The sequence below is a fragment of the Teleopsis dalmanni genome, chromosome 1 (assembly GCF_002237135.1).
Source record: "Teleopsis dalmanni isolate 2A chromosome 1, ASM223713v2, whole genome shotgun sequence".
NCBI lineage: Eukaryota > Metazoa > Arthropoda > Insecta > Diptera > Diopsidae > Teleopsis > Teleopsis dalmanni.
In genome coordinates, this window is record NC_051846.1 from 49,503,702 (window position 1) to 49,575,790 (window position 72,089).

Sequence of the window (72,089 nt, forward strand, 5' to 3'; positions counted from 1 at the left end):
TTTTTTAAAAGATTCTCTTAATTAAAAAGTCATTGTGTCTAACGTCTAAAATTTAAAGCTTTAAAAAAAATTTTGTTAATTTATTTATTTTAACACTGAAAAACCAGATAGTGGAACTTGCTTAAGTTTCCTTCCAAAAAAAGGCAATAGATTCAATTTTCGAATTAGCTTTATTCTAACTTTTAAAATTATATAAATACTTATAAAATAAATATATACATATATAAACATATAATAGTAAATTTATATGTAATTTAAAACTCATAACTAAATAAGTTATATTTTTGTGATATTAAAGAAAATTTTTCTGAATGTCACATTTTCGCACACGAAGTTATTCGCACACAGAAAAAGAAACTCTTATAATCAATTAAAGGTATTAACCCTGTTTTTATGCTGTCAAGACTTTTGCATACGTTCTATCTTTTTCACTTACTCCTCCTCCTCCATACGCTGTCGCTTTTAAAAATAAAAATCTTGACAAATTCTAGCAAGTGTGTAATTTAGAATAACGTTGCTTAAAAATTGACTAACTTACATATATATATTTTTGATTCAATGGAATATAATTTACAACAAAAATCTCAGTCAGTAAAAAAAGCAATTGATCTACAAACATGGATAACTAGTTTTACAGAAAAAAAGTTTCCCTGAAGATGACTATCGAAGATAGTCGAAATATCGGAAAAATATTTTAATAAAATATAAATTGTTTTTAAATATAAATAATACATTATAGTTTTTTTTATTTCTATTTAAATGACCAAATAGCCCGCTAATAAATTATTATGAAATAATTTAAATAAATATTCTGTGTTTAAAAATTATTATTAAAATTAAAATCATTTGCTGGACTATTGTATAGTCTTAAAAGGAAAAATCCTTAATAAATAGGTTAAATATAGATATTGCTTTTTGGATAGATTGTTTTAGAATATTTTATGACTATAGTCTTTTTTCGAATGAAGTTTTTCTTAAAATCAGTTTCTTATAATTGATCCATTTTCTTTTTTTTTTTAACAGTTTTCTTGAACATGCAGTATCTTAATTTCATTTTACTCAGTTATAGAGCTAAAGAAATAATTTCCAGAAAAAGCTATTTATAGATATATTAAATATTTCCTTAGAAGCACACTGGTATAAAGCTATTTATTATTTGAATTCAATATCGAAATCCGGATACACTATAGTGATTTATGATGTCTGATGAAATATATTACTTAACAATTAAGTAATGTTGAATAAGAATTCTAATCTTAAAACTTAAATTAAGCAATTATGTCAAGTTGAATGTTATGCGAAGGTTTTCGATAAGAAATGTTTTTTTAATTATTTCAGACCATAATTTTAGAAAATTAAATATTTACAATTTTTTATTTGAGTCATATTTGTAATTTTAAACATTTTAAAGTCTTCTTTGGATTGTAAAATATTTTAAAAAATATACCACTTTTTAGTCATACCTAAATGACTAATCACAGGGACTCATTTCACATCCTTCGTATATTTGTAAAAGAGTTTAATTTCGGCAAAATAAAATTATTGACATAATAAACAAAAATAATAATTTAGATAATGATTGATTGATTGATTGAAGGTCATAAATTGTTAGAATTAAAATATAAAATATGTATAAAATAAAATATGTTAAAGTTATTTTTTAACATTCATGTGTGAGAATTATTTGTTGTATTAATGGACAACTGGCAACAGAAATTGTTTCAAAATAAATGAAATTGATATTGAAATATGAAAAATAAAATATTTAAAAAAAAATGCAGCAGAAAAGGTGAAAAATACTGATGAATGCTTACGCAAAGCACAGTGGTCAAAATAAAATTAATTTTCCTCAGAAAAGTGTTTGTAATATTTTTAGAAGTTCATTTCTTGAATATTTATTTAGTAAAAAAAGACATCGAAAATTTTAATTAAGTAATGAATAATTATGGTATATAAAATATATGTCATGTTAAGAAATTCTTAATTTTGTTTTGACTGTTGTGTTTTGCTATAATATGGTAAATAAATAAGAATGTTGCTCGTATTAGTCATTCTGTCTAAACAATTCTGAACTGAGATTAATCACTGATTTCTGACTTGGAACATTTTCTAATGATAAGCATGTATGAAAAATTAGAAAACGCTGGCATCTGCAGATTTTGTAAAAGATCATCTTCATTGTTCCCCTTTTGTGATAGTCACAATATGGATTAAGTGTCTTTATTTAGCTTTCATTGAAAGGATTACTATCTGGGGCTCTGAACTGAAAGATATTATTTTATATATCATAAGTTTTAGTTTGCTTAGGTTAATTTAGAAGGCTTTATCTAAAGACAGCTAATACATTTAAAATATTATTGTCTCTTTTAATTAAGCAAGTGGTACGATTAAATTTTTATTGTGTGTACTACTAAATCAGTTAATTAAAAAAAAAATGAAATAGAATGAATGAAATAGAGAAGAAAGATGTACAGTTATATCACAACAACGCAAGCCGATAAATATCTTTCATGACCCATCAAAAATTAAGAGTCCTTAGCTGTGAAGCCACCATATAATCTAGATATTTCATCGTCAGATTTTTATTTATTCCCAACTTTGCAACACTCTCTTGCTGACATAAAACAAATTTTAAAAGAAGACTGAAACAGGTTTTTAAAAACAACGCTCCTGACTCATACCATGTAGTTATAATGGTATTCACTAAAAAATGGTCAATAAAAAATTGATGATGTTTATATTTATAAAATTGTTTTTTAAATTAAAAAAAAAAACTTTTATTTTGACTACAAATTCATCTTTGAACTCATCTCCATGTAAACTTATAAATTATTTCCTTAATAGTTACATAATAAACATACATACACATACATATTTAGTTTTTATATGTTTATAGAAAATATTTGTATGTGCACCTTCTCTACTGTATATTAATAATATATTGAGTTTTTATGATTCATGGCAAAAAAAATTTAGTATCATTGTTAATAAATTTGTTTAAATATTATTTTTATTACTTTTAAGTTATGATTTAAATAATAATAAAATAATAATAATAAAAAAGTATTAAATACAATTATGGTAACAATTTTTTTTTTTAGTTAGTTCAATTATTTCCAAATATTTTTGATCTTATTTGCATTATTGGTAAATATTCTTTTTAGTAAAAAGACGAGCTGTAAGCGCTAGATAAGTATTAACATAGTTAAGTAAAAAAAGATATAGCAGCTAAAAATATATAGAAAATACCGTGAGAATGAAGAACATTCGAAGTAATACATACTTAAGTTTACTTAAGTAGATTTTCACTCGGTTATCGAACTCGTTACTCAAACTCGTGAATACCCCTACTAGTTTACGGTTATAGTTATTAAACTTAATTAGTACAAATGTGTATGGATAATTGCCAAGATAAATGTCCAGATAATTGTGATATTGTATGCTTTAAGTATATATACAAAATGCTGCAGTAAAAATTTGGAAATCTTCTTAATACTCATTAGACCCCTCTAGTGGCCCCTTAAATGTTGGTTCATGCAAAGACTTAACTAACGTATTAACCTTACAACGCATTATTCGACATGTATTTTGTTGTTGCTGCTTTGCAGTTTTAATATGTTACTCGGTTACCGAGCGCATTATTCGAACTCGTGAATAATCTCAGTATTTATAATATTTAAGAGCAAACTTTAATGTGAATTCATAATTATTAAGGAATTATTTTCATATGTTATCATATATTTTTCACTTTTATCTTATCAATCAATTTAGTATTAAAAGTTTGTTAACACTTGTTGCCAATCAATGAAAGTAACACTTTATCGACACTTTATCTTGCGATTTATCCCACTGTGCATCGTGTGCGTCAAAATGGGTGAAATATTTCCATATAAGCACACATAATAGCATTTTCGTCTAAGCAGCAACGTGTTGCTAATGTTTTTAAATTTATAAATTCATATACAATATTATACATATGTATATAAAAATATTTATCTGAATAAGAAATGTTAGTATGTCAGTGAAGTGTAAATGTGACTTGCTTAAATCGTTTGCCTGATTTGCTCGCTGTGTGCCTGTGTGCTTTGGAGAGCTTCAATTAAATGTGCATATACTCGCGTATACGCAACTAAATTCACATACAATCGCCTCGACGATAACAATTTTCGTATCTGCTTAGAATTCTAAACAAAAAAAATGTTTTGAGTTAGGTAAGACGAAACTAAGGCAAGGGCAACACACAAATGTATCTAATGTTGTTTTTAGCTTATTAACAGCAACAACAACAACAACAACCGCAGCAATCGCAACTGAAGCAATAAGTATAAAAACTCAATTCAACGAAAGTTAATATAAACCAAAGCAAACAAAGATACTTTGTAAGGATGACATCATAGCTGAGCATATGCAGCTTTATAATTCATTCATTCAATTTATCAGCGTTCCTGTTCGCGCCATTGTTTGCGTATGTTTTAGCTTTAAGATATCATTTTTCAAATATGCTCTTTTACGTTATGTTTAAATTGAAATTTAAACTTTACTAATTTTAGGAAAAAGAAATAGCTTTGTTATTTGTTGTTGCTTTTTTTGTAAATGATTCATTTGAGCATTCACAACCGAATTTAAACGAACCCTTTAGTTTCCTCCTTAGAACACATCATATGCACTCCTTAAGGAGTATCTTTCTTATATTTCATATATTGTTTATGTGTTTTTGTGCTTTCAATTTGTTGCAGTATAAGTATAAATTTACACATTGTATAATTTACATAAATAAATTAATGTAAAAATTCTACAATTTGTATATAGGCATATGTTTATATATTTAGTTACATAGATACATACGCATATGCTCGTCTTTATTGTAATTGTCAACTTATTTATGGCAATTGTTGTGCTTTCCTACATTTTAATTTCGTAAACAGTGTGAATGCAACATTTTACGTTAATCCGTTAATATTCAATTACAAACTGGTGCTTCCTTCTCAATTGAAGCCTCTTGTGCAACACCAAATCTACATGAAACGCGGGAAGCGTCGAGTGGTCAAGACAAAGCGAGACATTGGTCAACTTTGCATTGCTTGACGTGGTGGTTTTGGCTTTCAACATGTTTGACTGGGTATTCCGGGTTTGTCAGGCTTAATATTTGCCTGCATAGCCCCTATTACACATTTTGTAATTTAACCGATTAAATGAACTATGCAACAACAACAAATTATATTTCGGATAATCTACTTTTATATATACGAGTATATAATACTTTTTTTTTGTAGATTTTTTTTTTACATTAGTTACTTTTTCCACTTATTGAAGAGGGCATTTGTCGACTGCATTTAAAGTGAAATAAGTAAATTTGTAACTGACGATGGAATTTCACTCCACGAAAATGAAAAAATAAAAAAAAAAAACCATTTGTTTACGCAGTTGTTCATTTAAAATACCGGGACTGGTTTTGTAAACATAACATACTTCTTCCAACAGATACGTATGTACTTGTTTGGTTATATGTATCTGTTCCCATACTTTTGTTTAAAATATTACGAAAATTTTCAGACTTGTCAATCAATAAGATTTTGAAATTTTTAAGTAAGCGAAAAAAATATTCCATGCCATAAATAAAAAAAAATCTTAAATAAGTAAAAACGTAAATATTTAGTAAAGATAATCAATCGTTAAGAGTTGCTTCATATTCAATTTATTATATTTTATTTACTCTTTGAATATTATTTAAAGCTATTTGTTTATATTTCATGCAGCGAAAAATACTTCAAATTAATTAATATTCATAAATTCATGAGCGCAATGTACTTTCAGTATTTACGATACTACGAGATGTTGACCGATTTTGTATTGGGCATACATGTTCAAAATTTCGAAGTGGTTACGTGTTGTAAGATATGTATATAAAAACATTTGAACGGGTTTATTGCCAGAAAGGTACGCTGTACGTTGGTTACAGTGCCAAGCAATCGAATTACTTTCCATGTACATTATTTAACGATTTTTCGCCGAACCCCTAAGATGAAAGAATACAGATTAAATGCATCCCGTCGAATTTAGATAATTTAATAGATTCTTCGTCTTTACCGATGAATAGTCGTCTGATAAGCTGCCAAAGAAATACCCTCCCAAAAACCTATTTCTTCTGGACGCTAAAGCCGGACATTCACAAAGAAAATATTTAATGGTTTCTTTTTCCTGCAGGTTTCAACAACTTCTGCAGTGAGGATTATGAGGAAGGTATCTAAGACACAATTTTTAAGAAATTTAAAAGTCATTTTTGAATATAGAATATTAAAAGTAAAAGCCCTTGAAATTTGTATAGTGCTGTAGAAATTAATATAAAACTCCTTACAAAACCTCATTTTATGTATTTTATGTACTTGAGTCTACATGTTTTACTCAAGTTACTTTTCTTTTTATAATGAGCCGTTCATATTATATATATATGTTTATGATATATATTCATACTCAATAAAAAAATATTTGTAATTTTGAAAAATATATGTTTTGTATCATGAGAAAAAAGTCTTAAAAAAGGTTTTGATAAATATCATTATAAATTGAACATTAATAAAAAAACACTATACCCAGTTTTAAAAATAGTTTGACAATTCACCCAAAAAGATATATAATTAACTTATTTAAATACAATTTGCAATCCTCAGCTATAAATTTGTTAAAGAAGAAACAATTATTGTATTGAACAAGTTAATCATTTTTTATATAGTGTGTTCTCTCTATACCTCTCGTAAAGTTCTGAGTCAATTCTTAGCTTTAAGAACGAAAATAATTGTATCTCTCCTATGCAATTAGGTATAGGATTATGTACGGAAATATGTTCCATATATTAATATTTTCTGGATTATTTTGTATAAAGTTAAAATTTATTCTTTCTGATCTTTCTTTCAGTTATTAATTATTTTATTAAAAATAATATATGAGAGAGCGGAGTGTCTCAGATATTTATTTTTTTCAAATTATTTTAGACTGTTAGAATTTTTTTATTGGACTTTCTCTCAATTATTAATTCATTTATTAAGTATATGTTAAAAAATTAAAAGACAAACAAGATATTAAAAAATAAATATAAATTGTGTAGATTACGGATGAAGTAGTAGTGACTTCAATATCTAAGGGATTGTTTCTTCACAGTTACTTCTGGCAGAAGTAACGAAAATAGATTTATTGGATCTATTTAATACTTAACTTTAGCTGAGAGACGAAAGGGCCTTACAAGAACAACACATAAATCTATTTTGATAATAAAGGTTAGTGAAACTTGCTTCTTCCAAGAACTTAAAGGGGATAAAAAGAATAACACAAGGGTTTAATAAGATTAATAAAAAGAGCTACACTAGAAGTAATAATTGTTTTTACTCGTAACGTCCTACAAACTTGAGAAAAAGTTGTCTTCGAATTATCTTTTTAATCGAATCTAACTTAACCAGAGACATCTTCATTTGAGTATAATGAATATAATGAAAATTTATTCATATAAATCAATATTTAAATAAAATGCTATTAAAAAGACTTTCAATAAATTCAAACAGATATCATTGATATTTGAAACATACATTAAATATATTTAAATTTAAAATATATATTATTGAGTTCATATATACATATACATAGTAAATATAAAAGTTTCAATTTTACTTTTTGTCCGATTAAATCTGAGTTCACAAAAACTGTAAATTTTATCAATTCAGTTTAATATTCTGTCAGTCTTTAATTCCCGATAGAATGATAATTATATTAATAAAATTTTAATTATAATAAATAATTGAAATTTCATTTTATTATCTTTATGTTTTTTCGAAACTGCATACAAGAATATTGAAATAAAATTTAATAACCGACAAGAAAAATTAAGTACACAATTGTAATAAAATTGAAATAAAAGTAATAAATTGAATTCAATTGAAATTATTTTTATGCGGTTGATTTAAAGATGATTGAAATCAGTATTGATGTACAACTAATTAAATTATACATACATAAAAAAAAATAATATTACATATTGAAAAACAAGAAATAATATTTATAAGTCATAGAATATAAACAGTTAGGATCAAATATAACTTCGTAATTTAAACACACGATTAATTACTACTCACAACCCCCTTGAAGAACTCAGCAGCGTCTGAAGAGTGTTATAATAAGAATGTTATGTCACAAAGGTCTATTTGTTTACACTAAACTAATATTTCACAACCCAAAACGTATTGCAAACCGAAAAAATATTTACTATATTTTACAAACACCGATAAAGAATTCATTGTGTTTTGCAAGGACCGATAAAAATATCTTTCCAAAATAATAATAATTATAGAAACTCTGCACTAGACATTATAAAATGAAATTCTATTATTTCCAAAAATTTTTAATTTTTAAATTATTATAATATATACTTTAATGAAGAAATAATGCAATGTAAGCGATCTCTCTCTTTCTCTACGTCCTTCGCTTTGTTCTTTTTTGTGTCATACTATCTTAATATGCTATAACTATTGTTAAGAGCGAATATATACATTAAATTTATTTTGAGTGCAAAAATGTATTTTTATATCTCGTTAATCTAATGTGAAAAAAAGTTTACCCACTTGACCTAATGACTTTCAAATCCTATTTTTGACACCTACTAATTAATTGAACAACCACCAATAACGTTCATACAATCGGTAATTTTACAAATCCCTTCTCAAATCCCATGTATTTGAAATTTATTTTTACTATCTTTAATATCTTTTAAATATATATATATAATTCTATCAAGTTTATAATATACAATAATTGTGGACTATGAATATTATATTTAAGTATATTTCGCTGTGATAATCTTAAAATTAAATGCATATAAATATAATAAATAAATAAATAATATAAATGCCTTACAAAAAAATGCCAATATAAGCAACTGTATCGTTCTCTTTCTTATTCCTTCCCTAAAAGAAAATTTAGTATAAATAGCAAGTTCTGACTCTTTAAAAAAAGACTAAAATTTTCTTGATTCATTCAATTATAATATATATTTCTTACTGAGCTAATACGACAATATGAGCAAAAGCAATTTTCTTTCTTCTTCCTTCTTTAAAAATAGGTATCGTATGAAGCAAAAGCATTTCTCTCTCCTCTATTGCTTCGTTAAACAGAAGAATCGAATAGATTACAAGTTCTCACTTTAAAAAAAAATGACTGAAATTGTCTGGATTCATTGTATAGTATTATATTTAATAGTTGGACTATAATCACATTCGCACAATAGATCTTTTAGGTCGGGGTGCATTAATAGCCTATTATTTAATTTAATAATCACATTTCGTTCTATTTAAAACTATTACAGAGAACAGTTAACTCGTAGATTAAACCTAGTAATTTTGATCGATTTTAAATTATATATTTGTGCTGAATTTTAAGCTCTCTTCTATACCAGATTTTTCTTATATTTTTACCTAAACTCTTATTATTTTCATCTCATTTCTTTTAGCTTACATACATATATACTTTGTTTTCAGTTTTGTAGTCTGCAACAACAAAATATATAACTTTAGTGCATAGGTAATTTTTTTATAATATATAAGGAATTTTAAATCAAATTTGTTCGAATTATTGCAAATCCTTCAAAATTTTATTAAAAAATATATATAATTTCATTAGAAAGAAATAAAACTTCCATTAGGTTCCATATATCACAAACCAAATACAAATCAAATGATGAAATAAAGTCAGGTATAGTGAGTTAGTTAATTGATGCATCTTGATCCACATAAATATTAGTGCTATATATAAATTTCTTTAGGAGGCTCTAGGAGTAGCATAGGGGCGCATAATATGCCATAATATAGTTTAAATTATTTTAAATTCGAATATTAATAAAAACTGCAAAAATTCCATTATATTTATAAAAAATTAATGACTTTCTTTATTAAAGAATAAAAAGTTTAAAAGAAGTATCGGGTCTTTTAAAAATATTGGATACATATTAATCAAATATTAATTGGATATGGATATTAGCGGATATAGACAGAATACAAAACTCTTTTGCTTAATTGTATTAAATTAAATTTATCTGTTAATTAGAATATCTCAATAAAGAAATGTTATATGAAACCGTGACAATGAAAGATACCAGTTCTAACAATCACCAGAATCTATCTTTATTATTTTCTATACACTTATATATTTTAAAATAAAATCTCATTAATCTCTTCTTTATCATATGTATTTTGGATTTAATTAAATTTAGAAAGTTCTTCGAAAATTCTTGTGGATTTTATGTTAGTTGTTGAATTCATATTTCACTGCACTTCTATTAAAAATTACACCGGCAGAAAAAATTAATATTTGTTTAACTTAATAATGTATTTAAATTAAATTTAAATTAATCATTTACTTCATACATATTCTCCTTTGCGTCTCTATACACTGTCGTTTGCAGTTAATATTTATTATTTGTTAAACTATACACATTTTTAAATATTTAATAATATTTTAATTGGTTCACAACAATATTTTATATGCACGAATGTTTATTATAGTGCATGTAACTATATAATTAATTAAAATGTGATATATGTATTTAAACCAATATGTTTATTCATTAATAATTAAATATATTCATTATTTAACCACAAATGCGGTAAAATATAAAAACAGTGCAAAACCACAAGTTTTTCTAATATTTAAATATGTATTTTTATTTATTAATTGTTATTGTCAAACATTCTGCAATTTTTCTATTTCGCATTTACATAAACCCAGTAATTCAAGAAATAATACAAAAACTGTTATATTTGTCGCGGTTGACGTTCATTCTAATTAGAAACTAATGCACCCCTAGTGTAAACAATTGCACACCTTAAAAATATTCCAATATCCTTCAAAAAGTTTGTTTACGCATTAAAACCAAAAAAATGAAACTTCAATACACACATTATCAAGGTCAATTTCAGTTAAGCATTGCGTACCAATCCACAAAATGAGGTCAGCAAAAAGTAAATTTCCTACTGGGCAAGGATACAACATCAATTACGTAGTTTATTTTTAAAATGCACATTTTAAGCCGCCAAATGTTAGTAAATTTCTTATTTCACATTTTTTTCATTAATTATACATTTTGTTTTATTATTTTTTGTGTGTACTTACTTTGCGTTGAGCTTCTGCAGCAAAACCGGACTTGGGTGCACGATTGGATGACATTTTTTATATATTTTGGGTATAAACGAGTTTTACTTTTGGTTATTTAAAATATTCAAAAATTTTTTATATGTATGTGCAGTTAGCTTAAGTAGGTGGAATTAATTCGGGTTGTTTGGCCACAAAGAAAATATTTGTATCACAGCGCTAAACAAAACACATCCGAAGACAACAAGTATTTCAAACAAACTGAGCATGAAATTGTTGATTATGCCACTTTTAATTTCAACCAGGGCTTCTGCAAATGATTCAAGAGTTGCCATAAACTGTTATACTGTGTATTGCACAAAGTGGTAAACAGTTACACAAAATGAAAACAATTGTGCAATGAATTTGTGTTTTCGTTGAACGGCAGTTATTTTTCGTTACGTTATTTCAAATGTAAATTAAATTTTAAATAAAATACGTTTTATATAGATAATATTAAATCATAATAACACTTTAAATATTATAGAAGTGAAAACGCAGTAGAAATAGTAGTAATAATCAATATTGATATAAAACTGATAATGCAATACATTAATAATATTGCCATAATACTGAATTTATTTTAATAAATTAGATGTAGGCGAGTTCGAGTAAATTGAAATTTTCTAGAGATTTTTTGCACTGCATTTATGTAAATTTTTATTTATTTATTACACTTATGTATTATGTTGGTTAAAAGTTATCAATTTATTTATTTATTTATTAAACATCTTATAAAATTTTCACAATGGTAACACCTAATTTACTTTAATTTTATTTTACTCAAAGTTCTGGTAAATACCAACATTCGCTGCAATACCGACATAATTCACTATTTCCCTTAATTTACTTGAACTCGCAGACGGCCTTAGGAGTTAAATTGAATTGTTAAAAATATATAAAAGAATATATATGTATATAAGAATAAATTATATATATATATAAGTAAATAAATATTTATAAGAATAAAAAGGAATATATAATATAATAAATATTATATAATAATAAAATAATATATTATTAAATAATATATTATAATAATATAATATTTTATTTTATTATTATTGACATGTTCTAGCATTACATCAATTAGCGGTAAATTAAGAACTTACCCTATTTACATAGGACTTGCACAAATCCTGGCTTCCAGCTTTGTGTCTTAATTCATTAAATGTTTCATTCGTTTTCTTATTAACGCTTTCACGACATGTCATCTTGTGGCGTCCTCTCTTTCTCGCACCTTGGAGGTTTCAGTGTACGGCTATATGTACTATTTCGTTTACATCCGTCCGAAGGGTATGTCCAATCCTCTTGTTATTTCTTACGCACTATTTCTTCTCAATACGGATTTGTTTAGATTATTTGTCACGAACAAGCAAAATATATTATAATAATAAATAATATATAATAATAAAATAATATAATAATAAGTTAATACATATAATAATAAAATAATATATAATAATAAAATAACACATAATAATAATAAAATAATATATAATAATAAAATAATATATAATAATAAAAAAATACATAATAATAATAAAATAATATATATTAATAAAATAATATATAATTATAAACTAATATATAATAATATATATTAATAAAATAATATATAATAATAAACTAATACATAATATAATAATATATAATAATAAAAATAACATATATATTTTTCTATTCAAAACGCAATTTAAGCTACTACTGTTTTTAATTTATTCATAATAAATATATATGTAAAATTGACTTCTGTGGTATACACAATTTTAATTTTACTCTTTTCTTTAGTTCTTGATGGTAAAAAAAAAACAATCAGTGTGAAGATAAATGGGTCAGAACTTCATTGTGATTTTATCGCACAAGTTAATAGGAGCGTTATACTGGATTCACACGAGAGTTTTATAATTTGTTTATAATTTAAGCTTACAATTGTTGTCGCTTTTCATGCAAAATGAAAATTTTTGACAGCTAAAATTACAAAAAAAATTCTCGTGTAAATTCACTATTAGGCTTGTCAATGTTCAACTCATATAAGTCCACATACACATTTCAAAATAGGTGAACTTACGAAAACTGACACGCAACTCTCCGATATTCATTTTTCGGATATTAGTTTCAGTTTTGCAACGGCTAAACTGATAATTAAATGTAAATACCCGATGTTTGACCTGTTGAAAATCTGAATAGACAAAGGCCTACCTGGTCCAAACAGTACATAATCCACACTAGTCACCTATTTTAACTTAAATGTAACCAACAGGTCATATTAGGAAGTATTGCAGTATCACTTAGACTACTCTGTAATCACATTTGTGGGAGTTGTGGGTCTGTAAATGAGAAAAATACTGTACTGCACTTTAAATATCAGTGCTCATCATTGGCTAGAAGGAGATCAAAATTCTTTGGGGTGTCTCTTCTATCTGTCCTGATAAGCCGTCATCTTTTGAAATCAGGCACGTAACCAAGTTTATAGGCTTGTCAGCTTTATTCTTTTGTACATGAATGCGGATGTTGCCCCTTTTCAAAGGACCCTGCTCCAACTCAAAATAATGTAGTCCAGATCTAATCTTGGAAAAAAATGTCTAGTTATGGATATAAGCACAAAACCACAAATATATGATTGCGAGTATTCGTCTGGCTAGACCTTTCATAACCATTAAGTTCCTGTTAAAAAGAAGCAATAAATAAGGAAAAAAATGGTTGAGAAGAAAAGATAAAAGGAGAGAGAGGGATTAGAGTTCAGTTAAAACTGTATTTCCAAGTTACATATGTTAGTAAAAATTATTATTGAATTCGAATGATAAGAATTTTTCTTTTTTGTTTGGACAATAGCCGGTTTTGCACAGGGTGATAATCGGTATAGTTATTTGATTATCTAAGTAATAACATATGTAGTAATAGGCAGATTGCTGCATTTAAGAGGTTTATAAACGCACAGGCGTACATCCATAAATGCTACTCAAAAAAAGTTGCTTATTTTTGTCACACGTAGGAGACTGCAGCATGCAAAAAGCACATTTATTTTAAAATGTTGTAAGCATTTTATAAAAACTAGGATATAAGATTGAAAAAAAATATAATAAATAGATGAGATTACGGAGTTTAAGTCAAACCTGTACCAAAGTTGGGAAGCTTTTGTTTTAAATAAATATAAAATTATTTTACTATAATTAAAAAAAAATTAAACACGACGTTTAGTAAATATTTAAAACTGGTAAGGCAGGCAAGGCTTGTGTCACAAAAAAGATTCATAACTGTCTAACTGTCTAATAAAACCAAAAATAAATAGTAGAATTTTTAACGAGGTTAATAACCCAGGAATAGCACAAAGAGGCTTTACGTTTCGAGTAAATGTATTTTGTGGTAAGTACTATGTTACTCGATTACAAAGCGCGTTGATCGAGATCGTTAAAACTTCTATTGAATTACTTCGAAATTGTTTTATCATCTAAATTTGCTCAATTTATTATAAAATAATTTGCTTCTGCACATCACGATGTACTGGTGTTTCATTTGAACTTTTTGTTGCTAGCTTAACTTTCTCGATTATTATTAACGTTGTTCATCAGTATCATTTAGTTTATATCCCATCATTGCAATGTTTTGGTGGTATTAAAAAATTTTTTATTTTTATATCTGTCAAAAAGAACTTGGAAATTTAAAATAAAACACAAAATATTCAATTATTTATAAACATATTCAAAGTAGACCCCATGTGATACAGCACACATGTGAAATAAATTCTTATAAGCGCTATCCACGATGACCTTAAGTACCACTTATGCATCTTGCTTTATGCGTTCTTTCGATTTAAAACGTTTTCCTTTCATTTATATACGGATATAGATGGATAACTTCTATATTTTAATTTTAATTGTATTATATAATATATATAAATGTTTGGTGGAGAGCTAATCATATATCTAATCTTAATCTATCCAATATACTTTACCCAAAAGTATTCAGACTTCACTACCAGGTAAATCCTTAAGGCGCTTTCAAGAATTTACACAATTTGATGCTTTCACAAAAAGGTTGACCCACCTGGCAGCTGCCATTAATTTTTTCTCAAAACTTCAACGCCATGTTTCGACATTCGTAAAAGCTACGTTGTCTATTCCGTAGAAAATAGAGAATGCGTTTTTTATTTTCCATTATTTTAAAAACGGATTCGATTTTGCAACAACGAGTTTGCATAAAATATTGTGTAAATAATGAGACGAAGGCATTAAAAATATTGCCTAAGTGTTTTAGCAAAATCAAACGTTTATTTATGGCACGTTATGTATGTTATTTGAATAAAAATTATTACTGACATTTTTAGTCTATTTTTCTTATTATTATTTTCGAATTTTGCCTGTGAACAAAAATCTGTTCACCTGTGAACCTGTGAGTTTATACAAAAATCCTTTCAAAACCTAACCGGTGAAAACCATGATTAAATTCTCTTCACAAATATATAAACATATTTCTAATTCTTTATATGCCAAAAATTGCAAAAGTATTTCATAAATTAAATTTTAAAATTAATTATCCCTAATCTTTTTAAATTATTGTGAATTCATATTTTTAAATTTAAAAACTATTTATTTTCTTTTAGTTTTTAATTTATTGTTGCCTTTTGTATTTTGCTTGTTTTTTTATTATTTTTTTTATTGTTACAGAATAATGAAATAATTATAATTATTTTTAAGGAGTAGAGGAAAGGCAAAGTATATCATATTTTTTTAATTTCAATTCATAACGATTAGTAGATTAGTTTTACAATAAGTTTTGAACTTATACGAATTAAACATGTTTTGATTATATGTGCTTTTTAACATATAATATAAGCAATCTTTTTTACTAAATTTTCATATATAAATTGCATAAAAAAAATAGGCGGAAACATTACATATTAAATTATACAATTATTATTTTTTTTAATACAATTACATGCAGAGAACTTTACAATAAATAGATATTAGTCAAATTTTAAATAATTTAAATTAGTCCATATATGATAAAAAAAAATGCATTATTTAATTTTTCTAAACACAAAATTGTAAATTAAACATATTAGTTATACTATAAATTGTTGTTTTACGAAAACCACAATACAGTGTAACGACAACGAACTATAGCAATTTTTGATATAGTTGAGCCCTCTATGCACATAATATAGAATTTTATATATAATTTTTAATTGCAAGAAAGCATTTGTTTTAAGTGATTTTATTTAAAATTTGCACTATTAAAAGGCATTTGTGGATTATACTATTAAATTTGTTTATTGTTCAAATAAAAAGGATCTGCTTAAATTTGCTTTTAAATTTTGAAGCGGTTTTGAAGTAGCGTCAAAATATACAAATATTGTTTTGTGTATATAAAAACCCAATTAAGAAAAAAAATTTATTAAAAAATCTATTAAAATAAAATGTTCGTGTATATCATTTATTTAACAAATAAAAAAATATTATTCTTTGTACGTGTAACATATACAAATACTCGTACAAATGTTTAATTTAATTAAATTATGAAAAATACAACTAACTACAAATATATTTATCAACCATAGTCGGCTTTCTTTCTTGTTTCTATTTAAAAGTTTTCACTTTACATTCAGACCACTCTTTTTTTAAAATTACAATTACTTTATATTTACTTTTTTTTTAATTGTAATAAAATAATGATTATAATTTTAATTATAAAAAACTAATACCATAACATGCCAAGTTTTTTAAAAAAATAAAATTTTAATTATTAAAAAATTTGTTAAAAAATAAATTAGTTAAACACTAGTAAACACTTTTTTATAGAAGTATTTGATTAAGAAAAAAAACTGGCATAAAACTGATTTTTTAAGACATAATTCATAAATATATATATAAATACAAAGCTAAGAACATAATCTACATAAAACAAATATACATACAAGAAAATATATTTCAAAGAAAACGTTATATCAATACATCTTTTATTTTTATTGAAAAATTTTTAGATTGTAGATATCATCTTCTGTGTTAGGAATCTTATATAGCACTATTGCCAACCAGGTATATTCTTTATTTGTTTTCATATGAGAAATAGAATTGAACTGTTAGAAATTTTTTAACAGTTTGGACTCAAACTCATAAAATTAATAAATTTTATTTAATTCATTCTGAATATAAACTGAATAAATATATTCTATTTGTGAATATTTTTTTTAATGTTTGCTGCTTAAGCCGTAAATAAATGTTTATCTAAAATTATTGTATTATACTTTATAATATCATATTACGTATAACCACCATGTCAATATATATTATTTTATATAGAAAGCAATTTAATTTTATAAAATTAAAGCAAAATTTTTAAATTTTTTACGTGTGTTCATAAATTTAAAGTTTTCTAACTTATTTATTTTTACTTTAATATTATTTTCCTTCAGTTCAAAAACAATCTCAAATATTAATAATATTGCATAATATATTAACTATTATTATTAGAATTAATAGTTATTGTGGCGCTGTTGCTTTTACATATAAGTTTACCAAATACACAGAAGCTAGGCATAAAATATTTTTGCATAGATGCTCTTATTTGTGCATTTTAAATCGTTTAAATATTTTTAAAAATTCTAAAATATATACTTGCAAAAGCTTATTATCTTTTTTAGCTTTACTGTATTCATTTTTTGCTAATATTACTTTCGCATTTTAGTAGTAGTTCTAACTTTTTTCTCCAGTTTTCTTTAACTTTTTAAATCTTTGATTTTTAGTTTGTGTTTAGATTTCTAGAATATATTTAATTTGTATATAATTTTTATTATATGTTTTACATAAATAAACTAATAAGATCTCAGTATGAATTATGCTTCTTTCTAACCACATTTACAAATCATGCTTAGATTCTTCATTTATTTTCAAAGCACATCTTTCACTAAACGTTTCTGTTCTGTTCTGTTTCTGTTAAGCATAATAGTTTTGCTTTTTAATTTCTTTCAATATATACGGTTTTATTTATATTTTCATCTTTCATAAACTATGCATACTTGCAATTTCATATGTTATTTTTAAAGCCTTAATTTCTAGTAACCATAATTTGTCGCATAAATTATCTTAAAATAAATATTTACTTTCCCATTCATGCAAGCTATCAGAAGTATATTTTCTGCAACATTTTCAAACTCACAGCAATGATATATCTAAACGAAATAAGTTTATAATAAGACATAAGACTTAAATTAGATCAATAAAATATTACCTTGGTTATCGTGACTATCAGCAGTGACTAGTGTTGCTGTAGTTGTTGTAGTCAGTAAACTATTATTATTATTGAAATTAACTGTATTAAGGTCTTGTGACTCAATGCTTAGATCAATCAACTGATTCGGTGCTACATCTTGTAAAATATTAATATCGCTTAAAAAATTAAAAAAAAGAACAATTAGATATATATATATATATACATACAAATTTTTATATTTATAACGTACATATAAACATAGCATAAACATACATGTACATAGTATTTTAAAATATAATATATTTATTATTAATATATATATAAATATATTATATAGAAAAATATATATTTATATGTTTATATATATATTACATTAAGTATATATAGTATATATATACATTATATTAAATACATATTATATATATATATACATTATATTAAATATATATTATACATATATATATTAATAAATATATTAAAAATTAATAGCAAACATAAATTACTTTTTGTTATTAATATTTTCGATATGACCATTCCCATTGGCCACTGTAGTTGTTGTTGTATTTTGAAATATTATATCATCAGCATGCAGTTTGCCATTTGTTACTTCAAGAATTTGTGGTTGTTGTTGCAATTGTTGCTGTTGTAAATTTTTTACATTTTCTCCAATAATCATATTAGAGAAACTATTAATAAGTGAATTCTCCTTATCAATAACTGCTTGCTCATACATAGCCTGAGTGTTAGGAGCTTCATTACTATTCCTAACTGGCATTTGAGTTGGTATAGTTGCAGGTGTTGGAGTAGTTGTTGTAGTAGCTGTTCCTGAAGTTGAATTACTATCACTACTTGAATTTATTTCTGTAGAAGATGGTTGTGAATTTTCTTGATCATTTGAAATAGTTTTTGGAGAATCATTTTCCTATAAGAAGAGAAAGAGAGAGAGAGAGAGAGACATTCAAGTAAATTATTGTATATAATTTACAAATCTATAATTTATTTACTTTTACAGGTGTGGAATTAGGCGTAGCTGCAGCACCTCCTCTGCGTGTACGTGACATAATAGCTTCCACACGTTTTCGTCTTTCTTCGCGTTCTTTTTCTTCTCGTTTTAAGCGTTCGGCTACTTCAATTCTTTGCTTTTCAGCTTCCTCTTTCGCTTTCTTTTCGGCTTCTTCACGCTCTAATCGTAGTTTATCATCTTCTTCACGTTTGAGACGTTCTTCTTCATCACGTTTTTTTGCTTCCTATATGTATATATATTATTTAATTAAATGAAAATATTACAGTTTCAAATAATATTCAAGTTCTTTAAAGCTTCGAAGCTTCGAGCATTATTATGCTTAAGTATGCCTGACTAGAAAACACAACAGATCTGTTGTTCGAACATTCTATGTGTTTGATCCAAATGTTTAAATTTAAGAATTTTCAAGCTGCTCGTAATACTCTAACATTTGAACTCTAACATAATAATTTATGAATATTAAATTATTCAGATTTGTGATGAAGTGTTGTGAAACCGTGACATTAATGGATATTTGAGAAAGTTTTTTCTTATAGATTCTTATACTCTTTTTAGTTTCAATTTTGTTAACGTTAAACATTTGTTGAAGAAATTTTAAGCTAAAATGAATAAAGATAACAATTTTGTGGCTTCAAATAACAGCAGTGAGTATCTCCCTATAATCAATTTGGCAAACACAATTATTAGAGAGGATGTTGAAGACAGCTAGTTGATAAAGTTCGTAGCGAATACGGAATAATACAGATGGTTATATAGAATGTTGAGTAGATAAAGTAGCTATAGACTCTACGCTATACGCTAAGTGGTAATAGCACGCAAAATATTTCAATGAAAAATGATAATGATTACAGTGATTAAAGTTTTGTCTTTTTCTTTATATCAAGTATTCGCTTTATTATTAATCAAACAATCATGATTAAATAGAATCCAGGCGTGTTTTATTTAAAATATAAATAAGATTGACTTATTAGCCCATAAGATTGACTTATTGAATTTGGCTGACGCCATTCAATAAATTAATCAAATTTCTTGTTGTTGTTTCTTCATTACTGTTCGAACCTTTCTAGTTTTCTTCTTATCATAAGACTCGTAAAACTCAACAAAAATAATTTATTTTTTTTTTAAGTTTTGTGAATATTGTTGTATAGAAAAATGTGACATTGTAGTAAATGTGGTATAGAATGACAATAAATGTGCATTATATAATATAATAATTTAATGACTTCTATTACAAAAGTAAATCACACAAAATAACATTTACCTCAATGGCTTGTCGCAAACGTTCTTCTTCAGCCTTACGTTGCTCTTCTGCCAAGCGCGTTGCTTCTTCTTCGAATTTACGTTGACGTTCCGCTTCCTCCTCTTGACGTTTAATTTCTGCTTGTCTTTCAGCCTCTATACGCTGACGTTCGAGTTCTGCTTGCCTTTCGGCTTCTTCACGTGCTAAACGCCTTCTTTCCGCAAGTGCAGCTTTTGCTTCTTCCTCAGTTGTTATTTTTTTTGCAATCATAGACGCTGTCATCAAATCGTTATTATCGATTTGTTGTTGTGTTGGAGGCGTCAATTCACGTACCTCTGAATTTTCTTTACTACCATTACGTATGGGTTTTGAAATTGAGGATTCAGTTTCTTGTACAATATTATCAATATTCTTCTCATTGCCTACATCGACTTTTTCCTCAGTTACCGTAACAGTAGTAGTAGTCGTTTCCGCCTCAGTAACCAAATTCTGTGAAGTTGTCTGTTGGACATTTGTTTCTTCCGTTTTAACTGCATTTAAAGCATTCTTTTCATCCTTGCTCTGAATTGTAGGTAATACTTCATTTATATTTTCAACATTATCGTTATTGTTTGACGTAGCTGTTATTGTAGTTTTTGTTGTTGGTGCAACATATGCTGACTTTGTCATTAAAACGGACATATCCTTTGGTTTATCCTTGCTGATTTTATTTAAACGATCTGAACTTGCAGTTTTCGAAAGAGATTTCGGAGTTGAAGATTTTGATGCTAAAGGTGAGTCCTGTGGGAAAGTTAAAATAATGAGAGTCATAAAAACATAATACATATTTAAAAACTTTAATTTAGCTTACTTTTTTGGATGGAGTTCTTTTCTCTGCGCTTGACAGACGTGAAGAAGATGATGTTACTATTAATGAAGTAGACATCATATTTGTTGTTCGTTTCGGAGTTGTTTGTGCTGATGCGGAGGCTGTAGATGATTTCATTGGAGGTTTGTTTTCTTTCTTCAATTTATTTATTTCTAGAGAAGATAAAATTATATTATTTTTGAAATCATTACATTTGTACTGTTTAAGAGACAATATTATTTTAGGATTAAAAATTAAAATAATACATAAAATATTCATATTATTATTGCTTTGAGTCTTTTAAACAATTATATTAAATTATAAAATAATAAATTATTTGAAGGAATAAATAAAGAAAAAAAAAAATTGCATACCATCAAGGGAAACACCCGTACCGGCTATACTTGCAGGGCGTGGTTTTCGCACTGTTTGTGCACTCCTTCTGTTCACGAAACCTGAAGTTGACATATTTGTTGATGTGGACATTGCACTTCCCGGTCTTGAAGTATTTATGCTGCCGCCTGGTGTAACATTACCTGATCGGGAACCTAATGTTTAAACAATATATAAATATTACTGCGTTATTATATGTTAATAATGTATAATTGTACGATAAGATGATACCTTCATAAGAAAGAATATGGGGAAAACATAAAATGAGGATAACCGACACCAGTAAGTAAAACATGGGCGAAAATATACAAACAAAAATAAAACCCCCAAAACCAAAATAAAGGAAACACGATTATATACATATATGTTATCTAAAAAAAGTAAGAAGGAAATTGTATACAAAAAAGTAATAATTTTTAATTTTTTTTTTATAAATTAGTATTATCCTCGTGATATTCTGAATTGCACTATTTAAATGTAGAAGTGTATACATAATAAAAAAGTTTAATAAGTTTTGATGCATATGAGCAAGCATAACAACATATAAATATGGTAGGAGATTCATCAAACAAAATGGCAACATGAGCTGCATTCAAAAATTAAATAATTTAAATAAAAAGAAAATTAGTTTAATTAAAAACAAGAATATTTAAAAATGAAGTAGAAAAAAAAGTTCAAAAGAAAAATGTAGTGTAAAATGTAATTATTCTGGTGCTAGACAACTCGAAATGTGTGCTTGGACAACAACATTTTAAGCTAGGAAAGAATCGAATAAATAATTTACTATAGCAGTTCCAAATAATGGAAATATGGTTAATATGCATTTCTTGGTTAAATAAGAGTTGTAAAGAGAGGTAGGCAAAATGCACACACACCTGCTGTTATTAAAAAACTAGAGTTCATGAGCAACAATGAGTTTGGATCGAAACGGTATGGGTTAGTAAAATGCTGCTGGCCTCTTTTAGTTGCAGATGTAGATGAAGCTAGTGATGATTGCAGATATTTTTTAGTTGCAGCTGTTTGTAAGCCTAAATTGGATCGCGGTGGTGTATTAACCCAAGAATTGGTCAAATGTGTCATACTCGTACTTTTAATGCCATCCCGTGCACTGCTGTTACTGCCCAATGGACGAAAGCTGGTTGATATGCCACCACCAAGTGAATATTTAGGACGCGAATTACCAGCCAAATGAGTCATACTACGTGACATTGTGCTATTACCGCTACTATTATTACTTTTGTTCTTACGACCAGTTGTGCGACGTCCACCACCTAACGATTCGGTTTCATCGAACATTTCCATATGTTCCCGACGTTCACGTTCCAATATAGCACGTATATGTTCACCATTACGTCGTATTGGTTGCGCCAATTGATCCAAACGTGTCATTGAGAAGGCGCGGCCTTGTGGGTTGAAAGGTGTTGAATGAGTTTTAAGTACTTATTAATGAATTGTTTATTTTTTGTTTTGTTTTGTTTTGTTTTGTTTTTAAATAAAAGTGTAATTTTATTATGTTGGGTGAAGAAAAAAAAATTTCAATTTCTATATAAAAATTTAAATTGGTGCATTTAAACATCGAGAGTGCGCGTTTACATTTTACATTTTCAAAACGAAAACATAATTTTTTGATCAAAATTTAAAAACGAATATAAATAAAAATCGATTACGAGTATATTTTTTAATAAAAGTATTGAAAACAAACTAAGCTTTTGCAAATAATAATATAAAATTAAGAAATTAAAAGAAATAATAATTATTTTAGTTTTTACTAACGATAAATCAGCATAAGCGCATGCTAGTATATATAAATAGACTAAAAATAATAATAAAAATTTTAATAGTTCCTTTCAAACGCATTTATATATATAATATATATACTTAAGAAGTGCATTAAAATCTCCAGAAATATCTATCACATAGGTTTTCCTATAAGTCTCTAAAGAAGAACGTACTTCCTTTCAAGTCTTGTACCATTTTATATGTGTACTCTCAACTGTGTTATATAACAGAGCAAAAGCTATTTTAGACAGTATATCGATGTCGAAATAAATATCATTTTGAAGCTTTATATAATTGCATATCCCCGTATATGCGCCTTATGAGTTATATAGTATCAGTATCAGAATCGTATCATCATAATATGAAAATTTCTTTTATTGTTTTTCTTATGAACTTGGATGAAAGCAGTTGTTTACGGGGTATTTAAACGCTTACCTGGAGTTCTAGGCGTATGACTTAATGAAGATCTGGAACCATAATGCCCATCCCTTGGGCTAGGAATTGTAGGCATAAGATCTGTTTTTCTGCGGGCCACACTTCGAAACACGATATGTGATGTGTCAACATTATCTTCTGTAAATTTTTTTTAATTTTGTAGGATTTTAGAATTTTGAATTTCAGATCTTAAAAAATTAGCATTGAGCATTCTAAGCTTAGAGATAAACCGACGACGAATATATTATATAGCAAAAGGAATATTTTTAAGGCAATAACATGCGAGAACAATACAATACTTCCAACTTAATATTATTAGCTAGGAAACTATTTAAATTACTGCGTGGCTTTTAATTGGCTTACAATTTTAAAAGCTCAGATAAAAAAGTTAACAAATTAAACAAAATTCTTATAAAAGAAACAAAGCAACTTTTAATTGTAAAATAAAGTTAAGCAAAAATAAAAAATATTTATATATAAATAAATTATAAACAAAAAAACTAAATTGCTATATAAATTGCAGTTTAATATTAAAATTAACCAAAAAATATATATACTTAAAAAGTTTTTTTAATGAAAAATTAAAATATTTTTGTTTTTCTACTTTGGAGTAGTTTATTCCATTGACAAGTCAATTGTAATGTAGAAAAAAAATTTCAATTTCTTCGTACTAAGTAAAATTTTTACAAGTACTGTAAAACAAAATAGAAACAATAAGAAAAATAAAAAAAAATGCATAATGGAACACTTGAAGATCCATGTAGATAAGTCTCAAGTAAATGGTAAATTTTATTTTGATTATTTTATTTTAAATATTATATATTTCAACATTTATAAAAACTTGCAAATATTGTTACTACTAATATAATTAATTAAAAACTATATAAATGAAGAAAGAATTGATCATTGTGATCAGTTTATTTTATATTGAAATTTGATTATTACTTATCGTATTTTATTAGTAGGATAATTGTCATTCAAATTTTTTTTCTATAACCAAGCCTCAATGGCTTGATTGAGATAATAAAAACGATTCGATTGATTGGCCTCAGTATCTTAACACATTGATTCAGTTAAATCAACAAAATTTGTCGTTTATGTTTACGAAAAGGTCCCTTCAAGAACTGAAATCTTAATAACGGATTATTTTTTAAGTTTTTTTTCATATACTCTAGTAACAGTTGAAGGACAAGATCTGAAAGATACTGCTAATGCACGGAGTATTAAGGAAACTAAAATCGTTGATAATAAAAATATTAAAAAACACAGCTTATAGTACTGCAATTCAACTATAATATCTACTCACATAACAGAAAATGTGAGAAGTTATGAGCTAACATATCTATTTAATTCAGGAACTACGTACGATGACCAGAAAAATATTTAATGTTTGGAAAAGACCGGACCCAACGTATATCGTAAAAACAAAAATATAAGGTTTTGTTTATTTTAGCAATATAGTAAAAATTATTAAGTATTATAAGTACTATTATGGGTGTAAGTTTTAATTCTTATTTTATGTTATTTGAAAATATCGACAGTCTAATGGTAGTCTACCATTATAGAATCTAGAAACAGATCTGTTCAAAGCTGTAGTTGATCTGGCTTTACTAATAGCTAATGAGTAGATTCTGTGCCAGACTGGAATAATAAAAGAAACACAAACTCTGGATTAAAAATTAATGTATTATAAAAAAAATGTAATTACATTAAAATTGATGTATTATCAAAGAGCAAAGAAAAGACAAGAACAAAAATTTGATGAATTATAAAAAAACAGTAATTATTGAATTTTCCAAACAAATAAACTTGTCCACCTTTAAAATAGGTCAACTGTATCAAAGTTCCAATATCCCGAAGTTCAGTTCAAAAATAACAATGATACAAAGCTAATTTAAATGATAAGTACAGTTTGGATATATAATCCACCATTGCTTCGGTGAATTAATAATAAAAAAACTGGTAGTTTATACTGAGATCTAAGATAAGAAAAAAATTAGACTGCAAAAGATATAGGTAACCAATGCGAAAACAGATCAAAAAAAAAAAAAGAAGTAAATGGAAGTTAAATGACAAGCTTACGTCTTCTATTGGTTATTGATAATAAAGATAATTATAAAAAAAGTCTTGCAAGCTTCAAGAGCGACCGGGTCTACGTCCCGGAGTTACTCATCGATTCGGCGACCAAGTATCGTTACACTCCCAAAACGGACTTTACAAGCAGATTTCGGTGGACTACAACAAATTCTTGCAGAAATTTACCAAAATTTTGTATATAGTAGGTATGACATTTTTATAGACCTGCATATATAATATGTGCTAAAACTGTTGCTTTTAGTGATTAGGTATTGAGGGACATAAAATATTTGGTTCAGATCTAAAAATTTTCAAACACAGATATTTATATATTTAGACAATAAATACAATTATTATTCTTTAATGTATATCTAAACAATTCTTTAATAATTTAATATACTAAATTGGATTGAATAAATTGGATAAATTTTTACAATATATATTAATTTACTATAAAAATTTTAAAATCATTCTGTATCAGTATTACGAATATATTCAAGTATTTCATTACAAAATGAAGAAAACAAAAATTTATCACCGTAATTTGTTTATGTTACTTAAAGGTTTAGCTTTTTTTACTGAACACATAGACATTTGATAGGAATTATTTAGATTAACTGAAGGCACGAAAATCTGTCAAAAAATCTGTCAAGAAAATCAAGCAAAAAAACAACAAACGCAAAATGATATTTTCGTATTTAAATTTTATATGTATAAAAAAAGAGAAATTAATCAAGTAAGTACATTTTGTAAGTTTTTAGTGCTTGTCGATAAGTACTGCTGTTCATACGTTGCATGTTAACATAGCTCAAATACGCATATACATAGATAATGATTTTCGAATAAACATATAAAAAATTGTAACACCAGTGTGTGCACCAGTGTGTTGGGGTTGTGACTTTGAAACAACTAACTATCGAATATCAGTCAGTTAGCTATGTGACTAAACTCCGCCAGTGTGTGCCGATTGCTGATTTTGATAATGAAAAAAAAATTGGCATGGTTGCAATTTCTCAGGCACACCTATTTGATAACCGATTCTAGTAACAATAGCTCTATAAGCATTTTTGTTAATAAAACTTGGTTTTAGAAATTTTGAGCTTTGTAGTTGAAATTGTTTAATTATTTATCACTAATGCGTCATTTATGAAATGAAACCTTTGCCATAGTATACTATTACTGCAATTAGTTGTTTACCAAAGCGATCCAGTTTATCTAGTTATGTTTTTTGATCTGATTGCAAAAGAAAATAGGTCTAAAAAAACTTTGTGCACTGCGACCACAAAATTTATGGTAATGAACATTTTGTCATAATTGAAAACCTTATCTATGATGCATAATACATTTGTTCTAGAGTGTTTGCATAATTAAGACCTAACTGAGATACAAAACGAATATTTATAGTTAAAAAAAAATAATAAAAAAAAAATTATTAAAATATAATAAAAAAAAATTATACTATAGTTCTAGAAGTTAAAGGGCTGCTATACACAAATTCTTTATAGAATTTTAGATACAATAGATACAAGGTAGTATCATGTATTTTGTTTTAAAATGTTTAGTTTGATTTTAGTCATCATAATTCATTTATAATTATATGATTGAATTAAAATTAATATAAAAAAACGCAACATGCGGTTACTAATACTTAACAATGTTTAAACATAACATGCCTATTAAACGGGTTTAGGAACTGCAATTTATTTCCAACATATTGTAAACAAAAACAAAAATATATATATAGAACATATTTATATATTAGATTTAAGTTAGGGACAAATTTATAAACATAAATTAAAAATGGTAGAAAAAACAATATATGGATGCTTAAGACGTTTTAGTAACGTAACACCCTCACCCTTGACTGCACAACTATTGTTTGTGATAGTAAAGTGATTCGAGTTTTGCCTGTGCGGTGTGGATAAATTGGCAGGAGAACGATTTTTAGCAGGCGTAGGAGGATCATCAATATTTATTTCACTGCCAACAATTGATAGTGAGAAACGTTTTGGAGGTTCATCAGTCGAGTATCCCCAATTGAAAACCTCATACATGGATGATGATTTACGTCGATGATCTGTTATGTTGTATAAAGTTCATATATGTACAAAGAAAATACTGTGTATTTGAGTAATTGAGTGATTTGATTGATTGTTTTAAATATTAATTGAAATGTGTGCACACAAATTAAGAAAGAAAAATTATATTAAATCAAAATAACAAAAAAAAAAAAAATAATACTCAAATTGTATATAAATGTAGAAGAAACGTGAAACGTTCAAACAAAAGTTGCGTGCGGCATTTGATATACATAAATACGAGTAAATCAAATAAAGGTACATCATCTCATAATAAAATGAAATAATTAAAAATATTGTAGCCAACATTTAATTAAACTTCATTTTTACTAAACATGACTGACTACACATATTCATAATATTCATAATACGTATATTAAAACGTTTAAAAGAAAGTAGCAAGTTCATTGACATGAGTACCAAACTCTTAACAGAGCGTATAACTTTTTTAAATATCACATATAAACAAATAAATAAATCGCACACATATGTATGAAGGTTTATCAAATTTCAAATATAAAGTGTACCACAAATCAAAGAATAAGAATAATAACTGCAAAGTAAACAATATTTAAGTGGATAATTAACAAAATTAATAACAATTCTCGATTGCACATTTAACAGTGCATTTGCACATGATAAAATATATATTCAGTTATGTGTATAAGATATGTAATTAAATTGCTTACCATCGTGTCGTTCTGTACCGCTGGCTGATGTGGCTCGTTTTTTGGCTCCACTGTCGGCAAGTTCACGTTCTGAACTTCGACGTGAGAGCGTAGCACCAGCAACATTTGATATTGAAGTTGACCTTAAATTTAATAATAATAAAAAAAAATAATTAAATTAAATTATAAGTAATTTTAAATTAAATTTTATATTATTTATAATAACGTGTTAATATAGTAGACACTTATAAAACTTAAGGTTCGGATATCTTAATATCATAAAAAAAAATTAAGCTTGTTTTAGTCAATCATGGATCAACTACTAAATATTTACGCATAAAATATAAATTTATATTAAATAATTAATAATTAATATAATTTATTAATAACTTATATATAATTAATATAATTTATTAATTCATTATTATAATTTATTAATTCATTATTATAATTTATATATAATTAATAAAATATACTAAATTAATTATATAGACCATGTGCGATTTCGAGTAAATTGAGGTAAAGTAAATTGAAATTTCTAAGGATTGTTTGCACTGCACTTATGTAAATATTTATTTATTTATTTACTGCACTTATTTATTATTTTTGGTTAAAAATTTTCAAATTTATTTATTAAATATCTTATACAATTTTCACAATGGTAACACCTAATTTACCTCATTTTTATCTAATTTACCCTACTTGAAATTTTGGTAAATACCAACATTCATTGCCATACCGACATATTTCACTGTTTGCCCTCAATTTACCAACAATTTACTCGAACTCGCACACGGCCATAATATATATAATTAATACAATTTATTATTTATTTATTTATTTATTTCTTTATTATTTATTATTTCTACGTTAAAACGTTTCAGTGTTTTTAACAAATTCGCACAGACGCTCTTAAATCTTAAGATTCAAACTACGTCCCAAGTCTACAGCAATTGTCTACTGTAATTTCAAATTATATAATTCACTTACCTTCGTTGGCTCCAAAATTGACTGGGCGATACTGTACCATAATCAGCTGGATCCAACAGACGTGGCGTTGATGAACCAAACGCAAAAGCTATTGAATTTCTATCTCGTTTTTTAGTTTCCAATCTTGATTCGCGTTCCTACATTATTGTATTATAAATGGGAAAATATTTAAAATTTATTTGCAAACTATTTATTAGTGTATGTAGCTAACCACCTGGTTTTTCCTCAGTATATATTCGCGACGTTCTTTCTCTGCTTCCATAATTGCACGTTTACGCTCCTCGACCTGATGACGTTTTTCAGAATCTCGATTTCTTATCTCTTCAATGCGTCGTCGTCGTTCTTCCTGCTTTTGTTCCTGATATCTTTGTGCCGCTTCTGCTTGAGCTTTGAGCTCCTCGATTTTTCTTTGTCTTTCTTCATTTTGACGTTCTCTAGCTAACTTCAGTTTTTCGTCACGGTCTTTAGCCACTGTTGATGTATGAATGCACAGCACAGCATAAATTATTATCATAAAGATAGATGGATAGATAGATAGACAAGATACCGCACACACAAATATCGAATACGTTGTTGTAGCAAAAAAAAGCAGTTAATGTTAAGTAAAATTTACCGCAAATGAAATTCACATTTCAATGTGAAATCACAAATCACAAATGAAGAAAGCCAAAATTAACAGCGGCCAGCCAAACACAGCAATATTAGAATAGAAAATAAAAAATTAAAAAAATTGAGAATTAGTTTAATTTAGATATCACTTATAGATACTTGAATGCGTTTTTTTTTTCTTTGCATATAAAAATTAAAATAATAAATGCTTAAGCAGTTTGGAGCGAGAAACCATGTATGTATGAATTGCAGAGCACACTTCTTGCAAATGCGTCGAAAATGCACCAGAAACATGCATGAAATCAAAGCCACACTAGTGCTTAGGACTATTAAACTATGGAAGAAAGCTGCGTGTTTACAAGCGAACTGAACTGATCGGTCGGCCACTGATCGTTGCAAAAGAAAAAGTAAAGGAAAAGTGAGAGCTTGGATGGATACACATGATCAAGTCGCACATAATGATTGACTCACTGACTCAGCCGCGCAATGAGTCCACACACAATGCGATTATAGACGAGTTAATTCGAGTTTTAAATATAGTAATTACATAACCGTATATAACGCTTTAAAATTTATAAATAATTGGGTTTTGTGTTGATAGGTTCGTTTTTTCTTCTAATTTACCTACTAACAAACAGCTAAAATGTATCTCTACTAAATTGAGGAATGCGCAAATTATGTTTCTCAGTAGCGCATTTGAAGCGCATTTAAAGCGCCAACATCAAACAATCTACAGCGGTTGCATCATTTAAGACATTTTGTTAATTTAAAATTGTGCCGTTATTAAATATATTTTTTTTTTTTCATTTTTAATATTTCATGCTGTGAATTTTCTTTTTTAAAGTGCATAAAATCGCATTACAGCAAACTTGACGCCGCTGTATGCATTTATACCAATTATCTACTTATAAAAACAAATAAAATTGCGTAAGAAAATGGAATGTGGCGAAGTATCAAGTGCAATTCTCTATTGTGCATAAGATAATTGCAAAGATTGTAAAAATATATATTGCAGAATCTCTGCAATGGTATGTGTCTCTGTATGGAATGCTATACAGTATATAATGCATCATAATTTTTTATAGTTCAAAAAACATTTAAAAAATCAAAAAGTAAAACAAAAATAAAGAAAATTAAATTTTTGATCATTTTCAAAAAGAAATAATATAGAAAGTGAGTGCAGAGAACGGCCACAATAAAGTAGGGAAAGAATCCATTAATCACTTTATATGCTTTTGTCTAATACTACAGACGAAGTTACGACAGTGCCTTGGAGATTGCTAATTTAATAGCCTGACAGAGATAACGGCGGTAGATTTATTAACAGGTAGATTTAATAGATTAGGTAGATTTAATTAAAAGACTATCAGATAATCTTTGTCTAGTAGTCTAAATCAGAGCCGTTCAAAACAACGTGTAGCTATATGGAAATTACGTGCAGAGAACTGCTGTAATTAAAAGGAAAAATAATGCATCAATTACTTTATACGTCTTTGTCTACTAGTCTAAATCAGAGCTGTTCAAAGCGTGGTTCTTGAGCCTCATGCGGCCCTCGACATGTTTCTAAACTTCTACAATTAGGCACATTTACTCAACTGACAAAGACTTTAGTATATATTCCTTTGTACAATTGGATCAAAAAATTATTATCCAGTGCCGTAAGTCAACTACATAAAAAATAAAATATATTTCATTTGACAATAACTAATATTAATAGTGTTGATATGGATAGAATTGTAAAAGATAAATAATTAATAAAGAATTAATAAAACTAAATTTAACATTATCGCCGTATTTTTATTATTTTCCGGCAAAATTATGAACGTATGTATATATTTCTGCGGTCTCTCCAATCTATTCAGTGATTTGAATCTGCCCGCGATCTTATCTAGTCTGGATAGCCCTGGTCTAGTTGATTCGTTTCTTTCATGGACTGCCAGGCAGAGTCAAATAGATTTATCATCAAGTAGATAAAATTGCTTCAAAGATAACACACTTTGTTATAAAGGACACAATGATCAATATAAGTCTCCTTCCATGACAACTCTGAAGTCATCACAATAGGTAAGAGTTGTCTCTGAGTAGCAGTGTTAAAATCAAATATAAAAATTAGACTAGTGCTTGTTTGTTCCAGATTGTTTTACTTACTATGCAGATGCAAGGTGATAAAATTTAAAAATTATAGATCCGTAACATTAGGTGTTGGACAGAACGCATTGAATAGCAGACACCCATTATACCCATACGGTATAATTTGAAAGGCACAACTAACACAGTTGGCTGGTACGAAACCAAATATTGTCAATCTCAAGAAATTAGAGCTCACTAGTAGCAACATAGTCATCATGTTAACGTTTAGCTATACAGCTAGACAGTGAAACCCATTGGACAAAGTAGATAGGATATCTCTACAAATATAGAAGTATTATATATTTTAAAGTGATCTTTCAAAAATAGACATTTCACTGAATCAAAATTTATTACTTTCTCTGTGATATTCTTGCTACATCACTCAATAAATTCATAGTATTTAATCAAATAAGACTTTATTTTAAAAGATTAAAAGGAGAAAGATATATTAGAGAACTTTTTAAAAATTCATATATTTATATTTATTTGTATTTTTCCAGGATTTTTCCTCTTCTATAGTTTTTTATATATGTACAAAATTGACATGGAAATGGTAAGTAAAAGATGCATCATGTTTCTTTTGTCAATCACATGGAATTATTTTTTATTTATGGAAATATTCAAACCCACGTGCAATGTACCACAAATAAATAAAAATATTACTTTAAGTCAGAATCAGGTATTCAGTAGAATTTTAAAAGAAGTAGAATGTAAAAGACTTTGGTATTGTTCTTAAGTAATCTGATTCATAGTGAACGCCTTAATAGTATAAAATTCTTAAGAATACGAAATAAGTTTTTAACACGTTTAAGAAAATATTTATAAGATACTAAACATTATATACATATATAAATTTAATAATTATTATTGAAGTACAGAAAGCATTGCATCATTTATTACTAGTAATATTAAATTTGTAAAACTATATACTTTGAGAAAAAATGTATTCATCATTTTAAATAAAACTTGTTATCTACATACTATGTTCTTGATAGAAGAATTTAATTTAACACGTAAAGTATAACTATTCTAGTCACTCGCAAGCAAATACATATTATTCTCTTTGGTTTCCTGAGTAAAAAACGTTTTTTAAGTTAAAGCCCGAGCCCAGAGAACGTTATGCACAAATCTGCGGACTGAATCGATTTGCTGAAGTATTCATTTCCAGTTATAGGAACTTTGTAGGAAATCAAAAAGTAAACAGTTCAGCCTGGGATGGATTTGGTATGAAATTCAAAGAATAATATAACCGCAGCAATATATGATAGAGTTCAAGTTGCAAATAGAACCATTTTCAAGCAAATGAAACTTCTCAACTCAAAAATTATGTACAGAAATCAGAAACTACACAAGTATAAGTGTCTGATCTGATCTAATACTGGACTAATACATTACATGAAATAAACAAACTAATGCCATAAAAGAGAAGAGTGCTTCAGAAAATAAATGGAATAGCGCTAATTAAAAAAAAACGGATTATGCTGCCACAATGATGAGTTTGATCATATAATAATAATAAGACAGAATGTAATAGAATAAATTAAATTTCAGCTTTTGAGGTCTGTGCCATTAATACCTCTGAACCGTAACATATTATATTAGCGCCCTTAGCAATATTTTATTTTGAGAACACATACTGAGTATTATTTGGTGTCCAGTAAGTTTTGCGTTTGGTGTCCACAATAGTTGGCAAAAAAAAAAGGAGGGTTGAAGGGTATCGAGTGTTGCTGCAGAAGCATGCTACAGAATAGGTAGTATTATATCATTGACAGGCGATTTTAACAAAATAGGTATGAACGTGATAGAAAATAAAATAAAACACATTGGTTATTTGTGGAAGAATAATAGCCTTGTCATTGGAGGAGACTCCTTACGAAGGCTGTGCACCTTTTATATTATTCGTAGAATCATAGGCATTTCTGAAAGGTTTAAGTGGGGCATAACACATAAAAGGTTAGTAAACATTGGCATAGGAGTTTTTTTTTCACCCTTAACTTAGTTACAAACTTTAAGCATAATGCAAATCATTGTAATAATATACTAATACTATTAATACTATTAGCAGAGTATTTTTTTTTACTCTTTTACAAGTAATTTTGGTTGTCTTATGAAAACGTAATGCCATACTGCCGCTCCCTGCTTTAATTAGTGTAGCTTTTATCTGCTAAAAGTTAGTATGATAAAACGAGAACATTTTACAAGCATTTACACTGAGAAAATATTAACACAATTTTTTATAATACACTAGTATTATTTCATTATTACAATATTGTTGTTGGTTTGCGCTATAATTACTAAAGTAAAGGGCAACCTACGCGAATACAGGCATAGATTTTGAATTTCAAATTATAATTCAAGTGAGTGCCGTAGTGAGTACAAAGTAAGAGGTAAAAAGCAAAGCCAGCCAAAGCTACGGGGAATTGCAGAGTTTTTGCGCTATCTTGACGTACGTATGGACGAAGTGTACATATAATCTAAAGATTCACATAACCATTGAAATATTGCGAGCTCGTGAAATAATACACATGTATGCCATTATAAGCAAAATATTATCTTAAAACAATTATCAATGAAATCAATAAAAATAAAGAAAAAATGTATAAAATTTATGAGAGTTGGTTTGTACTTTAAGCTTGCCGGCAAATGTGAGATTTCTGACAGTACGAGTAAATACTTTAGATTGTTTTCTTGACTACGTTTAAGCGAGCTTACGTCATTAATTTGGAACTGAGAAACGTTTTTGCACAAAGACTTTTAGGTCAATTTTTCAATTATTTCTCATTGCGATTTGTATATTAGAAAAATGTTTAGATAATTTATTGTATATTTTTCAATATAAGCAATTTTTAATAGAACTATTTTTAAATGTGATATGCATGCGAATGTATGTATAACTGCCTATTTCTTCTGATAACATTTAGTAAGCTAAAGTAAATGTTAAAAATTTCTTCACAGCTGTAAAATGATACTATCATGCATTCAAAATAAATTATAAGCTTTTGTTTTATCAGCGTTTATTAGGCACATTGTGTTGCTCTGCAAGAAAAACATCACTAAATGCGGAAATTAAAAATTATTAATGGGTTCAAAAAGAAAAAAAGCTGGATCAATTCATTGTAGCAATAAAAATGACGTTTTATATAAATTATATTATATATATATTGCATATAGGATCAAAAGTGCTGGATTGGTATATCAGTCTACATTAAAATAAGATTTTATCAAACATAAGTTTACTTTCGTACACACAACCAGTTATATGTGAGTTATTCTGGCTAGTCTCTACAATTTCTAACAGTAACAGTAAAGTAATTCTACTATTATTTCTTTTTACTTCTCTCATTATAAATCCAATATATAGTAAATCAAAAGGCCCGTTAACATAAATAAAACTACATAATGAAATTTAATACAATTCCCAATATTTTAGCTTAACTTAATAAGCATACGGGCTATTTCGTTTGTAATTCTCACTTGATTTGAACTACACGATTTATTTATATATAAAACTACATCATGAAATAATTAGCTCAATTTAATAAGCATACGGGCTACCTCATTATAATTCTCACTTGATTGGAACTACACGATTTATTTATATATAAAACTACATAATGATATAATATAATTCCCCATGCTTTAGTTAAACTAATAACGATACGGGCTACCTCATTTGTAATTCTCACTTGATTTGAACTACACAATTTATATATATATGAATATATTGTTACTAGAATAAAGCTACTATTAGTTATTGTGCCTTTTAGCCTTCACTAATCTGTATAGTAGTAAAAGATAGTATTATTTTGTTAATAAGAATACATAATTTTTGCATTGTATGATTGTCATTTTTGTTGAATTTTTAGTTAAATCTTTAACAATAAAAATATTGACATTTTTAGTATTAGAAAAAATAATGCTACGGTGTTACATTTATGATTACTATTTATTTTTCATTTGGTTCAAATAAAGCGAAACGGTGGTACTAGGTCTACTTTCAGCAATCGTAAGACCCGAACAAATGAGATAGATAGATACTTTACTCTGTTTTTCATAGAACTTGCAGATGTCAATGTTATTTAACTTAATACTTGAAAGATAGTAGTTTACAAGCCAGTTAAGGAACCAATGACTAACTTAAATTTTGATATATTTACAGTAAGAAAACTGTCAACATTTTTATTGTTGATCCGAATGAGTTTGAGGCTTTTGGCAATCGCGTATGACTTCCGAAAAAATTAATATGTAGCATTGGTACTATATGACATGTGTAAGGTGAGTGATACTTTGTACTAGAGTCAATACTGAAATAAGATTTTTACACTTCGTAACAAGTAGATTTAGTAGTGTAAGATTGTAAAAATTTCAAAGCTGCCTCACTATCCGTATATATAATAATATTGATATACAAACAACGTTTAATTCGATATTTTATAATACAAAAAGAAATAGTATGTACTTCCTTCTTAAATTTTGTGAAAAACTTTATAAGTAGAATGGCTAAATTAAAAACAATTAATTTTGGTTGAATATTGCATAGAACTTCATTGGTCTTAAAAACGTTTTATTAAGTAGAAATGTGTCCTGAAGATTTCTATTTGGTCAATCCATCCGAATGATCTCCTACTTCGAATGATCGATTTCTATTTTTCTTCAGAATATGTTAAATATGCCAAATCAGATACATATGCTACTATACATCTTTAAACCTTATTTCAGTGTTGCTATTGCTATATTTCACTTTTTTAATAACATTATTTTCTTTCAGCAACATTTGAATTAAATACTGTGTATACATAGTGCTATCTTGGCATAAATACGGCTTTTAATTGTAGAGTCTTCAAAAACTCCAAACTGCTTTTTCTTATTAAATCAAAGACTTGTTTCAAGTTACATTATTAAACATATATCATATTGTTTCTCTGTTTCAAAATTGTTTTAGAATTATTTGGTATTACTTAAGGTTTGAAATTTTAAGCGGCTGTATTAGAAGTAATTCGCTTCTGACGTGCTATAAATTTTTATAGCAACCAAAATTTAAAATGTTTTATAAGATATATTATGCCTGATTATGACCTTTGTACTATATTACCAATTTTGAGATAAGGTTTTTGTTGTATGTTAATTATAATTTTCTTCTTTACTGCTCATATTGACTGGAATTAAATTATTAGGAGTCTATTAACGATAAAGACGGCAAATAAAATGTGATGATTACCGTGGTTTTAAAAGTGGCCAAATCTATGTTCTAAAGCCAACTATCTATAAAGACGATTAAGCGTCGTTCAATCATACCTTACATCTGTAATACGAAAGTCACTGCATGTGAGTGATAATTAAAACATATATTCCTAAACCTGTGTTCATCGACTATATCCTTTTTCCATTTGTTTTAATCTTATAAAACTTAACAGATTTTTTTTTTTTTTTGGTTTGTTTAAGTCATGTTATTAAGAAATTAATTTAGTATATATATATACTATTTTAGGGATCATTTTATAAATGTATATTTTCATCTACAAATTTTAAAAATTTGCATGGACTCTAAATTACCATTTAGATTTTAAATAAATGGTTTTATAATTGACAGGAACTATATAAATATTAACTACTTGCATTATTTTATTTTTCTTACTGAAAATGATTGCCTATTATTCTAAACTATTTGTGGAATATGTGGGTAACTTTATTATTTTGCATGCAAAACAACATCAATGCAGCAAAGCAAAACCTGAGGATATAAAATATTTCTACCTTGCGAGTCGTCGTCATCTCCACCCACTTGAGCAAACCAATGAATTGTTGCGTTAGTGCTTTCCATTAGTTCTATTAATGATTTGCATGATTCAATAAGTGCAAGATTAGCATAAGTGATTTTTAAATAATTTTCTTAATTGATCTTATCAAATGGCTTAAATGGTTTTTATTATTAAAATATATCTGTTATTAAAAAAATATACCTCTTCTTTCTGCACTGCCTTCTCGGCTGTCTCTTTGAATCGGTTCAGCTGAAATAAAAAAAAATATATATTATTAGACACGATATCCTAAACAAATTAATACTCTTCTATATATATATATATAATACACATATATAGATATATATATGATAAGTTTTTGCAAGAAGAAGTTCAAAATCTGTTTATGAAGATGTTGATTTATCAAGGGAATTAACACATGATGAAAATTTTGGCTATAAATAACCTAAACAAGTTCAGATATAAATTCCAAGATGAAAAAAGTGGGAAAAAAACTTGGAATAAAAATAAACAAAATATGTATACTCAAGCTGCCTATTCATAACTCATTACAAATCTCACAAGATATAAAAATTGTCTGCACATCTGTGCTGGAAAAGTAAAATACATCATGATTTGTAGACATGAGTAACTCGGATTCGTTAGCATGAGTAAATCAAAAGTAAAAGGTTTTGAGTTGAGTAATTGATATGAACGAAGTTAATTTAAAAATTTGGTTTTAAACGTATTTCTCTATGTAGCATTAGTCACTAAAGTAAATTTGAAGAATTTACTCTCATATATCATACATATGTTATAATAGATTATGTACACAAACGGTATATATGGTAAGAACATAATTGTTAACTTAATTTAAAAATGTTTTTTTTTCTAGTTCACTGCCGTCTAATTTATTTTTGATATTTTATTTACTTTCTAAAGACGTTTATTTTATTTCTTTTTTTAAATTTGCTTTATATTTCACTTTATCAAAAAAATTAATTAAAGATCCTATTATCTTAAATACATTGAATAATGAGTAAAGTCCAAGTTTTATAATAAATAATTAATTTTACATTTTAAATATATATCACGTAAAACAAGATAAATACACATTAAACCAAATCAGTGTTGTATGGTATGTTCAGTTGTAGAACTAAAGTCTAATACGATTACGTTTAATGAAATTTTATACACAGATAGACAATTATAGTTAATTAATTTATTTTATCATTCATTTACAATTATATATAAACACACATAAATATAGTATATAAGCTCATTCTCAAGCTCCTTAAGAAAAGAAATAAGTAGGTGATGGCAAAGAACTCTTCTAGAGCTCACTAAGAAAGCGGGTCACCATAGTCTTTGAACCCATCACTCATTAACTAATCTTTACATATACTCGTAACAAACATGAATAAAAATCACAGCGGAACTGTATCTCCACGGGGCTACCAGTTCACTGCTAATCCCCCTGCCACGGCAGCAGGGAGACACAAAATTCACGCTTTAGTATCAAGATGACTGAAACTGAAGAGACCCTATGCTCCACTTAGGTGAGAAAGACAGCAGTAAGAACACCAATCATATGTGTGTTTAGAGGTAGATGCATTTCTTAAAGCAATGGAAAATTAATACATCCTGTTAACGGATCGAGAGATCAGTTTTTTAATATACACATTATAGACAATATAGACAAAACTAAATATAGTTATTTATTTTCTTTACGAACTTATAAACTTTAGTCTGAAGAATGGTATTATTAGGGGAACGAAGGACATCAACGGTTTTTTCTACTTCACCAATTTGACTTCGAAGGATTGCTTTCATTAATATATAGACAACTATATTAACATACATATTAAGATATATGGACATTTTTAGTTAAATTAATAAATCGAAAAGATAAATAACTAATAAATATATAAGAAATAAGCTCTTCATTGTAAATTGGTGTGAAGTTTACATTAGCGCAGAGCATTTGCGGCCGACTCCTCATTCTCTTCACAGAATCTACAGTTTTCATCCGTATGTGTACTCAGTCTTTACATTTATTTTTTGTATGTACTTTTCCAGAAAGATTAACTGACTAACATAAGCAAATTAACACTCGTTTAAATATTTAGACAAGAAGGATTCGGCGATAATGAAACAGTTGATAAGATTGCGATGGATGGTGCCTTGAAAGTTACTTAATATTTTAATATGGAGAGGTTCGTTAGGATATTAAAAAAAGTCGCAATGTACCAATGTTCCTTCAAATTTTTAATAAGATCTATTAAAAATGTTTGTAATATGTAGGTAGAATTTGCTTTGAAGATATATCACAAACTTGATTGCTCATATTTACATGCATTATACTTTTTAATTTTCAATTGTTGTAATTTTTTCTATATCAAAATAACAATAGTTTGCTTAGTTGTGAATCCCGAAACTACAAAAAATATATATTTTTTTAATATCTAATGGACCATTTAGGTTAAACATATTCATGTTGTTATGGTAGCGAAAATCTATGAAAATCTATATAGCAGATCACATAAAAAGAACTAAAAATGAGTATACATGGCTTAGGATAGAGTTGCAGTTAGGGTGCACATTGGGAAATGACGCATATATGTATGGCAAGCAAGTTTAGTATATGGCTATATTCTGAGCTCAATTTGTTTAGGACAGTTCTTGCTGAATGGGAAGGGCGTCGTTCTTCTCGGAATATATAAAAGATCTGTGGATGTAAACATGATTGACACGAAGAAAGGGTTCCACTGTTTCATCTTGGAGTTAGGGTTTTACTGAACATTATGTCATTGGAGTTAGCATCTGTATAGCATGCAAGAAGATATCTTTAAGACAGTAGTTGATTATGCTTTTTTACAAGAAGTATTTTGAAACTTGTGTGAAGATGGTCAACATGCAATGCCAAACAGTCTCAATCTGTCAAGCCATGTTTAAACATGATTGGATCTTATTGCATTAGCAAAATCATCATTCAATCTTATTAAATAGTATTTCATATTGTGTAATACATTTCACTTTATTATTTAAATACTAATTTAGTAGATTTAATAAATTTCCCGAGGGATTAGAATCAAAAGCAATAGCATAAAACTATTATATATATATATAAAATTGGCTTTTCAATATTTTGTGAATAGAAATGTGTTCCCAGTTGGGTATGATTTATAGTCTGGTGGTGTAACTTTAACATATTTGATGAAAATGACATTACAGTTACCGTCAATGGACAATGCTAGAGAGACATAATAATTGATTTTATGTAACATCAATTATATGGTTTCCATTTAGATGATATGTGTTCTCAACAAGATGGTACCTCTAAATACACAATCAATATACGGAGAGAAAAATACAATACTCCAGAAATGGCGAAACTCATTATACAATGTAGCTCTATCGAAATTTTTCAATGGAGTTTTCTAAGTTTAAGTTACCCAATAAAGCACAAACCAAGTGAATTATCAATATAATGTACCTTCTGCTCAAAAAGTATCCGGATTTTGTTGTTTGTTAACTACTCCTTAATAGACTTTTTTAAAAAAAATTTTTTTTGTTATGTTGGTACACCCTTTCTTGACATACGGCCAATTAGTTTGTATACAGCAGCTGTTAATGCGAGACTACCTCAAGTGCATTTACCGATTTTTACTATGAAAAATACTTGCTGTACGCGTTTTTATGACCAAATACGGCACCACTGTCATCACTCAGGCACCATACTCACTAGATCTGGATCTGTGCAACTTTTTCCTGTTCCCGAAACGCAAATTGCCCCTTCGTGGTAAGCGTTTTGAGTCGACTGAATCGGTAAAAGAGAATTCGCTGAAGGAATTAAAAGCCATACCTTCACGGGCCTACGAAAAGTGTATGGAAGATTGGGTTAAGCGTTGGCATATGTGTATCGCTTCAGAAGGAGCATATTTTGAAGGAGATAAAATAAATTTGGAATAAAATTTAAATTTGTGTGTTTTATTTACAAAATCCGAGTACTTTTTGAACAGAAGGTATACATGAATATTTTATATTATAATTATTAATTTTTATATGAAATCCAACATATTAGCTTCCATTTAATTAAATTTCATATTAATTTAATAGGTTAAAAATGTATTTTACTTTTGAGTTTATAAGTTCGAATGAATTACTAATATTATTGATCTGATATATAAGCATGTCCCCAAAATGAAGCATTCATCAATTAATAATAAATTTAGATATCTTTAACCGTATAAAGAGTAATAGAGAGTTCAATGTTCTAATTTTTTTTTGAAATCCATTTATTTTATTACAATCTGTCAGGTATGAATGACAATAAGTAATATCTATAATTATATATCGTAATAATAGTTATTACGATCTAAAGAAAGAAGGGCACGTATGGACTGTGTCCAGTGACATATCCATATATATTTAAAATAACAGCGTGTGATCTACATGTTCTAATAAGAAAATGTATATTTTAGTAAATATCACGCTATACAATATACTTATTCTACCTACTTTTAAAATAAAAGATATTGTATATAGAGTAGGGTATTATGGTTTTAAGTATATTGTCTATAAATAATCCTCTACATTGTAAAGAAAATAGTAGAAAAGGCGTTGTCTTCCACGACAGCAACTTCAGACTTAACACACACCTTAAACTTTTCGATTGTAAGTTATTTGAAGGAAGAAGGTTTTGCACACATGTCGCAAAACCGGCAGAAGGCACATCATTTATTTATGTTTCACAAAGAACTTAAGTAAATGAAGAGGACATTTTTTGTTCTCAAGCTTTTCAAGTACTCAAACCATAGTTTTGATGAAACTTAATGATATGCGTAATCTGCATTAAACATGCACTTTGAAGAGTTTTTTTTTTGAAAATAATTTTTTAAATGTTTTTACTACGATATTTTAATTTAAATTATAAAAAATTATAATTGAATTAAAAGTGTCCTGATTTTGCACAATATTTAATCAAATAAGACATTGCATACAGTATCTTTGTTAAAAAATATTTAAATTATCTAAAAACCTATTATGGCCAAATGGTTGGTAATAACCTTATTTTTAAATATATTTAAGAAAAATAATTATTTCAACTCCGTTTCCATAACTATGTCATTTTACAAATTTAAAATATAACAAATTACTGAATTTTATTCAATTTTAACGGCATGACGCATCCTGTGTAAATGACTTATCTCTTCGCGTGTTCAATTAAAATTAGAAAGTTGTGCAACTTCTTAAATTTTGGAAAAATTATCTTATTTTTATTGAAATCGTATTATGTTGGCTTCCTTTAAATCGCGAAGGCAGCATTATTAGTTATATTGCAAGGAAAACATTACATTTTACAAAATGACTCAACATTTTACTTTCCCTTCTTTTTTGCACTTTCTTTGTTTCTCATTTTTTTCACATAAATAGGAAAAATTTTTTATTCAATATGAAAATCTTATAAGATTCTTTTCCAACGACAAATTTACTTCAAAAAAAAAAAAACACAAGTTCACAACTCCAAGAGGAAAATCAATTTACCCCCACAAATCCAAAGTGAAATGCAGTGCAGTTGACTGCGACGTTTCTTTTTGGAATTTTACGTAAATTTATTTTTAAACTTTTAAATAGACGCCCAAATGCAAATATATGCATACACAAAAAATTATTCTTTAAAACAGAGCAGAGACAGTTTTATTTTAAATAAATATAAGTCACATATGAGATTAAAGTTTCTCTTCGAGTTTTTTTTTTTTTTCATTTTAACACTGCTGTGCCGTAAGTTACGCTGGCGTCAAGGCTGCACTTTAATCAATTGTTTTCACATGAATTTTTAGTAATTTAATTTTTTTTCACTCGCATATAAACGCGTGCAATATTTGCATAAATTATTAGATATATTAGAACGATTATTATTTGTACCTGTTTGACTATTTGTTAAAATTTGTTGATCGCCCCCAAGACTCGCCATATTTTTTACTTTTACATCAGTCACTTGGATTTTTTCTTAAATTTTAGAACTAAAATGACGACGACGCAAACGACGACGAATACGAAATTTGATCGAATAAGAATTGAAAAATAGATAGAAATGTAGTGTAAAGAGGAATTGAAAATGACAAGTGTATGAAACGTACAACAGTACTAAAATTTAGTACAAAAACTTACATGATTTGTAGGGTTGTCGATATTGTTGCATTAAGCACTTTATACAAAAATCGATCATATGTTGTTACTTCAAGCATACTTATATGAACAATATATATGTTGAATGTTCGTATCAGAGAATATCTTTTATCTATCTTTATTTAATATCTTTTTTATAAAATCTTCTTTGGTTCGTATATTACTAAATTTCGAACTAAAATGAATGTTTTAGTGTGTTCTATGGCACTTGGGTGTTAGAATATTATTCAGCATTTTTATCTTTACCAAAATTCTTCCGTGTTGGAATATTCCAAATGCAAACTTGTGAATAAAATAACTAAAATATTATGCTTAATTCAACCAAATTTAATAAGTTGAATATAACAATACTGCTTATTTACATATTATTTTATATAATAAAAAAAAATAATATATAATAAATAATATAATAATATATTATTTTATATAATAATTATTTAATATAATAACATTTTATTAGTGCACACAGGTTATTGACATACATATTGTCTTTATCCAGTCAAATAATTAAGACACATACCGTCTAGGTTAAGCGTAAGACTGGTCTTTTTGTTATATATGCTACTATTGTCTATTATATGAATAATTAATACATTAACAACATTTAAAGGTAGTGACCACATCAGTGTTTCAGCAAACATTAATCTCGTCTATGTAACATTCTCACTTCATTTTTTCGAACGATTTTTTGCACTTTTGACAAATACTTCGAGTAACTAATTGTCAAAAGAGAGAAAATCGTTCGACAAAACGAAGTGAGAAAGTTACTTAAACGAGCCGTAGGTCTAGTTTGCATAAATTGTCAATGCATCGTATTTATTAGCTGTTTATTTGTTACCAAAATATTGTTTTATCATTTTTTCTTACGATTTTTTATTTTCATATGTTGTTTACCTTTTATTCTTAGTACACCGTGCCATATAAAAAAATTAGATTGTAACGGCATTTATTATTAATAAGCTTCCACTTTTGTTTGGATATACTACAGTGTAGACATGCTCCTCTTTGCGTGCATTTGAATATATTACAATAAGTTAGAATAATATGTGTGATCAAAATGTATATGAAGAAATGTTTAAATATAAAATTACACTAAGTTCAGATTTTTAATTCAAATTCAACTCATGGCGAAAATTCTTATGTTGTTCAAATTAATGGTAAAAAACCAGGTCCTAAATTATTATATAGTATTATTAATATACAAAAAAAGTTCGTAAATTTTATAACAAGAGCTTAAAACATAAAGGTTATTTATTTTATTCAGTATCTGGATTTGATTATCTTTCTAACAAATAATAGGTCTACTCTACAAGTTGTTTTTAGTAATTACGAGTATACGTTCTACCAGTAAATTTTCAAGTTAAAGAATACCAAAGAGAGAGAGAGAGAGAATGAGCAATATTTTTGTTAAATTAACAAAAAGATAAATGATTATAAGAACCTTTTGTTTGCTTGTAAAATTAGAACTGATGTATAAATCAGCTGTTTTATTTTAAATTTCAATTTATCTGTAGTTTCAGTTGCGTGAATTTAAAGAAATTTTATATTAATATAAATGTAAAATAACAAATAAGCAAAATAATTTAAACACTTTTGCAATCCTTGAACTTTTTTCTTGGTAGTTGGGAAGCATTAAAAGCCATACTGTGGACTTTGAATCTAAGAAAACCATTTCTAGGAGATATAAAATAGATAAATTTCAGTCATTAGACTGTAAAGGTCAAGAGCTGAAACACTATCCGAGTAATCAAAGGAAAGACATTAGACATTAGAATACTAAAGCATTTATACAACAAATATATTCAAGCCAAAATTGAAAACATGAAAGGGGAGGAAGGAAGGAAATTGTTGTTAGGTAGTAATTACTGACTAAGGGTAAACTCTGTGCAAGGGATTATTGTAACCACGATTGCAAAGCGCAATTTGGGAAGGCTTGTACCATATATTAATATGTAGGTCAGTGGAGCTACTCACTTTAACTCATTGAACTTACAATTTTTTCTTACATTGTTTATTTAAATACAACAGTTGAAACCACACTTTGCATGAAGTAGTTCTATAAAAGTCTAGTAGTTCTACAAAGATCATAATAGGTATATTATTTTCCTACTATCTCAGGCAAATATTCGAGTTATATTCGTAAAACAGACCTAATAACTATATATGTGTATTACGTATGAAACACAAACCATTACACAATAATACCAAATATTTATATTTTTATTATGGTAACTCTACTTATTTGAACTAAATCATTCAGCTGTTTATTTTGTAAACTCAATAAGTGTTTGTTTACTTATTGTCGACTTTTTATTTAACATATATTAATAATGTTATATATGTGAACATTTGACACATATACGTTTAATATGAAGTAATTTTAAGTAATTAAAAGCTATAATGAATGATAACTATGAAAATATATTTGGCTGCACATTCCAGGTTAGTATGGTGGTCCTAAAAAAATTTAGAGATTGAATTGAGTTTTTAATATTTTGTAAATTCTGTTTAGACTCCGGATTTAGTAATTTCGTTACTTGACCAGGAAGTACAATCTGCAACTATTCCATATCTAAATGACCAAACATTGTCTGTGCCTTCTCCCTCAGATCAACTACTGCATAATAATGCTACGCATCATATACCATTTGTAGAAATACACACGAATAATATACGTCCACAAATTAATAGTTTTACTAATGTTTTTCGTCGAAGTAATCAGGAAATCAAATCAGAACCAATAAAATCAGAAAGTACAGATAATGCCGGAAAAGATCGTACCAATAGAACTCCTACACCTGCTAGAAGCAATAACAGTTGCAGTGGTAGTGATAGAGTCGTAACTCCTAATGAAAATATACAAAGTGCATCTAATTTAAACGCTAATTCGAATTATTTATTGGGAGAAGCCTGTCCACCCGAATTGCTTAACAATATAGCATTTCCTATTGTGCGTAAATGCACGGATTGTCCTTTTATGTGTCTTGACTTGGCCAGCTTCAACATTCATATATCAATTCACAATGGTAATGCACATGCAAGAAATTGTGCAAGGAGCGTTATACATTGTCCAGGTATAAAATTATATATTTTAAATTGATAAGATATTCATAAAAGATAATTTTTTAGGTTGTGAAAATAAATTTTATGCTGAAAAATCGTTTAAGGTGCATTTGCATGAAGATCATTATATGTCAATAACTGATTGTGAACAACTAATAAATGTAATGAGGCAAACTGCAAACGAACGAGGAGGCACGCAAAATATAAATATCTTGGATAATAATATCACTGAGTCTATTCAAGAAGCTCCTAAAAAAAATCGGATTTACCTTAAAGATGTAGAGTGCTTACGCGAACCGCGACGTGAAGTAACTGAGCCAATTAATCAAGTATCAGAAAATTTATTACAATCCTTAGGTGATTGCGATCCTATGTTAAATGTTTTTAATGCAAGTGATGATATATTTGGGATATTTAACACAAATGAAATGACTAAAAATGGAAACAAATGCAGTAATACTGTTGATACAGCGATTCCCAGGGCGAGACCTAAACAAAAAATATATATAAAAAGTGTAGATGTGCTAAGAGAACCACAAGTAAACTTTCATAGTAACAATAGAACAAATATGACTGCTTTGGATTATAACGAAAGAGATTTAATAATTGAAAACGGTGTTACTTTTTCACCAACAAATGGATACAATAAGATTGATCAAAATATTGATAAGTTTGGGACGACTAATGTTCACAAACAAAATACTGAAAAGCATATTAGTAATTCTAAACCAAAAATTTACATTAAAAATGACATATTAAAAGGACATAGAGGTATAACCAATATACATGAGAACAGCAATCCAAATGGTTTTATTTTTCTTCCTTCAAATTGTGGGCAAAATGACACAGATAACTACTTAAACAATTTGGAAAATTTGTCAATATCAGTGCCAACTTTAATTGAAGATTGTGATCAGTTAGAATCAGAATGTCAAATAACCGAAAAATATACTTTTGATAATACGAATTTAATTACGAATGTTAATGATAACAATAATTATAATTATTTAACAACATCAAATGATAATGATTATTTGATATGTGATCATGTTTATCCAAGTGTATCTAGTAGACTAGAAACACCAGAAAACTATTCAAATGAATCATCGTCACCATTGCCGGTACAATCAGTTTTAACAACACCAAGTATAATTGAAAACATGTTTCATAATTCGCTACCATCGTCAGTACCTATGCCAGAAGTTCCAACAGCTGTATTAGATATACCGGTGCAATTAGCAAATCCACAGCAAAAACAAAAAATATCTATAAAAAATGTGGACATTTTAAAAGCGCCACAATTTCAGGAACATCGTGGCACTCTGCATTTACGTACAGTCGACGAACTTAATTTGATGAATAAGAATGAAGTTGAAAATCTTATAGCACCTCATTTAGATGTACAAGTCTGCGCTCAAGTAAATGAAAATGGTATCATGAGTGGTATCATAAACCCAGCAATCATTACGTCTGCCTCAGATTATTCAACAACATACAATAGAGAAAATATCAAAGTGCATGAATTGGCACCTCATACTGATAACACATGGGCTGATGATTATGATTTGGGAGATGATATTGACTGTATTATTACATCAATTGATCCAATTAATTTAAATGAAAATATTTCTTTAGGGAAAAACATAACTGATTTGGATACACAACAAATGTCTGCCATAACAATTCGTGATATAGAAGAACTTACAGATACGGCACAGCAAAATATCGATAAAAATGATATGCAAATTGCTGAAGTATCAAACCAAAATGATCGAATGCTGGGCAATATTATTGAATCAAATTCTTCATCGAATATCGGTGCAAACACAAACTTTAACACGTTAAGTAAAAATATTCAAGCAATTCAAACAAACGTTAAAACAGGCAAACAACTGTCTAACGATGTAAACCCTTTAAAAGCTCCTATAGAAGTATTATCTGCAACTGCAACATCTCCACCACCATTGGTACCAGTTTCTTTAAATACAATATGTACGTGTGCAAGTTCAGGAACACAAACTAACTGTTTAACGAATTCCATTGCCAAATCCTCACATTCTACAACTCAAACATCTACTTTACCGGTACCGCCACTAGTACCCGTGTCATCACGTTATCATCAATATCCGAAGAGTATTGCAAGTTTTAATACAACTGGAAATTCTACTTCAAATATTACCGCAGAAAAAGCACGTATTTATGTTGCTCATAATCTTTTAAAAACAGTTGACAAATTGGAAAAAAATAGTAACGTTACAGAAAAAGCTAAAATCGGACGACGAAAAGTTGATGCTAATTGTAATGTATTAGGTTCCGCCACAAAAGTAATAACCAAATCCAAAATGTTAGCGAAAAATGAAGTCAAGTGTAATGCAAATGGTTGCTCTTATGGATTCAAAAAACGAGAAACATTAGAGTATCATAAACGTTGTCATATTGAGTAAGTATTAGATTATTTAATAAAATTGTTTTTAAAATTGTTCTTCCTTTTAGCGGTCTTTCAAATGTTTCAAATTCGCATCATATGCAATGCCCAGAATGCAAATCCACATCATTTAGCAGTTGGAATACTTTGCATACGCATCTATGGCGTGTTCACGAAGTGGACATGGAATTGTATAGTTGCGATAGGTGTACTTTTAAAACACCAGTTTTCTCAAGACTATTTAATACTCACCTAAAGATACATTCAGAAGATCGAAATTATAAATGCGATACATGTGATAAGGCATTTAAAAATGCTAAACAGCTCAAAAATCATCGACGTTTGCATCGTATTAATTCAACTTTTGCAGCAGACACAGGTTGTTCTGAAATTCCATGCAAAACTTCTGATGTATATCGGTGTGAAGATTGCGGAGCAGTTTTCGCGCATCAAAAAACTTTAAAAGACCACATTTGTCGAAACAAGAATATGTTAAAATGTACTGTTTGTGAGCGTAAATTTACGTCGAAGAATTCACTTAGAATGCATATGTACAGTCATGAGGTAGATAAGCGATTCAAATGCAACCTGTGCAAGTATACAACGAACGACCACAATGCTTTTAGGCGTCACAAAATGGTACATGATGTTGATAAGCAGTACTCGTGTCCTTTTTGCGGGTTGCAATTTATTCAAAGCGTTACATATCAAGTATGCATAGCAACTAAATATGATTCCATTGCAATTTATAACTATTATATACGTATAATCTTATTTTCAGATACATTTACAAAAGAAACATCCTAATGAATCAGAGAAAATTGTACACAAATGTCAATTATGTGCCTTCGCGACTATTAATCCTGTCTTATTTAAAATACACAAAGCCAAGCATGAATCTGAATCCAGAGTAAATTCACACCACGCTGCAATGATTCCAACGTAAATATTATATCGGTTAATAATCCTGCAGAACGAAATGAAGGCAATTGTTTAAGGATCAGTAAAATTGATATCGGAGCACCACCTTTGATAAGTGATAACGTAGTTAAAGATCAGACTCTGCGAGTGGAATCTCGTAAATGAAATATTCTAGCCTCTGATAACGTACAAAAATACACAATAATCGATGATGATGCTATCACATGAGTTAATATTACAGACAGAATAAACCAAAATGAGCTATAACTTACAACAGGGTTTGCATGAATTTTTGTTCAAAACTATTGCTAAATTGTGATTAACTCTTATATTTTTTACTTTAAATTTATTTATTATATTAAATTGAATTTATTGATTTATATGAAATTTTAAGATTGTATATATTTATATATATATATTTAAATATATGTTTGATTTTGTGATATATTTTTTATCACATATAATAATGTAAATTGATGTTCAATTTTATGTCTATTTGTTAGATTTCCTTTCTAGGAGTTGCATTTAAATGCTTCTAAAACTGAGATAAGTATTTTAAGCCATATCTTCCAAGCTGTTAGCGAGAGAATTAGTTATAGAAAGACTTTGCAAGACCTACGCTTATTCCGAAGTTTAAAAAATTCATGATTTGTCGGTCCATAAGTACACAATCCGAAAAATTAGATACAGAGCGAAAATTGAATACTTCTTGTGCTAATGTCTACGAACTATAGATTTTACAAAAATATTCTTTATTACCTATTCAGGTTAATTTTATAATCTCAATTCTAGAAATTCTTCTTCACACTTTTGATGTTGTTGTAGTCCGTGGGGATTGTGTACTGCGTTTGGGAGGTAATGAATGGAACTTGCTCCTCGAAATTAACGAGTACTCCTGTAGCCAGATAACGAGAAAGGATATGCAAGACGATTATATGGGTGGGGATGATAGAGGGGGAAATAGTCCCTTTCGGCAGAGCTCCGTATTGCCGATCGTCATAGATGGTGTGTGGTTTAAGATTGCATATAAATTCGGATATATAAAAAATGGATATTTTTCTTTTAATTAAAAAGATTTTAACTGCAATTAAAAACAACCAAATTCACAAAATAATAGCTCTTTGTTATACAGCATAAATAAATACTTTTTTAAGAAGAGTGATTATTTTATTATTTCAATGCTACAATATTTGGACTAATGGTTAATATGTATATATAAAACAAAAAATGTATAATAATCAAGTAGATTAAATCACAAATGCAAAATATATTTAATTTTTGTCGTTAAAAAATGCTGGCAACTCTGATTGCAAACGCAACAAACGCACATAGGTAACCAAATTCCATGTTTGTGGTTCGGTGCTGGACTGAACGAATGTGGACATGTATGAGACCAGTTCTTGAGAGTTGTCTTGATCTAGATCTGCTATTAGCATTGAATTCTCTTGATTGTTTAAGTCTGGTTGGCACACTAATTCTTTGCGATCATAACAGAACTGTACAATATCACTCTGAGAAGTATTTTCGATATGTGTATCACCACCAATGAATAATACAATTATTTCAGATTCCGTGATCATTTGCATTTTATAGTTATCTACCAAGTACTGGCTACCCTTTTTGGAAATGTTTGTAAGACTGCGTGATACTAACATTTCCGGTATATCGTAAGCACTTCGCTTGTGTACGGTTTGATGGAAAGCATCGAAGTCATGTTCAGGAAAATCATGTTCATGCTCACGTTTGCGACGCAATTTCTTAGTGCCATTTGATTGATTTATATCCTGTCTTGTCGATTTAATGGCATTATCTTTAGTGACGTGTGTTTTGTTCTTTTTTACTGCAAATGATTTCTGTGGCATATTATTATCATTGGTCATATTCTGTGCAGATTTCAAATTTTGCCATTTCCAAAATTTCATCACGAATCCAGACATTTTAGTTTTAGTGTTTTTAAAATGCCATTGAGCCGGTACCATGCCATACATACCGGTATTAGTGAAATTTTTTAAAACAACGCTTTTCCCGTTCTTGTTTTCACTCAATATGAATGTTACATTGCAATCTTCTGGACACTTGCCACGATTCTCGACTACTAATTCGCGGCCACTAAGCGAGTAAATATTCCTTTGTGCATCAATATCTTTACGTTGTCCATAATGGCGGTATTGGGATATTTTTGAAGTTGGAGCTAATTTCTTTTCAATTGATTTGTTGGTAACTAAAGCAAACAGTTCGGATAACGTTTTGGAACGTTGTGCCTCAGTGTTATTGCGTAAACAGTTGTAAGTAATTGTTTCAGAGTTTTCCAATTGCAATTTCCGTATTATTTCACAATCATGAATCTTGAAACCTTCTCCAATTGGTTTTCCAAAACCACCAGAAAGAATACGTAAATAATTGCGATCTGCTTTATTTTGAGAGTTTTTATTAATTTCCCCAACATGCATAAAATTTTTTGTTCTCTGTTTCAAGCTTTCACTGGTGACTATCAATATTTCGAGTATACCATCACCATCCAAATCAGGTAGGATTATGGGAAAATCTAGAGCATCTACTTTATGTGCAGAGCTCTCTTTAAAAAGCCAAAGCCATCGACCTGAAATAGGATTGATTGCACCTAACTGACCATATTCATCCAATATAAGACAATCAGGTCTACCATTGCGATCTACATCAACTAGTGTACAATCGATTGCAACGGGCTCATCAACCAATTCATCAAACCAAGCTACAACTCCTGAACTCCCAATCAATGATATAATACCATGACGTTTATTATTACTTCTTCGGAATTCCGGAAAGAATACATCACCACGATATAAAAAGATTAAATTATTTTCCCAAGAACGTAAGCCGCTTACAATATTAACACCACCTTTTAGCTCGATGCTTGTATAATTGTTGAACCAATTATGTGTTTTAATGCGATCTATTGGAGCTGGACATGTTGAACTCTCATAACAAGGTACCAACCAAACAAAGCCAAATACCGCAAAAGCACACAACACTAAGGACGCTATGAAACAAAATTTTCGTGCTGGAGACATTGGCTCTTGAGATTCCTTCGAATCATTATTGCCTAAAATAGCAACGTTATCAGCATCTGCGTTGTTACGATCATCGTAATTACTGTCACTGTTCACACTAGAAAAATTATTCGTTGGATCGCAATGAGTTGCATCAACGTTAAATCCGATATCAGACATCATGACAGAACGAAAGTTTTCTATACTTGGTGTGTAACTAACTTGCTGATTGTGACCGTTAGCTGTATAAAAATTATAACATACATATAATTAAATATTTATATTTTCGAATTTTAAAATAAACCCTACCGATTTTACTCAGTTTAATACTTTTTTGACGTTGCAAGTATTCTTGTTGTTGTAATAATTGTTTTTGACGTTCTAATTGCAAAGCTTGTTGCTGATTTTGGTATAGAGCCAAACTGTTTGGTGGATTTCTATTTCCTAATCGGTTGTTTTGCTGCAATTGTCTGTGTTTTGATGAATTGTGAATTTCTTCTTCCGAATCAGAATCTGTTGTCATTACCTGACTTAGAGGCGCATATAAGCCATGAAGCATTTTAACTTGAAAACAGGATTCACAAAAAATCAATAATCAACTTTATATTTTATTTTGCTTTCAAATACCTGAAATTTAATATAAATATGTTCGTCGTTAGTTTCAATCCACATAATTTTTATTCATGTATATTTCAATGGTATTAATTTATTTTTAAAAAATATTTCAGTAAACAGGAAGACAACAATATAACGGTAATATAACTGAGAAAACATTAACTGAAAAAATTCTTCTTTTTGCTTTTGTGGAAACTAAAATTCACAATAGAACAAAAACACAAAGTTTTTAAATAATAGTTGTAGTAAAATACTTTTGCTCTATATTTTACTATATGTGCATTCTTAATGTTTTCTCAAATAATTTCAAATAACTTTATTAATCTTATTTCCTTTTAATATCATGAACAGAAATTTAAATTTCTAAATCAATACACTCTGAAAAGTTATTAAAAAGAACGATCCACACCAAAGCGAACGCTTGCGAACGAACGAACTTTTGTAGATACAATTAAAAATAAATACATTGCGCACACCATAAATAACACTATTCATGCTATTTTGACACTTTGAGAAAGCGTTTTTGACAAATTTGAAAACGATATACCTCATTTTGAAAATTTACTTCTCAAAAAGTACTTAATCGAAGTAAAAAATAAGTTTTCAGTATATATTGTAAAGTTTGAAGGTATATTTTACGTTCAATATAAGTAATATTGTGAAAAGTACGTATTTTAAAAATATACACAAATATATATAAAAATTTATACAAGTATGTGAAGCATATATAATTAAAAAGCGCTTTTAAGTTTTTAAATTATTAGTTGTATAAATATCTTAAACTATTATTAATTTTGTTGTAAAAGGAAATTTTAAAATTTCTCGCATTCTTAATATTGTATAAAATTATTCATTTTAATTTTTAATTTTATATTAAATACTTATTTTTGTGCAAAGTGTAGTTTGCTTGCATTATATTGACTATATTATATACAAGATTTGCTCTTTGCGAAAACATAAAATTTGACAGATTGCAAATTTGTCTCACTTAGCAACTTACTGTTTTTTGCCACACTTAAAAGCTGCCGAAAGCACTTAATATAATTTTACTGAATTTAATTTTAAATTTGTTAGTTAATTGCGAAAAAATTATAATTGTGGTTTGGTAATTATCAGTTGCAAATTAATAATACACATAATATATTTTTAAATACAGTATGTACGTAAACAAAAGTGTGGTTTCATAACATTTATATAAATATATGTATATAAATTTGTAAACATTATATAGTTATATTAAAAAGGCCAATAAGAAATAAAGTTTTTATTATAGACGTCAGATGATCAGTTCATGTAAAAGAAAACAATCTACTGCTCTGTCAGAACTGTTAACCGCTGTACAAAATAATTGACATTTGGTGCGTAAGACAGCAGAAAATTGTAGATAGCAGAGAAAATAAAAAAAAATTGTGGCAATTGCGATCAAGTTAATGAAATTGCTCTTTATTAAAATATATTTATTATACCTTCAGAACGAATTCATTTTATAGAACATTAAACATGTTTAAATAAATAAACAAAAAAAAAACAATTAGCTCAAAACAGTGCGCAGTGAAAAGTGAAAACTACGTACAAACAAAGAAGAAGAAGAACAACGACGACAAAGAAAAATATCTAAAATTATTAATTATAAGTATTGTAAATAAAATTGTTTAGTAATAAATTGCTAGAAAAAAATATTACCATCACCGGTCTACAACGTTTTTATATTGATAAGCGATTTGGTTATTAGCGTATAACTGAGTAGAGAACTCCCACACCAACCTAAATAAATTGATTCATATTAAGTGGAAGCAATATAAATGGCAATGGCAAATACACTGGAGGAGCAACAAAGCTTGCGCGAATGCGAAAATTATATTCAGGCTCATGGCATTCAACGTGTACTGAAGGACTGTATAGTACAATTGTGTGTCAGTCGTCCTGAAAATCCAATCCAGTTTTTACGTCAGTATTTTCAAAAATTAGAAAAGGTAAGTTCAAACTCCTTGTATTCCTTTTAATACTTGTAAAAATTTATATTTTGGTAGCTATAAATATATTACATTTTTTATTCATATAAGTACTTAACTTAATTGTTTCGAAAAATATGTATAATGCGTGTTAGTCCTTTACAGAAATTATACACGCAAGTTTGTTCTATAAATAAACAAACTTTAAAGTTTTGCTATTTATTATTTCCATCTACCGTAAAAATAATATGTAATCCTTCAGATCCAATTAGTACTTGTAAATCATTTATATGTAGGTTGTTGGATAGTTAGATGAAAATTTATACTGAAAAAGTTTAGAGATAATAACAGATTTTAAGTGATATATAATAACAGTTATTTAAATCAAATATTTTGTCCTTTATTTAAAATAGGTCTAAAAGAGTTTATACCTGAAGCCCTAAACAATAAATCGTTGTATAAGGAAAATATCTAATATGACACCTATTCTATACATAAGATGTATTTCATATTTTGTGTATAGAGCAAATATCACCAGATATTAGAATCCTCAAATGCAGATAGGTCATACTCCACTTACCTGCGAAAATCTTTACGAATATGAAAGTACGCGCAAGTTTAGAACTCCCCAATGACACTAGAATATCCAATAAGAGGTTAAGGTAATGATTCTGAGGCATTCGACAATTTAGTCGTTCGCTATATACATATACTGCAAATTCCATCAATGTACGACGAAGAATTTTCTTAAGCAAATTTATATAGGAATTTCTCATTGCTTATCATGGCCTTTACAATTTCCATAGCCATTTGTAAATGAACTAGTTTTCTTATTAGATACTATGGCATCATACTAATTTATTTACATTAATTGTTGTTTAATTTTCCCCTTAAATGTATCAAATTTAGCTTAACTATTATGTTTTAATATTATTATAAACAGAGTTTGTTTCAAAAAACTGAGATGTGATTGTTTCCATACGATTGGGACCATGTTATATAGACAATTATGGTCACGTCGAAAGTGAATTTGTTGCTGTTTTCAATGTAAATCAAAAAATTGAAAATGAGAGAAATTGCGATTTATATTCATCACGGTAACGAGGGTTTTTATGTGTCTATAAGGAGTTTATATGTATATTATAATAGTTGTCTTTTAAATTTCATTCATAAAAAAACGCATCAAAATAGTAGTATATTGCCATTTTTATTAGTATATTGTGATATCTCTGATAACATACCTTTTGGTGAGAACCAAAAAGTACTTAAAATTGCCGTGATGCATCGTCCTATGAACAATCGTCTGTATAACATGGTCTTTGGAAACAATAAAATCAGTTGACATTTTTCTAAATATAAACACAATATTGTCACCAATTCGAAAATGAAAGCAGTTGACTTTAGTCACAGTTTAATTAGCCTTTCTTGTATATAAATTATTATTTTTAGCATTAATTCAAGAAAAATGTCAAGAAAAAGTTTCAAAATAATATTTTTTTAAATATTCCAAATACGAGCTTTTGCTATTCAAAAAAGCTGTTAAAATTGTATAGAGGAAGATTTTCCTAAAATTTATCTTCTATATATACACTATAATTCTCTAATTCGATGTTTTTATTCGTTAAAAGTACCAAAATATATAATTAAATTTTAACATAAAAAAATTAAAAAGATTTTTACAAAATAGCTTTTTATCCCAATTATCACGAGTAGAAAAATGTTTGGAATCACTCAACATTTTTCACATAGATCAGTAGTTCCCAACCATTGGTCCACGAAATGGTTAAAAATGGTCTGTAAATCAAATTTAACAAATATGAGTACATATCTTGTAGTTTATCCAGTGAGACCTCATTTATTAGAAAATAAGCACAAAAAATTTTCAAGTAATAATATACCTATTTTATAGCTTATATAATGTACCTATGCACTTATAAACTTCATTATACATTAAACCAAAGATCTATAAAGCATATGAAAATAATCATACAGTTTATTATTTTTAAACATTGTTATTGGAACCCACGAACAAAAATATAATAGTGGTTCTTGATCAAAAAGTTGCTGGGAACCACTGACATAAATCAGGGCAGTCCAGACCAGATTCGATCGCGGGCCAATACAAATCACCGTACAGATTGGTTTTAGTTGTTTTTGACAAAAAGATTAGCCGCGGGACCTTGTGGCGGGCTATACATTGGACAGCTCTGACATAGATCACAATATCTGAGGTTATTATTACTCCTATTTACGTTGTCAAAATTTTCAGAAGATATATGTATATCTTATATATACAAGCCGTAATTTTTTCTTTCAGAGTTGAAAAAAAACAGTATTGACTTAGTTGAAACAAATTAGCATCACTTTTATAATATTTCAAATGCTTGTTTTTGAATTATGTTTTTGTTGTTGTTGTGGTTTGAGTTAAGTGTTATTACACACATTTACTCATTTATGGTTGGGGGGCTTATCCCTGCCCTACACTAAGCTTTAACTATACTAGAATTATTATCATTTATTTATCTTTTAACTGATGACGGGCCGTAGATCAGCATATATTCCTGTGCGTCCTAAGTGTGGACTTAAGGTTTGTTAGGGCGGAGTTGGGCAACGTATCGACTTTTGTGAATAATTTTAGGGCTCTGTCCTTGATATATTTTTTCACTGAGTCGATCCTTAGATCTCTATGCATATCTATTGTCCTAATATACCAAGGAATCTTAATTAGTCTTCTTAAAGCCAGATTTTGTAGTATCTGTAATTGCTTTATGGCAGTATTTGAGGCTTTATTGTATGTTACACAGTCGTACAGTAATGCTGGCTTGATTATTTGAGTATATAATAACTTTGTATTTTTGAGGTTGAATCGATTATTATTAAACAGCGGCTTTACGAGATGTAGAAGTTTAGAGCAACTATTCCGTTTGCATTTCATATGTTTATACCAATTAAGCCATTTTTCAAAAGTGAAAAATTGTAAGCATCAAAATTTATTAATTGAAATAAAAGAAAACAAAATAAATAATGGTTAGCAGTGGTTAGTATTTTTATGTTATATATTTAAATTAATTTATTTATTTATGTATTTGAATTTAGAAGTTCATAAATGAAATGCTCATATGATTTTAACAGATGACTGCAATTTTGCAACATATTTTCAGTGAACTGATTTTGGAATTTGGTTGCACTAAAACTTAAGACGTAACAATTTTTGCGAGTAAAACCTAACTCTGAAAATTTTAAGAGCGTTGTTGTTGCATCACATGTTTCTTTCGTAAGTTGCGAGTATTTTTTTGCTACTCTGAAAGAAAAAATTATGACTACAGCCAAACTTTCATAAGTCGAACTTCTATAACTCGAATTTCTATATCTTGAATTTCTATAACTCGAACCAAATAGAGTGCAACAGGGTTTAGAAAGCAAATTACAAACAATTACAAAAAAATTCTTTAACTCGAACTCATCACAAGTCATACATTTTCTCTGCAAAATGGTACTTCGAGTTATGGAAGTTTATCGAAGTTTGGTATTATAATATGTTGCACCACAGGATTTATTAATTTTGTGTTATTATTTGTGTTATTAATTGTTTGTAATTTTATTATCTTTCAAAATCCACTCAATGAACTTTTCTTTGATTAAATGAATTTGACATTTCTTTTTTCAAATCGGATAATAATTAGTGTAAAATTGGACACTACAATATTCAGATATAGCTGCTAGAAAAATTGTTGTTTTAAAATTAATTTATATAGATATCACATTAATATTATTAAACTTTATTTGCAATGGATTATTTATTTTTAAAACCTTCCCCGATAATGTTCACAGTAATTAATAAAAGTAATGTATTATATGATTCATAATTAAAAAAATCCATCCTGATACGTTATTGGATATAACATCTTCCGGGACCGAACAATTACCTTTAAATGTATTGTTTATATTGCAAATATTTTGATTTTAATACGCTTACGCAAAAAATACAATAAATTTTTAACTTCTTCTGCTGTGCACATTACAATTTTAATTGCCTTGTAAAAAGTGACCACAAATAAAATAAACTGAAAATGAGATGAGATTTTAATTTGGCCAAAATTAAATCATACGTCAGCATTTTTGTTTGAGGCACGTGCTCCAGCAGATAAATATATGTATATGTAAAATCAATAATTTCTTATACATATCGATATCATATACATATGTATAAATGCCTTACATACTCTTGAATCTGTTATGTTGTGTGTTTGTCTGTTTTGCCTTTTCTATTGAATATTAAATATTGATGCGACCGATTATAGACCAATTTTTATCTCATAAAAATGATTAACCCTTAAAATAAATAAATAAAAAGTCTAATGCTCTCACGTTTCAACGCCTGAATGGATAAACAAGGCTACTGTTTGTTGTTTTATTGCCCATAATTTCAATAATCTAAAAATAATACCTCCCACCATTAGTCCCAATACAAATGGGCGATACTTGCCCTCAACACTAAAACAGAAACCGTCATAGAAGCAATACGAATATTGAGAAGCATATGCAGTTTTTCCGAGCACCTGTTACGCTTCATGCAGAGCACAGCACTTACGAAACAATGCTTCCTTCTCGGTGCTAAATATTTGTGTTCTGCTAAATATTTGGTTTGAGTAACAAGCAGCATACCACGACCAGTTAAACAATCGACAAGGCGTCCATCCAAACGACTATTGTAGCTGCGAAGTTGACTTTATGAGTGTTTTGTAGCCTGTTGAACGTTATGCATATTTCAGTTTAATTGAGTTCCTTGAATTGTGTAGAACGTTTCTGTGTCGCTTTAGCATTGCTCGAAACTGAGTTGTGCATTCGGTTTGAAATACACAAGTGCTTAGGTGCAACAGTAAACAAAATGGGTAACTCCTTGAGTGTAAATCAGTTGCAAGGAACGGTAATTGACCGTTTCAAATCGGTGTCTTTGACAACTGATGAAAATGGGGGCGTGCGTATACGCTCCTTTTCGGATGGTGGTCAATTAACATCCCGTGCCGCAGCCGAGGTGTTAATACGCGACGAACACAGACTTAGTTTAGATGTTATACATCGGATGCGCCATGTGCGCACTTCATGTACAACCATACCAGAAGAGGATATTGTAAGTATACGAGTACTCTGGGCCATACCACACCTAAACACACTGCACAACTGCATTTCATTTTTACGTGTGCAACATTTTTCTTACGTATCGAAGCTCAACTTTAAAAGTTTTTGTGTGGGTGGTAACATCTGTATTTAAATTTACTTCGTATTGGCATCTTTGTGTTGGCGTTTTTGTTTTTTTGCTTATTTTCAAATTTTTATACTCAGGGCGCTAAAGTTAAAAATATACGGAAGCAGCATTAAAGAAAGAATATTATTAATTTTTTAATTGGCAGTTCATTGAAGCATAATCTTCAAAGTCTATATGGATCTTTTATGAATCCATATAGACTTGTTTTTTTTTTTTTTTTGAAAAATCAATAATTTAAAGGTTTCGCTTCTTAGAGCTTTAAATATACTCCTGATATTTTGCACGGTTTAGTAATTTATTTTACTACAAAAATGCAGTATGTGCAGATTTCATGAATTTGTATTCCCTTATAAACAGAAAGGACTTCGTTTATGTTAAGCAACAAAACTAATAAATGTCTATAAAATAGAATTTTAAGACTTCGAATATATTTATTTCAAAAATGATTTAAAGAAATGAATCTTTACAACAGGCCTTAAAGGTACTTTATATAATATTGTTATATTAATTATTATATTAAAGAATAAAATTAATTGCGAAACTTTTATTTTTCTAGATAAAGTTATGCTAAACAAATAAAGTGCTAAAAAATAAGTTGTTAATAATATAAGCTGTTTAAAATAGGTTTTTCATGATATATAAATAAAATAAAATAAATTAAATAAAATAGAAAAATACAGAGTGGGGTCTGCGATTTCGTCTTTGTGGCATCCAGTATTGAGAAACATTGTCTTGAACTTGAGAAGAAGAAAACATTCGCAATGTCGAGTCTGCATAATAGGTTGATTGCAGCATTTAAGAGATGTAGTGATTAGCCGCTAACTGTTAGGTAAAGACTAAACTTTCAGGACAAATTTTGGTATGACTCGTTTTATATTCAAAACATTATTAAAAATTGTCTCACAAAACTTGTACGAAATTCAAATGTCTTCAGTTATCTTTGCAATATTAATTATTCTATAAGAAAACACAAACTCTTTAATTTTGCAATGTTTTGTTTTTGTTGTGTGTATTAAGACGCCTTGACTTTACGACATCTTGAACGGTTATTTCATCTTTCTGCAAGTGGATCTTTAATCTCATAAGATATAAAAGTATTTTTGGTTTTCAGTCCTGGATACAAGTTACTTTGAAATCTTTGTGTCATCTACTTTTACATGTCAACAAATGATAGACTTTAATAGATCACTTTTATATAACGTCATCCCAAGATGACTTGTATAAATCTTGGAGTGCTAACTTATACCCTTATTTGTTTCCTTTGTGCTTAATCGTATTTAAGCAAAATTATTGCTATAATATAAAGTATATATATTTTTGAAGGCTTCATACAATTTTTAGGTTACATATGTGTTATGTTTGGTGTCAATACGTAATTAAAATGTAAAACGAAACTAAAATAAAGGTGATCTAAGACTTTGATCTAAAAAATATAATATAATATGTTGTTGTATCTAAGTACTTATTAATGAGTTTTGGTTCTAAGATAGGAAAATGTTGCTTCTCTGGTTTCTCACTTCCCGGCATATGTTAGAGACTAGCTATCCTCAATCCACTATATATTTCTGTTTATCTGACATGACGTCATCAATATGATATCGCAACGGGCTCGCTTTTTTAGCTCTACGGCTCTTACTGGAATTTATCTTTTTAACTTTACCTTGCTAGAGTTTTAGTACCCTTTACAAATACCTTTACAAAGGTATATTATAGAAACTTGTTTCAGAAATTTTTTTTTTGTTTTGTAAGAAATTTGCAATTTTTTACCAATCTATACATGTTCACAAATAAGTTATTTATATATACAGGGTGGCTTAATTAAACTGATACTTTTCCAAGTTGTATTTTTTTATTTGAAATTTAATTTTGTTTGTATTGAAATCATATATCAATATGGCTGCAGCAATAGAATTCTACGGTATATTCAATAATGCATGACCTTTTTTGAACACCACTCTTTATAATTTAATGGTGATCTTGGCTTATAAAATGCTCCACTTGAGAAATCGAGCGGGTTTGCATTACGTAATCGTAAATGCCGCAGAATCTTGTTGCCACATATTCTCTCTCTTTCTCTTTCACTCTTTCATCGAAATGTTTAATTGCCCATGGCCTTAGACCGTTTTGAAAATGTTAGTGCAAAACCACTAACGGAAACCGGCCATTGACCTACACCATCAGAAAGAGCAGTCACCAAAGCCACCAGAAACGCTTTTACTTTTCGTCTTGTGGGCATTAAATATTTAAATTTTCATATGATATTTGGTTTGTTTATTGACAGATGTTACTAAATGGTTTCTAATTTGATCAATGTAGCTAGTTATGTATATTATATCAATAAGTTGGTAGCGCTTTACCTACAGCGTTTCCGTCCGACATTTGAACAGCATTTGTTATCCAGTGTTTTAAAAGCACCGGTTTTTGCGATTATACTTGTAAGTGTACTGTTATCGTATATAGCGTTTGTTGTTATAGAAGTTTTTTAAAAACTCAATGAATATGGTCAACCAAGCACAATATTTAGGTGACATGTCAGTTTTTTTTTTATTTTTTCCATTTCAAGAAGAATGATTCGAGTTTGTGTGAAGGATTTCACTCTATGTGGTCTACTTTGAAAGTTATAAAATCAGTTTTTATTGAATGATGCCTTTTGGTGTTTTATTGATAACGCCGGAAACTTTTTATACCTTAAAACACACCTTAAATTCACAAAAATCTTAATTTTATTTTCATTTCAGCGCAATTAAGTTGTTTTTTTCCATACAAAATTCAGTTTTAACGAAATTAAGGAAAATGACCTTAATTTCGTTGAAAGAAAGGCTGAAATTAGGGGACATTTTAAATGCAACTATGTGTAAGATAAATTTTAAGCAAAAGATAAAGCTGAGATATCGAAAAAGTGATAATGATAAAAGTGATAAACCGGGAAATGTTTGGAAAGTAGTGTAAATTTTTAAATTTGAATAAAGAGAAAGAATTCTAACTGTTAATTTAAAATAGAGTGTAAAATAATAATTTACATTCCTGAAATCCACTTAACCTAATAAAACTACTGAATGCCATCCTTTATAGTTATAATAATCAAATTTTAAAATTTCCCATGCAATTTATAACACTCGATTTGTAAACAAAAAACATATGATTTCCTTAAATTAGCGCAGTATGAACACTTTTGAAATTAACTTAATTTTATTTTTACGAAATTAAGAAAATTTGACTGTCTGAACATAGAGTATTACACAGAATGTATTATTTATACATAAATAACATATTTGTACATAATAAATTTATTTGCATTTAAATAATGCAAATATTACTAAAATACACATGAGAAATATTTTCAGTTAGTTAAAAAAATAAAAAATAAAAATTAAAACATTTTAAAATTGTTTAAATTTAACCAAAAAAAGGCTGGTCACCTCATGCTAAGCTAAATAAGTTTAAATAAAAAGCTTTTTGATTCAAAAATTTTGTTTGTGTTGTAATGAAAGAGCGAAAGCTTATTCCAAATTGACGTATGCGAAAGGAATTTTAATGCATTAGAATGAGTGCGTTAGTGTATGTGTTAACGACTTCCTTGTTCTCCGCGCAATCAATTACTTCACAAAAAATCTTAATAAATTTGCAACAGCCAAATAGCCGACAAAGACAATGCCAACATCGCACTTTTAAGTTTGTGAAAGCTCAGACTATTTCCGCTTTCTACTTCAACAGTCTCTCTCAGTTACTCTTCTTTTATTGTATTTAAACCCTAAATACTTTTAAACAGATTTTAATATTACTTCGTTGGCTTACGGTAGGTTTTGTTGGTGAAGGTCAATATGTCGTAGTCACTTTGCGCCAACTTGGAGGACGATTTGCCGACATCGTCACTCGTTGTATCGTTGTATCTATAACGAACGTCGCGGTGGCGGTTGCTTTGGTTTCCATCTGAAATCCTCAGTTGCAGTTTATCAGTCGCTTTCTGATTGTTTTGAGTAAAGCAGGAACGTTAGGTTAGCAGCGAGAAAATATAAATTTTTTTTATTGTGCGTCATACAATTGTTGTAAAATAATTTTCGTTGGGATTTGAAATAACGTCGGTTTGTCGTTGTGTCATTTTGACAGTTTACTTGTTTTGGGGCATAAAAGCGCGAAATTGTGTTATTACAGTGTAGTGCGCTTTCCTTCGCCATTTGATAGATTGTTTGTTTATTTATTTTCATATAATATTGTGTCTTCACCTTGTTCGGTTTCGATACGAAATGGTCACGGTAATGAACTGTTAATTGATGTTAAGTGAAATTTAAGTAATTGGTCTCTGAAAATTCCTATTAAAGGTTGTGTATACTATTTTAACCGAACTATTAACAAGGGTTTTTAGGGTTTTATTTAAAATAAAATTGTTAAAATTTATGACTATTAAAAATTAAAAAAAAAATATTTTTAGCTAATAAAATGGATTTTAATAATATGTGAAAAATATTTACTTTTATGTTTACTTCTTTAACCGGCCTATATATAAAGAATTTTAGGATTAAATTAAAATTATTAATGTTTACGACTGTTATAAATTTAAAAAAAAAATACATTTAATAAACAAATTGAATTTTACTAAAATGAACAAAGTGATCACTTATATGTCTACCGGGCTATGTATAAAAAATTTTAGGGTTAAGTAAAAATTGTTTATTTTTTCGACTGTTAAAAATTGAAAGAAAAAATACATTATAGTATAATAATGATTATACTAACAAATTGGATTTCACGAAAATGAGAAAAATAATTACTTATATGTTATTCACACCGCACAGTTTAATTTGCTTGTTTTTCGATATTTAATTATATATTTTTCTAATGATGATGTATAGAATAATAAAATAAATATCAATATATAAAAAAAAATATTCGTTTAAATTATGGCACCTCTTTTTTATACTTAATTTTTGTTTTATTTTTAATTGGAAAAACTTATTTTATATATATATTATTATTATATATATAATTTTTTATTATATATATATAATTTTGTATTATATATATATATAATTTTTTATTATATATGTATAATTTTTTTTATTATATATATATATTTTAATTTTATTTAAACTGTATGGTCAACCAAAAATTTGATTAATTATAAAATAATATAAACTGAATTTTTGTTGTTGTAGTACACTACTGTATGGTCAACCAAAAATTTAATTAATTAAAATAATATAAACTGAATTTTTGTTGTTGTAGTACACTACTGTTCGGAAAACCTCTTTATTTTTTATTATATGTATATTTATATTGTTATTTAATATGTATTTTTAGCATAATATGTATTACTAAAACAACGACGCATTGCTTTCGTTCAAGAAACTAAAAAATCTAAAAAATTAAAATATAAAAATTATACATAAAAGAATTATTCTTACACTCAAATTAAATTTTTTATAATTTTGTTTAACATAAGGTTGAAATCACACAATCGCGTAATATGAAAAAATATCTATATTTTTTATTTGTAAATTATTAATAAAAACTTTTAAGATATATTGAACTTTTGCACTAAAAATATTTTGAAAATACTATTCAAAAGGAAATTACCATAAAAAGTGCTATAGCCAAAATAAAAAAATTATTTGATAAAAATGAAAAGCTATAAAAATATAATTAAAAAAACAAACAAAATGAAAATATTAAACATCAAAGAAAATTGAAAAAGTGTTACATAAATATTTCATTTCAATATATAAAAAGAGAAAACAAAATAAATATACATATCAGATTGAGTTGAATTTAAGTTATTTTTTTAAAATATGTATATGTACATATTTTTTTAAATTATTTTTTTTTGTTATTATTAATAAATGAATTTTTTTTTATAAATGTAAAAATTTCTTAATTATCTAAAAGTTTGTAATTATTTTTTCAATTTTGAACAATTGCATTTAATTTGTCTAGAAAAAATGGTACTAAAAGATAAGAATTGATTTAATGTAGTTACTTTATAGAGTTGATTTGAACTTTAATAGGTTTCTTGTTAACCTCTTTATAATTAACCTAACCTAACTTCTGAGTAACCTCTCTTCTTAATATGCTTAAAAATAATTTTTTTAGGCAGTATTAATAGTTAAATTCTATTATTTTAAAAAATGCCGTTTTATGTTTATTTTTAAATATGGTTTTCTTGATTTTCCGCACATTTCCATATATCTGAAACACCCATACAGATTCATTTGCATAGATCCATTTATGTATATAACTTGCTTTGTATTTGTTTGCCCTAATCGTTAGGAGTATCTTTTTGAACTTTCAGCAAAGCATATGTGATGAGTTATATGTGATAAGTTAGATAAATTTTATCACAGTCAAATAAATATGTAAAATTTTATGAATGCTAATGACACTAATGCCTCAATCTTACAGTATGTCAGACAATATTGATAAAATTACATTATCAGTATTTGTAAAACTGAAATTTTGCAGAGACCAAAATAAATAGTAGTCAGATGATGCAAGGTCCAAGATATACGATAGATGGCTCAAAACTTTCCAATCAAGTTTTGTCAATTTATTTTGAGTTATTAAAGATGTGTGGGGCCAGACATTATTATGCAGAATACAACTCCTTGTTTGTTAGTCAGTCAATTAACCGGGCACTAAGTTGGAGTAGCTCGTAATAGCCTATACCTTTCCAGTCCCACCAAACACTCAACATAACCTTGTTTGTCATCAATTTAGACTTTGAACTTCTTTGAAGTTGTTGACTATTACCGTATTTTATTTATATTACATCGTCCGTAAATATTTGCTTTAAAGGTGGTTTGATTTTGCAGCGTTTTATTGGTGACAATATGGTCAATCAAATTACTTTGAGTTAATTCATGTGATATTTAAACATTGCCCATCTTTGCGTAACCTCTTTTTTTTAAATGATTCCAAAATGTGATGTGGTTAATGTTAAGTGTCTTCGTTATTACCTAATTGCATAAGTGTGGGTCATATTCTGTCAGTTGTAAAACTTCATTAACTTTTCTAGTGATTGTCCGACTAGAGTCCGATGCATTTTTACTATCGAAATTTTAGGAACGGAATTGAGAAAACTATTCCCTGGTCCATTCTTCACTCACAACCTCTCCGTAAAGCGCACACATATTTTGGCACGATTTTGCAGCAATTTTACCTTTTTTTATAGTTATAAAGCATCATTGCATATATTTTCAAGTCATTTCAAGTTTTTACACGGGCGATAAAATACACAATTCCCTTCTCAAATAACGTAAGTTGAAATTTTATCTCTCAAACACATTTAAGTTTAACATCTTCGGATGAGTGTTTCCAGATCGAAAGGTACTAACACCATCTAGTGACAGAATACGGCGGATATTTTGTATATTACCTAATATCTACATGTGTAGTCTATTACTGGTATTTAATTTGTCGTTAGAAATTAGCGACTTTAAAGTGATTTATTTTCTTAAATATGTGTGCACGTTCCATGTATATTTTTTGTCTAGCGTGAGTAGTTCTTAATGTTTGATGTTTGTCTGCTAATTCTTTGACTTCATAGAATATCTTCAGTCTTTGAGAATTTTGTATGCTCCTTCGTGTAATGCATTATGCTTGTGTCTATAACTCTTTCTATTGATAAATTTTTTATAATTACTTCCTAATAATTATTATATTAATTTTTTATAATTAATTTATTTTTGTATTTTTGTATTTATTTTTATTTATTAATTGTTTTGTTTATTTTTTATAGTAACGATCGTGTGAGAAGTACGTGATATTTATTATTTTTATAAAATAATGTTAAAAAGTTTTTATTTATATGTTTATTGCCTGTCAATAATTCTAAACAAATTAGCTCATTTTAATACGTGTTTCTAAGCTTAAACTTCTTATCATCTAAAAGTAGCTTAGAAATTTTCCTTTGGTTAATTATGTTTGCAACAAAAATTAACAAGTTGATTTAACTCACGAAAATTGCTTTGTGTTTGATTTTTGTACATAAGCATGCTTTACAAATATAGTATATACATATATATATATTTATATATACTATTTTTACTTGTTTAGCTATTAATATTTTGTAGACACGCACTTTGGAATATTAATGTACTACCAGAAATAGCGACAACGTGTCAAGCGTTTTGATCATTTCGTTCGTATGTCCTAGTTTCCGGTAACCGCAGTTAATCATATGGAGGGCTTTTTACAAATCAAATAAACTCTATTGTATTTATATTGCGGTTGGCAGCTATTCGAAAATTAATTTTCATCGGACTATAAGCGGCGAACTTTATTTGTTTAAATTAAATTATGTTTAGTATAAGTTATTTTTGGTGCTTTTGGCTATTTTTAGTAATGAATTTCTATTAATTATCTAATGACCGGTAGTTCTACTGTATTGTAGACATTTAATTTACAAATAAATATTGTTTACTTCTTTGCATGAAGTATACAACATAAACTATATACAATATATATGGTATATGGTATTTTGTATACATTTTGTATATATTTAATATTAGCTCTATAAAGTTTGTTGTTTTTTTTTTTTAAATACCACACGTTTTAAATCATATTCGGTTGTGATTATAAAATCCATAAGCAATCTTTTTACTTAAAAATATATTTTTATCCACAAATTTTAATGACTGCATATTTTATGTTTTTCAAATATACAAATGTACATACATACTTTTTTTATTTTTTAATTTAATTTTTTAGTTTTATTAAAGCAAGTTTTTATTGTGATTCTTATAAACTTATATTTACTGTCAATTTTTTTTTTTTTGAGCACTATTAGGGATTTGTGTTTATTTCCAACTTTAGTGTAAATTGCTACATTCGACTTACAAATTAATACTATGGCATTTTAAATGTTAAACAACCTGTAAAGTTTTCTATAAGATAGTGTTTTACTTATGTGTACATAGTGTTTTTATAGCATTTTGTTTTATGAAACACAATAGGTATAAAAAAAAACAACATATAATAAATAAAAAACAATGTAAAGGAAATCAAGGTTCCAATTTCAAACGCTCTAACAATGCCAGAAATAAAATCCAAAACAAACAAGTTATGTCTCGAGGACATGGATATATATCATACATACTCTGTATTTGTACACATATATATATTTCCATATATATAAAAATTATATAAATGCCTTGAAGTTGATATATTTACTTTTATAAGAGCAGCAGTAACAATGACATATGACAATGGCTTTGAAAGGACTTTAAAGATTGAGACAAACAAGTTAAAACACCAAGAAAATAAAAGTAAACAGCTATTCATGGTAGATAGGTTGGTCCTCATGCAAAAGATGCAAATTTTAAAGAAAGACACAGCAGTTTTCAGCACTCAAGTTAAGTGCAACTTTAAGATTTTCTACAAAAAATGAAAATATCTGCTTTGCTTTTAACACTTATAGGTAAAAAAGAAATATTTTTTAAGAACATTTTCATTGTAAAATTTATTTTTCTAAATACTTGAAGTATATGAGTTATTTTAAAAATTCTTTAGTTTGATGCATTTAATTTTGTTAAAAATGTATTTATATTATTTCACTTTATTTGATCATATTAATTTCATTTAGATGTTTGTTAATTAATGAATTAGGTATTTGAGTATATATCTATTCGGTGAATTTGAGAAAATCCATCAAACCTAGCTATATCATGTGGCAACTACTCTTAATATGTGCTCGAACTGCAGCTCTACCCCTCATGATTTTTTATATATGCTTTGATGTCCATATACATACACTAGTGACCAGGCTCATTTATTCCAACTCAGACTATTTCAATTAACACTTATCCAGACCTATATCCCTCCCCCATTCCCACACAACTTCTACTGTTACATCCCATTCCAACCCGTGCTATTAAACTTCCATATATCATAGTCTTTAGATTCTCTCGGGTGGTGATCTTTAACTTTAACTAATGTCAGTTTTCGACGCACCTTAGTGCAACGTCTTTAAAATTAAGTTCATATTAATAATATATACACCTATATGATTATTATTTACTCTGCAAGTAGATATACATATTCATATCAATTGGATTAAAAAACTCTGTGTCATGTTCTATTCTATATTTACCTTTAAAGATAATAATTTACAATCTAGTAAATAAAATAATAAAAAAAATACTTTTTGGATATTTGTAAGACTTTAATTGGAATAATAAAAATCTGTTGATTAAATCTGATAGTTGGTACATAAACTAGAATGTAAGTTGCTACATTCTGAGTTTGTC

General features: G+C 27.8%; 3 protein-coding genes across 15 annotated transcripts; 1 reads left to right on the forward strand and 2 right to left on the reverse strand.

Annotated features, from left to right (window-relative positions):
* Positions 1–17,581: 17,581 nt before the first annotated feature.
* LOC119672163 (ensconsin) lies at positions 17,582–44,463 on the reverse strand. Of its 13 annotated transcripts, none has more exons than XM_038083143.1 (16): positions 44,314–44,463; positions 38,608–38,655; positions 38,402–38,473; positions 30,123–30,379; positions 29,909–30,045; positions 28,940–29,061; positions 28,031–28,249; positions 24,097–24,234; positions 22,758–23,285; positions 21,864–22,037; positions 21,493–21,662; positions 20,664–21,422; positions 19,383–19,625; positions 18,882–19,300; positions 18,397–18,554; positions 17,582–18,337 (listed from the first exon to the last, which is right to left on the reverse strand). In XM_038083143.1, the coding sequence occupies exons 1-16, from the start codon at positions 44,360–44,362 to the stop codon at positions 18,321–18,323; spliced, it is 3,510 nt and encodes a 1,169-aa protein (XP_037939071.1). In that variant the 5' UTR covers positions 44,363–44,463; the 3' UTR covers positions 17,582–18,320. The 13 variants fall into 13 exon arrangements, with proteins under 13 accessions (XP_037939071.1, XP_037939077.1, XP_037939076.1 ...); XM_038083149.1 differs by having other exon boundaries at positions 21,885–22,037; positions 23,118–23,285; positions 30,120–30,379; XM_038083148.1 differs by having other exon boundaries at positions 23,118–23,285; positions 30,120–30,379.
* Positions 44,464–46,865: 2,402 nt separating this feature from the next.
* On the forward strand, positions 46,866–51,299 carry LOC119667986. Its single transcript, XM_038077342.1, has 5 exons — positions 46,866–47,019; positions 47,090–47,651; positions 47,707–50,080; positions 50,134–50,776; positions 50,847–51,299. The coding sequence occupies exons 1-5, from the start codon at positions 46,978–46,980 to the stop codon at positions 51,009–51,011; spliced, it is 3,786 nt and encodes a 1,261-aa protein (XP_037933270.1). The 5' UTR covers positions 46,866–46,977; the 3' UTR covers positions 51,012–51,299.
* An 846-nt stretch (positions 51,300–52,145) lies between these two features.
* On the reverse strand, positions 52,146–54,686 carry LOC119668883. The gene is made up of 3 exons (XM_038078556.1): positions 54,643–54,686; positions 54,325–54,579; positions 52,146–54,257 (listed from the first exon to the last, which is right to left on the reverse strand). The coding sequence occupies exons 2-3, from the start codon at positions 54,572–54,574 to the stop codon at positions 52,258–52,260; spliced, it is 2,250 nt and encodes a 749-aa protein (XP_037934484.1). The 5' UTR covers positions 54,575–54,579; positions 54,643–54,686; the 3' UTR covers positions 52,146–52,257.
* Positions 54,687–72,089: the final 17,403 nt, after the last annotated feature.

Bases quoted from the DNA above. Each gene is read 5' to 3' on its own strand.
- LOC119672163 (XM_038083142.1), bottom strand. From the start codon at position 44,362: ATGGCGAGTCTTGGGGGCGATCAACAAATTTTAACAAATAGTCAAACA. The intron at 30,046-30,119 runs GTTAGCTACATA...ACAATAATGTAG, and splicing joins TACTGAGGAAAAACCAGGTG to GAACGCGAATCAAGATTGGA. The intron at 19,301-19,382 runs GTAAATAAATTA...CTCTTCTTATAG, and splicing joins CTAATTCCACACCTGTAAAA to GAAAATGATTCTCCAAAAAC.
- LOC119668883 (XM_038078556.1), bottom strand. From the start codon at position 54,574: ATGCTTCATGGCTTATATGCGCCTCTAAGTCAGGTAATGACAACAGAT. The intron at 54,258-54,324 runs GTAGGGTTTATT...ATTTTTATACAG, and splicing joins TATTAAACTGAGTAAAATCG to CTAACGGTCACAATCAGCAA.
- LOC119667986 (XM_038077342.1), top strand. From the start codon at position 46,978: ATGAATGATAACTATGAAAATATATTTGGCTGCACATTCCAG. The intron at 47,020-47,089 runs GTTAGTATGGTG...AATTCTGTTTAG, and splicing joins TATTTGGCTGCACATTCCAG to ACTCCGGATTTAGTAATTTC. The intron at 50,777-50,846 runs GTATGCATAGCA...TCTTATTTTCAG, and splicing joins TTCAAAGCGTTACATATCAA to ATACATTTACAAAAGAAACA.